This window comes from Peromyscus eremicus, chromosome 10 (genome assembly GCF_949786415.1).
Source record: "Peromyscus eremicus chromosome 10, PerEre_H2_v1, whole genome shotgun sequence".
Classification (NCBI taxonomy): Eukaryota; Metazoa; Chordata; class Mammalia; order Rodentia; family Cricetidae; genus Peromyscus; species Peromyscus eremicus.
In genome coordinates, this window is record NC_081426.1 from 11,294,609 (window position 1) to 11,366,697 (window position 72,089).

General features: G+C 43.2%; 1 protein-coding gene across 1 annotated transcript; it reads left to right on the top strand.

Annotated features, from left to right (window-relative positions):
- The first annotated feature begins 8,521 nt into the window (after positions 1-8,521).
- Positions 8,522-58,691, top strand: Actr2 (actin related protein 2). The gene is made up of 9 exons (XM_059275396.1): positions 8,522-8,654; positions 22,026-22,136; positions 28,797-29,012; positions 31,652-31,724; positions 40,246-40,382; positions 41,105-41,254; positions 43,315-43,460; positions 50,346-50,478; positions 58,207-58,691. The coding sequence occupies exons 1-9, from the start codon at positions 8,607-8,609 to the stop codon at positions 58,375-58,377; spliced, it is 1,185 nt and encodes a 394-aa protein (XP_059131379.1). The 5' UTR covers positions 8,522-8,606; the 3' UTR covers positions 58,378-58,691.
- The last annotated feature ends 13,398 nt before the right edge of the window (positions 58,692-72,089 follow it).

Consider the following 72,089-nt stretch of genomic DNA (forward strand, 5'->3'; position numbering starts at 1 on the left):
TTATCTTCCTTTTACACAGTAACTTAATGAGCACAGCTGCCTGGAAGGGCTGTGTGAACAGATCTTCATTAGCCTCTGAGGCTGTGCGCCAGAATCTAGCCAGACACTGGGATGGAGAAAGAGGCACATGAACACCTTGGGGTGGGTCAGCTGGCTCAGGCCAGCTCCCTCCTCACGCCTCAACCCAGTAAGTCTCTAAAATTAGTAAACAAACTAACTAACTAACTAACTAACTAAACCCTCAGATAGAGGCCTTCTCCTCCTAATGGGAGCTCTTCCCACCTCCAACCCATACGATAAATGAATAAAAATGTAATACAAATGGTAAGTTCTAACTCAGTAGTAGAGAACTGAATAGAGTTTCCCAGGGGTGGAAGGGGAACCAGGGAAGTATTGATCACTGGACACACCATTTCAGTTAGGTAAGAGAGATACAGGTGAAGATCTATTGTAAAATGTGGTAACTACTTAATAACAATCAATGTTATACTCACTAAAAGACTAGGGTTTGGGGCTGGAGAGATGGCTCAGCTGTTAAGAGCACTGACTGCTCTTCCAGAGGACCTGGGTCCAATTCCTAGCCCCCACATGGCAGCTCACAACTGTCTGTAACTCCTGTACTAGGAGATCGGACACCCTCACACAGACATACATGCAGGAAAAACACCAATGCACATAAAATACAAATAAATAAATTGTAATAAAAAAAGATTGTGTTTTAAGTGCTTTCACTGAAATGGGCACTTAGAAGCATCTTTTGCTAAAAAGGCATCAATTCCTCCCATGGTCCCTGTGTTTGGTATTGTTCTGTTGCTGTGAAGAAGCACCATGACCAAAGTCAACTCTTATAAAAAGAAAGCGTTTAATTGGAGGCAAAGACAGAGCAAGATTTGCCTTGGCCTGGGCTTTTCAAACCTCAAAGCTCACCCCCAGTGACACTCCTTCTCCAATAAGGCCACCCGTCATAATCCTTTCTAAACAGTCCACCAACTGGGAACCAAACATTCACATTTTTATTCACACCACCACAAACACCAAATGCACAGATGTTCAAGTTCTTTAGCTAAAATGGGATAATATTTGCATATAGCCTACCCATATCCTCCTGGGGGGGGGGGAGAGAGAGAGAGAGAGAGAGAGAGACTCTGTGTGTGTGTGTGTGTGTGTGTGTGTGTGTGTGTGTGTGTGTATGAGAGAGGGGGGGGGGTTCCAGGCCTTGGGCTTCTTATGTAGAGGAGAGTGACTAAACTTTTGATCCGTCTCCCCCACCCCCACCTCCACCCCTAAGGAATGGGATTGCAGGTATGCGCCATCATATCTAGTTTATGCTGTACTAGGGGTCTAACCCAGGGCTTCGTCCATGCTAAGCTGCCATCTGAGATATATCCCCAGCCTCATCCCACATACTTTAAATCATGTTTACTTTAATAAAATTATTTATTTTATTTTTATGGGCATTGGTGTTTTGCCTGCATGCATGTCTTCGTAAGGGTATTGGAACCCCTGGAACTGGAGTTACAGACAGTTATGAGCTGCCATGTGGGTGCTGGGAATTGAACCTGGGTCCCCTGGAAGGGTAGCCAGTGATCTTAACCCCTGAGCCATCTCTCCAGCCCCCATCTGTTTTACTTTTAATACTGAATACAATATAAATATTAATAGTTATCAGTCTGTATTGTTTAGAGAATAGTGGCTATAAAGTCATTCATTTCTAATACAGATGAACTCTCTACACTATTTTTTAAAAAGTTTTAAAGATTTAGCCGGGCGGTGGTGGTGCACGCCTTTAATTCCAGCACTCGGGAGGCAGAGCCAGGTGTATCTCTGTGAGTTTGAGGCCAGCCTGGGCTACCAAGTGAGTTCCAGGAAAGGCGCAAAGCTACACAGAGAAACCCTGTCTCGAAAAACCAAAAAAAAAAAAAAAAAAAAAAAAAAAAGTTTTAAAGATTTGTTTACTTTATGTGCATGAGTGTTTTGCATGTATGTATGTGCACCATGTGCAAGCCTGGTGCCCACAAAGGTCAGAAGAGGGCATCAGATTGCCTGGAACTGGAGTTACAGACAGTTGTGAGCCATCATGTGGGTGCTGGGAATTGAACCCAGTCCTCTACAAGAAAAATAAATGTTCTTAATTGCTGACCTATCTGTCCAGCCTTTTCTATACTATTTTCATTTGGGGCTGGTGGGACCTGTGGCTGTGGAAACTGAAGATATGAAGGGTGTTATGTTTCATTTTTTTAAATACCAACTCAAAACAATTTAGAATCACCTGGGAAAGTAGTCTCAGTGGAGGATTGTCTAGATCAGGCTGGCCTTCAAGGATGTGGGTGGGGAGGATTATCTTGAACAGTGGGAAGATTTGCCCACTCTGAGTAGCATCCTCCCTGAGCAGAGGATCTAGATTGTCCAAAAATAGAGAAAGTGAGATTAACTCCAGTGTGTATTCGTTAATCCATCTGAATTAAGGCCGAATGCAACCATACGCTTCAAGCTCTTGACACGTTGGCCCCACCATGAGGACAGTAACCTAGAACCGAGAACTACAGTAAGCCCGTGCCCCTTAAAAAGATTTCTTTCAGGGTATTTTACCCTAGCAGCAGGAAAAGAGACTAAGACAAAGGATGAACTATTTGTGTTATGTCTAAGTACAGGAAACACAACACAAGCAAAATGTGTGCACAGAACCCAAAGACACAAAAAAGGAAAGGGGGGAGGGGGAGGGGCGGTGCTTACAGTCAGCACTGGCAAGTTTCTAGAAAACTGTTTTTTTAAAAGTCCATAACGTGCTTGACAAATCATCTTTCTACATTAATGTAACAATAAAAAATATCAACCAAAGAGTAAATTGCTTATTTAGCCTTTTTCAAACTTGAACATTTGAAATGATGATGATGCACGGGTGTGTCTGTGTATCATGTGTGTATAGACAAAGGGCACATGTGTGGAGGGCAGAGGACAACTTGTGGAGTCAGTTCTCGGCGTCCACTTTTATGGAGGCTCTGGGGATTGAACTCAGGTTGCCAAGCTTACACGACTAGCAGTGCTATTAATTGCTGAGCTATTTTTTTTTCTCTTTTTAATTTAAGTGGATGCGTATGGGTGTTTTGCCTGCGTGGATGTGTGTATATCACTTGTGGGCCTGGTGCCCAGGGAGGCTAGGAGAGGACATCAGATAGATCTCTTAGGATTGGCGTTACAGATGGTTATGAGCTCCCCTATGGGTGCTGGACTTTGAAATCCAGTCCTCTGGAAGAGCAGCTAGTGCTCTTAATCATGAGCCATCTCTCCAGCCCCTCGCTGAACCATCTTGCTGGCCCTTTTTGCTTAAAGACACTTGGTGTGTGTTTGTGTGTGTGTGTGTGTGTGTGTGTGTGTGTGTGTGTGTGTACAGGAGTATTCCTGTGTGCACACTTATTGTGAATACTAGGCAAGCACTCTACTGCTGAGCTAAATCCCAACCTGTCTCTGTGACAGAAAGATGAAATACCTTGAACAGATGTTCAAAGAAAATACAAGTTCATTCCACTGTAAGTGAGGGCACCACGTTGCCATACTTTTGTGAGGACAATTTGCAGGAGTCGGTCTTCTCCTTTGATCACGTGGTTCTCAAGCTCTGGTCAGCAGGCTTGGTGGCAGCCACCTTTACCTGCTGAGCCATCTCTCCAGTCTATTAAAACTCCACTCTGATAAAACTCTATTTTATCAGAGATTTCTGTATAGTTTATGGTAGACAATGGCAAAATAGACTATTTACCTATACTTTATGCATTCATGACATATATCACTATCTTTATTTTTTGGACATTTCTAGGCTACATGGTTTGTCTTTGAATTTCTTTAAAATTTTTCAAATGTAAACCTCAAAAAAATAATTCCACATATAAGTGGACCTCTGCAATCAAATCCAGTTTGTTCAGGGGTCAACTGTATAGTCATTATTCCATCATTTAAATTCACTGTGTCTCAGTATAGTCATCTGTAAAGTAAGGAAGTCGAGGGGGTCTGGGAGATGGCTCCATAGTTAAGGGCTTGTACTGCTCCTGCAGAGAACCCGTTTGCTTCCCAGCACCCATGTTGGATGGCTCACAACTCTGATGCCTTCTTCTGCACTCCAAGAACACCTGTACTCACACTTGCGCGCGCGCACACACACACACACACACACACACACACACACAAATTATAGGCTTAAAATATAAAGTAATATATTTTATTACTACTATTAATAATAATATAAAGCTGATGGTTGAGGATGTAACTCAGTAGTACAGACTAGCCTGGTTTGATCCCCCAGCATCACAAAAAGTCGTAATGTAAACTAAGGAGCTTGTGTTGTTACAGCTCAGAGGTGGGCAGAGCACCTGAGACAGTGCCATTCATCACTCAGGTACAGGAGGCACACACCAGACAGCCTGAACTGTCACATGCTGAACACACAGGAGTTTTAGTAACAGCCAAAATGAGGGAGCAAAGTGGACCATCAGCACCACTGGGCTAAACTGAAACATTGCTGTATAGCAGTGGTTCTCAACCTTCCTAACTCTGTGACCCTCTTAATACAGTTCCTCATGTTGTGGTGACCATAAATTTATTTTTGTTGCTACTTTATAACTATAATTTTGCTACTTTTATGCATTGTAATGTAAATATCTGTGTTTTCCAATAGTCTTAGGCCACCCCTGTGAAAGGGTCATTTGACCCCCAAAGGCCATGACCCAGGGGTTGAGAACCATTGTTTTAGAGAAAGAGCGGTAACTTCTACCTCCTTCCTTTCTACCAGATCTAAAAATGGGATCAGGAGGTTAGACAGGGAGGAGGTTCACAGCTCCACTCACCAGGAGTGTAGGAGGCAGTCTCCATGGGACCATATGTCTTAGTTACTTTTCCTGTTGCTGATAAAACATTGTGATAACTGCAGTTTAAGAGAGAGAGACTGGGGTGGTGGTGGTGGTGGTGTGCGCCTTTAGTCCCAGTACTCAGGAGGCAGAGGCAGGAGGATCTCTGTGAGTTTGAGTACAGCCTGGTCTACAGAGTGAGTTCTAGGACAACCAGAGCTACACAGAGAAACCCTGTCTCGAAAAACAGAGAGCCAGAGAGCTAGAGCCAGAGCCAGAGAGACAGAGAGAGAGAGAGAGAGAGAGAGAGAGAGAGAGAGAGAGAGAGGAGAGAGAGAGTTGGCTCATAGTTCAAGGGTATCGCTCTATATAAATAAAACACTGATTGGCCAATAGCCAGACAGAAAGTATAGGCGGGACTAACAGAGAGGAAAATTGAGGAACAGGAAGGAAAGAGAGAGACCTGCCAGCTGCCACCATGACGAGCAAGATGTAAGATACTGGTAAGCCACGAGCCACGTGACAACTTATAGATTAATAGAAATGGGTTTATTTAAGATGGAAGAACTAGATAGCTAGAAGCCTGAGCCATTAGGCCAAACAGTTTAAATAATATAAGAGTCTGTGTGTTTATTTTGTAAGTGGGCTCCGGGACTGGCGGGGTTGGCAGGAGATGGAGAGAAAACTCTCCAGCTACACATCATGATGGAGATGCTGTATTGGAAGTCAGGAAACAGGAAGATGAATGCTGGAGCTTCCTCTTTTTAAACAATCCAGAACTCTAGCCTAGGAAACAGTGCCACGCTCTGTTAGGTGCCACTTTCCTTTAGGATGGATCATCCTCTCTCAACTAACCTAACCAAGAAAATCCTCACAGGCATGCCCAGAGGCCCACCTAATCTAAATAGTCCCTTACAGATGTGCCTGGAGGCGTCTCTCCTAGGCGATTGTAGACATCAAATTCACAATCAATATTAACCATCACTCCTATAATACAAATTCTCAATCAGTATTAACCATCACTCCTAAATACAAATTCACAATCAATATTAACCATCACTCCTAAAATACAAATTCACAATCAATATCATCCATCACTCCTAAATACAGAGAAGTCTACAAGAGGGGAGCTAGAGAGAAGGCTTAGTAGCTAAGAGAGTTTACAGTTCTACCAGGGGACCAGTGTTCAGATCCCAGCATCCAAATCAGATGGCTTAAAGATACCTGTAACTCCAGCTTCCAGGGATCCAGAGCCCCCTTCTAGCCTCCATGGGTACCTACATACACATACATTCACAGACACATACAAATAAAACAAATAAATCTTAAAAAGAAAGAAAAAAGGCCACAAGGGAGGTCTGGTGTGGTGGCTTTTGCCTACAATCCTCAAACTTAGGCGTACGAGGCAGGAGGATGGCTGAGGGTTCAGCCTGGGCTGCATAGCAAGACCGGCCTGGGACATGAGTGAGACTTGTCTCAGAAGGGGAGGGGGGAAGAGGAATCCCAGGGGAGAGTAGGTAGAAGAGCTAGGCTAGGCCTCTCTCACGCAGAGCAGGCCTGAGCCCGGTCTTCTTGGCTGATTTTACCAGCCCAAGGTCACATTTAGTTGTTTGCTAGACTTCAAGGCCGGAAGCAGCTTGTGAAAAAGCTGTTCCACGGGCTGTTGACGGGAGACTTGGCCACGGAAAGTCTCTTTTTCATGTTCTATTAGAGATTTAAATTTATCTCTGCCCCCACAGACCTTGTGCTTGTTCTGTTCTGCTGCTGCCTCCACCTCCCGACGCTGGGGTAGCCGAATGGTTTCCCGGCTGGGGATGGAAACCAGGCTTGTACATGGTAGGCAAGCACTTCACAACTGAGCCACAACCCTAGCTCATTTGTTCCCTTTTCAATAGCAAATTACTATTAACATCCAGATTCTAGGTGTATATATAGTCCTTGAGGTTTTGTGTGTATGTATGTATGTGTATGTATGTATGTGTACGTGTGTATATATATGTATGTATATGTACATGTATATGTATGTATGTACATACACTATGAATCCAAGGGATTGAACTCAGGTCATCAAGCAGGCACCTTTACTTGCTGAGCCACGTTGCTGGCCTAATGACAAAATATTAAACTTGGAAACACATCAACAATGAGTACTTGAGTTGAGATAGTAACATATGTAACAGAACTGTGAAATTTGAGAAGCTCTGCCAGTAAGATTATGTAGGCTATCTCTCACCTTTTACCTAGAAGCCCAAGGGAGTGCTGGGCCTACAGTTTAATTAAATAGGATACACTAACCATCTTGCAGTTTATATTGTGTAAGGTGATGGAGCCTTGACAGGAGGAAATTAAAAAAAGCCAAAGCTTCATCATTCCCTATTTAGTTAGTACTGAGACCACCACCAGCTTGGCTGTGTGCAAAATCTTTAGAAAGATGTAACAAGCTGGGTTTTAGAACAAGGGCAATCACAAAGGACAGACATAGTTATTATAGATAAAGAGAACCAGGCTCAGAAGCCTGCATTTAATGTTAAAATGCTACCACCGAGCTAACACTTGCTTCAGCACAGAATCCTCACAATCACCCGCACAGTCAAAATTCTGTATACACTACAAAACATTTAGCTGTCAGGGCCAGAATCGAAAGTGGAGTTGTGCAGGACATGGTGCTGTATGCCTTTGAGACAGAGAGCCCCCCCCCCCCCATCTCTTGAGTCAGAGGACAGCCTGATCTACATATTGAGCTCCAGGTCAGCCAAGAATAGACAGTGGGATTGTCTCAGAAAACAAAACAAAATTAAAATTACATGAAACTCTTTTTTTTGGAGACAGTTCGTGTGTGTGTGTAGCTTTGGTTGCCATAGAACTAGCACTGTAGACCAAGTTGGCCTTGAACTCACGGAGATACATCTGCCTGTGCCTCTGCCTCCCCGATTGCTGGGACTAAAGGCGCGTGCCACCACCGTCCGGCTGAATGAAAGTCTTATTCTTTTTTCTTTCGTTTTGACAGGGTCTCACTATATAGCTCTAAGCTGGCCTGGAACTCGCTATGTAGACCAGGTTGGCCTCCTGGGATTAAAGCCACCACGCCCGGCTTGGAGTCGTTTGATTTCAAAACCGAGACTAGGAGGTTTTGTTGCGTGTGTGCACATTTTATTTTATTTTTTATTTTTAAAAAGAGGTGCGCGTAGCACTTGTCCCAGTTTCTAAGGGAGGTTACCGAGGGTCACGAATTTGAGGCCAGCATTTGGCAACATAACGAGTTCCTGTTTGAAAAAAAGGAAGTGCGAAGCGGTGAAGCCGAAACAAACGAAAGCATCCCGGCGGGCTGCAACCGGAGGTATGGAATAAACGCAAGGTTTGCAACAGGTGTGGGTGTCTCCGCCAAGGCCTAGGAGCAATGACACATGCCGCCTCGGGACCTCCAGGTGGCTTTCGGTCTTCCCAGCCGGCTGCTCCACCCCTCTCCACGGCACACCTGCGCCCCCTCCCCGGCCTGCCTCGACTACAGGCGGCCCGGCCGCGCCCTTAGTCCCGAGACACCTGGGACAGAGCCACCGCCCCGCACGTCGGGCGCAGCGCCGGAAGCAGAGCGCTGCGAGAGGGCGCGCCAGCGCCGGCCAATGCTCATTGGCCTTCTCGGCTGCCAATCACCCCTTGCTTGGAGCGGCGGCCGGACGGGGACTTCCGGCGTGGGAGGAGCGACGGGCCGAGGGCGGGGCCTCGTGGAGGAGGAAGCAGGCCAAGCCGGGCGGCGGCTCTCCAGGGCGAACCATGGACAGCCAGGGCAGGAAGGTGGTGGTGTGCGACAACGGCACTGGGGTAAGACCCGGCGGGGTGGCCGCGTATATGTGCGGGGTGCGCGTGGACCCTGGGCTACGGGGCTGCGCTGCGGGGGCGCGGGCGAGCGGGCGGGTTCTCGGGGGACGCTCGCTGGGGGCGCGGGCGGGCGGGCGGACGGGCGGACGGGCGGGCGCTCGCCGTAGCCGCGGGGGAGCCGGTGGCCCGGAGCTAGGTGGTCCTTAGTGCACCCGAAAGCGGCGAGGCCGCTCCCCATCCGCCCCCGAGCGCCCGCCCGCGCCCCGAGAACCGTGACCCTGTGTGGGTCTGGGTGGGGGTGGGCCCGGTTCCTGGGTGGTGAGAGGTCTCCATTTCGGAGCCTCGCCTGTGTCCGTACAAGACCCAGCGGCCTTCCTCTTCCTGTGTAGCTGAAGATGCCGAATGCGAGGCAGGAAACGGGTTCCGCAGAGAAAAGGGGAAGTGCTGTCAGGCCCTGGGCCGCGGCCCTAGCTCTCGGCTTCCCGTCTGCCCCAGGAGAGTGCGTGGGCTGCCCTTGTCGCCAGTGGTTTGGAGGGACGGTGGGCAGCTCCAGCTTCACCCTGTCCTCTGCATGCAACCCCTCATAGATCGTCGTTTCTGTGGGAAGACTTAGGAGACCTAGGAGCTCTCCAGTTAGTGGGAAGTGAATCAGTTCTGGTTCCTCCTCCCTGCCTGCCTTTTTTTTTTTTCCCCCTCTGTCAGTGCAGGATACAGACCTTAGTTTTAAAGATCCTAAAATTGTGAAAATCAGACCAAAGCGCTGATTTAGAAACTATTTGCAAGTGGTTTCTTTCTGTCGTTTAAATAATGTGTTTGGAGCATCAATTCCCAATTTTGAAGATGAAAATGTTTCTTTTGAATGAATTCTTTAGTGATTTCTAACTATTTTAGTGTTACGACAATTTGTGACTTCTCTGCCACAAATGTGACAATACGAATTAAAGATTTTACTTGAACTGTCGCTTTGGAAGCCAGGTTGTTGAGGGGGAAAAGGACCTGATAGTCACTGCCATTCTACGGCCGTTGATTGAATTTATTACAGACTTTGGCAATTATTGTACCAGCTTCATTTAAGCTAAGTTAAAATGAGACTATAGTAGAGTAAGTATTGTAATACAGAGGGACATCCTTATCACTGCTGTGGTGATATGCCTAAGATTTAGAAACATAAAAGTTTTTAAGCAAACCCATTTATGTGTCTTCATTAAAGATATTTATGTTTGCAGACTTCATGTAGGGATACATAAAATGCATTTCATATTCTTTGAGATACAGGATAAAGCAGTAAGGAAAGTTAGGGTAGAGTTTCATAAAGCTTCTAAATTGTCAGGAGAAAGATTTATTTATTTATTTTTTGGTTTTTCGAGACAGAGTTTCTCTGTGTAGCTTTGGAGCCTGTCCTGGAACTCACTCTGTAGCCCAGGCTGGCCTCGAACTCACAGAGATCTACCTGGCTCTGCCTCCCGAGTGCTGGGATTAAAGGCATGTGCCACCACTGCCCAGCTGAGAAAGATTTTTTTTTTTAACAAAGCATGTATTGTTGCGTTCTATTTAAACTAAATTATAAACATTTAAACTTTTCTAAAATTCTTATTAAAAATGTGCTATTTAAAAAAAATACTACTTTGGGCCGCGTGGTGGCGGCGGCGGCGAATGCCTTTAATCCCAGCACTTGAGAGGCAGAGGCAGGTGGATCTCTGAGTTCAAGGCCAGCCTGGTCTACAGAGTTAGTTCCAGGACAGCCAAGGCTACACAGAGAAACCCTGTCTTGAAAACACCGCCCCCCCCCCAAAAAAAAAATTGCTACTTTGGTACCAAAGAGATGGCTCAGCAGTTAAGAGCACTTGTCGATCTTGCAGAGGACCTGAGTTTGATTCCCATCATCTTGCATGACAGCTTACAGCCTTCTGTAACTCTAGTTCCAGGGCATCCAGTGCCCTCTTCTGGCTTCTGTGGGTACCAGGCACACGTATGGAACACATGCAAATATGCAAGTAAAACATACATACACCTAAAATAGAAATTATGCAAGTAAAACACACATACACCTAAAATAGAAATTATGCAAGTAAAACACACATACACCTAAAATAGAAATAAGTCTTTAAAATGTTAAAAGGACTGCAGTGGTGGCATAGTCTTTTTATGCCAGCACTTGGGAGGCAGAGTGACTACAGAGTGAGACTCCCACCTTTTTTTTTTTTTTTTTTTTAAATCCTATTCATTCGGGCAAAAAGATCAGTTACTGTGGAATAAATGAAGGGAAAAGCATTTTGTATTTGGTATTACTCTTGTAGTTATTTATAAACTTTATCCATATTTTTTATAGATGTTGATGGCTATGAATGAAATAGCTTTGATACTCATATCCATTCATATATAGCTCTGACTTAAATCATATCACAGTTAGGAATGTTGTGATGTTTCTAAAAAATGTGAGGACTAAGAGCTGCTTAGAATCTGTTTTCTTAACTACTTATTCTTCTGAGTTCATCTTGATTTTTATTTAGGTACCTGAAGTTATGGTGATGTCTTTACAATTAAATATTAAAGAAGACATTAAGATTTGGGTTTGTTTGCTTGCTTGTTTGTTTTTTAATCACGCAAAGGGGCTAAGCACCTGTCCTTGAAGTCCCAGAACCCACATAAAGCTGGGACCATAATTCCAGTGCTTCTGCCATAAGGTAGGAGACAGAGAAAGGAGAACCTCTAAAAGGTTTTGAACTAGCTGGAGCTGTGTATGCAGCAATGGACAAGAAAAGAGCAAAAGATGGGGGCATATGTGTGATGTCCTCTGATGTCTACATGTGCACCGTAGCGTGCATCCACACATGAACCCTCGTGCACACCGTACACTCGAGGAACTAGAGACTGGAGATGTTAATGCATGAGGTAGAGTGCTTGCCTGATGTTTGAGAAATCGGGGTCCATCTCCAGCACTGTACAAACCAAATGTGGCCTATACCTATAATCCCTGCACATGGGAGGTGGTTGCAGAAGTATCTTAAATCATTAATCAATGGTGGCTTCATTTACCTTTGTATGCTTTAGATTTTAAAATGCGGACTGTTTGAGAAGTTGGGTTTGTTTTTTTTTTTTTTTTTATGATGTTGGGAATTGAACCCAAGGATTTGGACACGGGCGGTAAATGCTCTTTCTGAGATGTCCCCAACCCTAAAAAGTTAAATAAAATAAATTTAAAGATTTGTTATATTTTTGTGTGCATGGGTGTTTTGCCTGCATATGTGTGTCTGGTGCCCGAGGGGGTTGGATTCTCTGGTTCCAGACTCTTGGATAATTATGAGGCACCTTGTGCATACTGGGAATCAAACCTAGATCCTTGGCAAGAACGAGTGCTCTTGACTACATCTCTCCAGCCAGAAGATATTAAAATTTTAATCCCTCTCACAGGCACATAATTGGATACTGGAAGTATAGATTTGTTCTTTTGATCACATGCTAGATGCTAGGCCTGCTCTCTTTTCCCATTACCCACAACTAGACCCTTGTCTCAGTAGCCCAGAGAAGGAAACCTGCTTTCTAGAATAGGGCTTCTGAAAGTAGCCATTTAGGCAAAAGTCAGGATACCTCTTTACCTGTGAGATTTGATTCCTTTCAAATTGAGTCCAGGTTCCTGGTGTTAATATAAACTTCAGTATAAACTCACCAACAGTGACATCATTCCCCAACAAAATGCAGATTTCCCAAGTGACTTCTGTGTTGCTGGCACAATGCTTAATAAAGTTGGATGGTTAGACATAGACATTTATAGTGCTGGAAGAATGTTATACTTAAAATTCACATTTGTAATTGATTGTAGTCTGTTTTATCAGGCTTTTGCTAACTTATATGTTGGGTTTAGGAATATTTTAAGTAAAAACAAAACAAAAATTTCACTGGGTGGTGGTGGCACACACCTTTAACCAGGCAGATCTCTGTGAGTTCGAGGCCAGCCTGGTCTACAGAGTGAGATCCAGAACAGGCACCAAAACTTCACAGAGAAACCCTGTCTCGAAAAACCAAAACCAAACAAACTAAAAACAAAACAAGAACTTGAGTTTTGCCTTGTGAAAGGCAGTGGTCTTATAGAACAACCATTGCCTCAAATAAGAATGGCCACTGTGAAGTTAAAATAAAAGCACCACCAATTATTAAGGGAAAAATACAAAACAAATGAGCTCAAGGGGAGGTTAGAAATCCCAGTGAGTGTGATAGAGCATGCCTGTAATTCCAGTGCTTGGGGTGGAGAGGCAGAAGGATCAGGAATTCAAGATCAGCTTGGGTCACATGAGGCCTTGTCTCAAAAGACAAGAAAATCCTGCTGGGTACAACTTCCAGCTCTTGGGAGACTAAAGCAGGAAAATCACCAATTCAAGGCTAGCCTGGTCTACATAGCGATACCCTGTCTCCAGAGGCCCAGGAGTCATTCATTACACAAGAGGCAGTGGAAGGAGGAGGAGCCCAAGGCAGTGGTGACCACAAGGAAACAGTACTACTGGACACCAGGACTCGGCAGTGTGACAGCATGCACAAGACCCATGCAAACCAGGCCCAATTCCTGCATCCCACCCCAGCCAAGCAGACAGACCATTTTCTCTAATAATGTAGCCCCTGAGAAGTCAGCCACACTCCCATGGAAGGCTATGTACCCAAGAATATTTGGACATACTTGCCTTGGTGGAAAACAAAGACAGTTGAATGGGAAGGGAGGGGGTGTTGACCTGGGGGCAGCACGGTGAATATGGTCAAAACATGTTTACAAAACTCTCAAAAAACTAATAAAATATTTAAAAATAAAAGTGTTTTTTGTTTGTTTTGCCTTTTTTTTTAAAAAAAAAACTGGAGCTGAGGATCGAACCCAGGGCCTTGCACTTGCTAGGCAAGTGCTCTACCCCTGAGTTAAATCCCCACCCCCTTGTTTTGCTTTAGAGGCAGGGTTTCTCTGTGTGTAGCCGTGGCTGTCCTGGATCTTGCTCTGTAAACCAGGCTGGCCTTGAACTCACAGAGGTCTGCCTGCTTCAGCCTCCTGAGTGCTGGGATTAAAGGCATGTGTCACACTGCCCAGCTTTGAATCTTTTTTAAGGAAAAGGTTGCTTTGATAGCAAATGTAGACAGGCCCTTTGTTCATTTTGCCTTAAGGAACACTGTGCCTCTTACTATTTGATGACTCAGGAGGAAGTAGAGAGCCTGCTTAAACCACAGTGCTACAAGGAAGAAACTATATATGGTCAAATCTGTTCTCAAACACAGCCTGTTGCACACAGAACTAAGTCACCAGCCTTAACATGATCGACATGCAGGAGGAATGTCACTGATTAAAGTGATACCCAAAGAGTATCATAGAAAAGAATATTTTCTTTGTATTTTGTTATATCATGGCTGTTTAAAATTTTTTTTGAGTTTAGCTTGCCTATTAATTTTACGTTGCTGAATTGAATTGTTTTCATATTATTGGAGCCTGATGCATTCAAATGTGAAATAATGTGGAATAGTATGGTTTTTACTGTATTGGTGGAATGTCTCGTGCCTTTAGAAATGCTGGCGCTGGACTCCCAAGACAGCATCTGCTGCCACCGAGCTACTGGAAGAGTGGGTAGGTGGTGAGGGTGTCTGTTTTTGAAAGAAGGGTCTGGAGTCTGGGCTGGCCTCCAGCTTGCCACATAGCTGAGGACAGCCTTGAACTTCTGTCCTTCCTCCACCTCTCACGTGCCACCATGCCTGGTGTATGGGCTGGGAAACCAGCCCAAGGCTTAGTGCATGGTAGGTGAGCACTGTGCTATCTGAGCTACATCCCCACCCCCAGGGATAGTTTCTTATTAAGTATTTACTTTCCCCCCACCCCCTATTTGTAGTAGCTTTAATTTGAAGTCTGATTTTCCTCCTCCCTCTTCCCTCCTCCTCCTTTTCCTCCTCCTGCTTTGGAAAAGCGGTGATAGTGGTTTATAATGGTTTGTTTCTGCAGTTTCAGGGGTCTCGTTTTTTTGTCTTCTGGGGTACTTGGAAAAGGTTTCCTCGCTTAAAGTATATGGAGAACTTGAAGGGCCCTTGAGCTGACCAGCAGGTGAAGGTGCTTGTTGCCAACCTGAGTTTGATTCCTGAGACCCTATAGAGAAGGGGAGCAAAGTACCAGGGAACTCACATGTGCACACACACAGTTTTTAAAATGTAGTTTAAAATTTTTTAAAATAACTTACTATTCAAAAATTTTTAATTGTTTTATGTTTATGGGTGTCACTGGCATGCCTGATGCCCATGGAAGTCAGAAGAGGGCATCACATCCCCTGGAATTGTAGTTACAGACAGTTGTGAGCTGCTGCCACATGGGTGCTGGGAATTACTGAACCCTAGTCTTGTAGGAAAAGCAGCTAGTACTCTTTTTTTTTTTTTTTTTAACTTTTATCTGCATTTATTTTATGCTGAATTTATCCCTGTGCCATAAGTTTTTGTATCTTCAGTTTCTTCTTGAATATCTTTTTCCTTTTTTGGTTTTTCGAGACAGGGCTTCACTGTGTAGCTTTGTGCCTGTCCTGGAACTCACTCTGTAGCCCAGGCAGGCCTCGAACTCACAGAGATCCGCCTGCCTCTGCCTCCTAAGTGCTGGGATTAAAGGCATGTGCCACCACCACTGCCCAGCTCTGGGATATCTTTTTCTTCTGTGCAACTTCTTCTGGCTTTAGAGCAGTTTGTTCCTTTTCAGTGAGGAGCATCTCAGTTTGACAGGAGGACCTCATGTATGGGTTAATCCAGCCATGAGCTCTGTAGCTAGTGCTCTTAACTCCAGCCCCTAAAAAGAATTTTAAGATATGAACAGCTGCACAGTTGTAATCAGAAGACATTGATGTGACCTGACCCTTTCCTTTGCTATTGTGTGTATGTGTGAGTGGCAGGGAGACCAATCAACCTTAGCAGTCTCCTCCCTGTACCAGGATTTACTTTACCCCTTCGCAGGGTCCCCTCCCCTTTGTTATAGCCTCCCCTTTGTGTAGATTAGCCTTCTAGTCATACTTGTTTCTTTGGTAGTGCTGGCATTCCAACCCATTGCCTTGTGCATGCTAAGCAAGCCCTGTACTACTGAGCTATATCTCTAACCAACTTCTAATTTTCTTCGAGACTGTTTATACCCATACAAGTGAGCGTTTCATCGTGATTAATGGGGAATTCTGTATCTGTTAATTTTGAGGGGTTTGCTGTTGTTTTGATTATCCTTGTTGAAAGCCATGTTGGCCTTGAACTAAGATCTTGCTCCTCGGAGTGCTGGCTCTAAAAGCACTTTATTGGCCTTCATTAAGGTTAAACATAAGATTTTTGTATTCAAATAGTATTTTAGTTTTGTACATTCAAAATGTCTGTGGAAATTATGACAGTAGGCTGATGATAATGACAGACTTTATACTAAAATTTATATGGTGGAAGTATGGTGGGAATATTTTCTGTGAGTTTTTTTTTTATTATTTCAGCTTAGTTATCAGTTAAGCTGGGTTTTGACTCGAGGATAGAAATGTTATGATTTAGGAGACGCGTGTGAGAGATTTTATGCACACACGCACGCACGAGGAGGGGAGGGTAGCTCAAGTTAGCTTAGAACTTGCAGTCTTTCTCCCTCAGCCTCCAGAGTGTTAGGACTACAGGCATGAACTGCCACACCTAGCAAGAGGCTGTTTCTTTCCTCTGTGGTAATTGTTCCCCCAAGTCTTTCTAGGTCACATTAATCAGTTATTTGAGTTGACATTGTGGGAGCATGAAGGAGTGTTCCTGAATTCTATTTAACATTCCTTTGGGATGAACATTATACTCTGAATTTCATTTCTCAACCACTGTCAGATGAGCAAGGAGAGAATCTGATTACGAGGTCTTCGGACCATACTGACATGTGCCTTCAGAGGTAACTCAAGAGGAATTGTGTTTTTATTTAAGACAGAAGTCTTACTATGAATAAAGCTTTGGTTGGCCTGACACTCACTATGTAGCTCAGGCTGGCTTACAAGCATGTGCTGTTATACCAACTTCTACAGTAATGTGCTTTTACAAATGTGTAGCTTTACCTAAAAAATGCCCGGCAGTGAGCTAACTAGGATTAAGCTTTGTGAGTATGGAACAAAACATCTAAATAGTATGGTTTACTTAGGTTCTGAAAGCATATATAGACAGAGATAATAGGAATTAAGGTGGAGCAGGGAGCTGAAATTCTTAGTTTCAGACATTTTTCGTAATTACCTTTAATTACTTTAAATCATAATTTTAACATATTTGTGAGGTTCTGTTCAAAAAGACAAAGTTCTGGATAGCAGAATGTTCTAGGGAGGCTATTTATAATTAAATAGGATTCATCATTGTTTCCAAAAGGGCTGCTGTAGAGACAGTGAAGGTATTCGTATTTTGGCAGGATTGATGTAAGCTCACATTACAGGTTTGTGGAGGTCAGAGGACCACAAGCAAGAATAAGTTCTCTCCTTCCACCTTGTGGGTCCCAGGAATTAAACTCAGGTCATTAGCAAGTGCCCTTACCCACCGAACCATCTTATGGGCCAGGACATTGATATTTCCTGTGCACCTTTGGAAAGGAGAACCCTTACATTCTGCTGGTGGGAATGAAAATTAGTCAAGCCTCTTTGGAAATTGATATGGAGATTCCTCCCAAGACTATAAATACATAACAGCCTTGCAGGCATGAGGAGCTGAGTTCAGTCTAGAACCCATGCTCAAACGATGGTTTAGGATTTTAATCCCAGCGCTGCGGAGGCAGAGACTGGGGGCTCCCGGGCTTGCTGGCCAGCCAGTCTAGTCTAGTCGGTAAGCCACAGCCAGTGACCCCATCTCAAAGAAGGTAGGTATTTCTGTTTGTTTATTTAGTTGTTATTTGGGGGTGGTTTGAGACAGGGTTTCTCTGTGTATAGCTCTGGCTGTCCTGGGACTGACTTTGTAGACCGGGCTGGCCTCAAACTCAGAGAGATCTGTCTGCCTCTGCCTCCCGAGTGCTGAGATTAAAGGCATGTGCCACCGTGCCTGGCTAAGGTGGACATTTCTGAGGATGACACTGGAGGTTACCCTATGGTCTGCATGTATGTATATGGGCACATGCACACACTTGTTTTCAAAAGATAAAAAAACTAGGCCGGGCGGTGGTGGCGCACGCTTTTAATCCCAGCACTTGGGGAGGCAGAGGCAGGCGGATCTCTGAGTTCAAGGCCAGCTAGGGCCATACAGAGAAACCCTGTTTTGAAAAAACTAGGAAAAAAAAGAAAAAAGAACTAAACTATCAAATGACATAGTTATCACTCTTGAGTATTTACCCAAAAATCAACATCCTACAGATAAATAACCATGTTTATTGCTACACTGTTCATAATAGGCAGCAAATGAATTGATAAACTATTCTGTATAGTCACAGAAGAATTTCAGCTCTAAAGAATGAAATTACGTCATTTGCAGGGAAATGGATGCAATTATAGATCATATTAAGTGAAGAAGACTCGATAAAGACCATGTTTTCTGTCATTTGTGGATCGTAGACTTTTTTAATAGATACCCAAAATCTTGTTTTAGTGTGTCATGAAAGTAGAGGTGAAACTGAGCCAACAGAGGGCACTAGTGACGGGGAGGAGGAGGGTGTGGTTTGTGAGCCCGCGGTTACACACTTTGAGTGGGTACCAATGTAGTACTTTCTGTTGGTCTTCAGAGTTTCTTCCGTTGGCTTGCGTTAGAGTGTTAGGGCACAGCACAGACTGCCCTTGGACTTGAAAACAGTCTTGCCTGAGCTTTCCAGGTGCAAGTGTGTGTTGCCAGACCTGGCTCTCTGCCCACCTTTTCAAGTACTGTTTCTCCTTAGTTCTTCTAAAAGTGTGTGGTCCCTGATGCCACACAACAGTGGACTTTCTGTAGGGAATTGATTCACCCCATCTCCCCGTGTATCTCTGTCTCCGTCCTCCTCTTTTTACACACACACACACACACACACACACACATACACACACGCACACACAGTTGTTCATAAGGTAGCATAATATTTGTGTATGACCTTAAGTCTATTACCTAACTCAATGCTGTCATAGTTGTTTATGGTTTCGAGCCAGGGTCTCATGCAGTTCGGGCTGGCCTCAAATTCCATGTTAAGTTTGGCCAGCTAAGGCTGGCCTTGAACACCTGTCCTCCTACCACCACCTCCAGAGTACTAGGATTACAGAAGTGTTCCATCAGTGCACAGTCCTAACACAACTTAAACCTTTTCTAAATAGTTATTTCCTAGTGTTTAGGAAGTAATGGTAAGGTTAAAGGTGTTTTTAGATATGATTTAGACATTTTTATTGTATTTATTTGTGAATGGAGGGGCTCACATGCCACAGCATCTATGTAGAGTTCAGAGGACAGCGATGTGGGAGTTGATTCTCTCTTTCTACAGTGTGGGTCCTGAAGATTGAACTCAGGTCGTCAGGTTGGGCAACAAGTGCCTTTACCTCCTAAGGCATCACATTGGTCCTGCTTCAGATATTTTGATCTATGATTAGTTGAGTCCGTGGATGGATAGGGAACCCACCAGCTATATTTGTATTTTAAAATAACCATAATCTCATGCTTGTAAATGAACGGTTCTTTTAATACCTACCAGTCATTTAATGTGTACCTCTGTTACAGGCATTCTCAGTAAACACAAAAATCCTTGTAATTTAGCATGCATTGGATGAAGACCTTACTAATGTTGTGAAGATTTTGATAGTATTTCCATTTATTTATTTATTTTTATTTTATGTGCATTGGTGTTTTGCCTGCATGTATGTCTGTGTGAGGGTGTTAGCTGTGAGCTGCCATGTGGGTGCTAGGAATTGAACCCAAGTCCTCTGGAAAAGCAGTGCTCTTAACCACTGAGCCAGCTTTCCAGCCCCCAGCATTTCCTTTCTTGATACAACATCTTCCTGTATATTAGTTATTTTTCTGGTCATTGAACCAGTACCTCATCAAAATAACTTAAAAGAGGACAGGCTTATTTGGCTCATAGTTCAGAAGGTAATTCTGCCCATGGTGTCAGGGAAGGCATGATGGCAGGATCAGTTCCTGTTTATGGCAGAGGGAATGTGAGGTGCTTGCTCACATTTTGGTAGATGAGGAAATGGGGAGAGAGAGAGAGAGAGATGTAGCCAGAAGTAGGACTGAGTTCTAACTGCTAAGACCTACCTCTCATAACCCACTTCCTTCCTGAGTCCTACCTATTAGAGTACATGTCTACCTAAAGAGACCACCAGCTGGGGGCCAAGTGTTCAACCACGTCCTCAACCGTAACATCCTCCTATCTGAAAGTTTTACTTGTCTTTTCCTCGAGACATCTCCTTTTCACACAGTCTTAAGGAGCCCTGGCTGACTTGGAAATTGCTGTTGACCAGGGTGGCCTTGAACTTGTAGTTCTCCTGTCTGCTTCCTTTGTGCTTAGATTACAGCGTACACTGCCATACCTTGATTCAGTGTCTGTTCTTGAAAAATATATTGAGTGCTGTAGCTCAGAGGTAGAGCATTTGCCTAACATGTCTAATGTCCTGTATCTCAAAAAAGGAGGGAGAGATTCCTCATCAGGCATGGTGGCACATGCCTGTAATCATAGCACATGAATCACCACACCCAGCTTTCCATTTTAAGTTTTAGTGTGGTTTCTAAATCTCCTAAACTACAAAGTTTCTTATGTGTGAAATGAAAGAATCATTAGAATCACTGATGTAGTCCTTGGAGAAGGGTCTTGCTTGAATATGAAATAGTTACCTGGTATTACTAAATATTAAAATGAAAATAGCTAATATGACAATTTTACATGTGAAAATACACATGATGTTAGTCCATATACCATTGGGTTTTTTTTTCGTTTTTGTAAAATGAGGTTGCTTAAATGAGTGGATATTTAAAAGCCTGGTTTCGGGCTGGGGATGTGGTTCAGTGGTAAAACACTTACCTAGCACACACAAGACCCTCTGTTCTATCCCTAGCACTTTAAGAAAGTAAAACAAATGAACCTTTATGGGCTAGAGAAACTGCTCAGCAGTTAAGAGCACTGGTTGCTCTTCTAGAGGACCCAGGTTCAATTCCCAGCACCTCACAGCTATCTGTAACTCCATTTCTGGGGGTCTGATACTCTCACACAAACATGCTTGTAGGCAGGACACCAATGCACATGAAATAAAATACAAAAACCTTAAAAGCCTGGTTTCGAATCAGAGCTGCTCTCGTTGTTTGTTTTATTTTGTTTGTTCGAGACAGGGTTTCTCTGTGTAGCCCTGGCTGTCCTGGAGCTCATTCTGTAGACCAGGCTGGCCTCCAACTCAGGGGTTCACCTGTCTCTGCCGCTGGAATGCTGGGATTAAAGGTGTGCACCACCACTGCCAGGCTGAATTGAAGCTTTTATTGTGTTCATTTTCTATCATTTCTCCTTTAAAAATTCCTTAGCATTTGTTGAGTGGATGTGTCCATTTCTAGAGACTTCCTGAGTGAGCACTGTGTGCTGAAGCTTCTTTCAGGCATCAGGCTCCAGCACGAATCACTCAGTTTAGCTCCCTGCTTGAGCACCTTACATTCTTAGGGCACTTAGGCACTAAGGAAGCAGTTACCCCAAAACTAGATATGAACTCTGTTCTAAATAGTTTTAAGTCAGCTTGACATAAGCTAGTCAGCTGAGAAGAGGGAACCTCAATTAAGAAAATGCCTCTAGCTGCGTGGTGGTGGTGTATGCCTTTAATTCTAGCACTCAGGAAGCAGAGTCAGGTGGATCTCCATGAGTTTGAGGCCAGCCTGGTCTACAGAGAGAGTTCCAGGACAGCCGGGGCTACACAGAGAAACCCTGTCCGGAAACAAGCAAACGAAAAAGAAAAAAAGAAAAAGAAATGCCTCCTTAAGATTGGGTTGTGGGCAGGCCTGTGGGGCATTTCATAATTAGTAATCGATGGGGGAGGGCCCAGTCCATTGTGCATGGGGCAACCCGTGGGTGGTTCTGAGGTCTGTAAGAAAGCAGCTGAGCAAGCCATGGGGAGCAAGCCAGTATTAGCACTCCTCCATGGGCTCTGCATCAGCTCCTGCCTCCAGGTTCCAGTCCTGTTTGAGTTCCTGTCCTGACTTCCCTCAGTGATGGACTGTAATGTGGGAATGTAAACCAAATCAACCCTTTCCTCCCCAAGTTGCTTTGGTCATGGTGTTTGATCACAACAATAGCAACCCAACTATGACAAGGTCTGAGAGTACTTGGTACTTGGGAGAACTTAAAGAGATGGAGCGAGAATATAATGGGGGACCACTTTGGATGGTTTGAAAGCAAAGTGTTATTTTCTGATACTGCTTTTAAATAGTAAATGCTTGGATACTAACACTAACACTAACACTAACCCACTCTTTACTGTTTCCTTCCAGTTTGTGAAGTGTGGATATGCAGGCTCTAACTTTCCGGAACACATCTTCCCAGCTTTGGTTGGAAGACCTATTATCAGATCAACCACCAAAGTGGGAAACATTGAAATCAAGGTAATGTTTTATTCGTTGTTAAATAACCATGAGGATGTGTGAGGTGATCTTTGAATTAAATAGTGTAAGTACAATGTCAGGAAAAGCAGAGAAGAGAACAGAATTTCTCGTAATTTTAATGTATAGTAATACCTCAACAAAGGCAAAACCCCCCCTGAAGTTAATTTTATCTTTTTGTTTATGTATAGCATGGTGCCATTATGATATGGAGTATAAAAAAACATTAGCTTTAGAATTAAGTACAAAATTGATATATATTAGTGCCTATGCCGTCTTGGTGTCTCTGAGACGTGGGGCTTTTCTGATCTCCTACTCTTTCATGCAGTCAGTCAGGAAAACCCAGAAGTCTAGGCCTGGTTCCTCTTCTCCCCATTACAGTTGATTTTCATAATGTGCGGGAGGAAACCAGGCAGCTCCTTATTTGATCTTAACACTATTTGTCTTTCCGTAATGGAAGAGGAGGACAAGTTGTCATTAGCCAATACTTTACATGAGAGGCTCAACAAATATTCCTTCCACTGAGCTAGAAATCAAGCAGGAGTCACATTATTTTATAAGAAATAGACTAATTAAAAGATCACGAATTGACTACATTCTTAAGGTAGACAGGGTCCAGATTATATAAAAAGTAGAATTTAGGGGCTTTTTTAGTGAGGCTTTTCTTTCTTTCTTTTTTAAATAGTTAACACTGTTTGGTCCTGTTTGGATAGTCTTTGGCAAGACTCAGGGTGTATATCTTTGGGATATTTGTTTGAGGTGCTGAGAAAAGTGATGAGTGTAATAGACGATAGAGATAAATTACTGTGTTCTAGGTCTCAACTGTGGGAGCTCGAGAACCGAGTTACGTAATAAATAAAAATACACATGGAAACGTAGATTCTGTGTTTTTTTTAAAAAAAACCTAAAAGTGAATTCTGGCCTTTGGTAGGTTTCCAAAACCAAGTAGTTCACTCAGTATGAGACGTTTTAGGAAAGGCTTTGCAGGGAAATTTTGTCAGATTCCTTTTTCTCTTTTCATAAATTTTCATTCTGATTGAATTTTATCTTTTTTATTTTTATTTTTTTTGGAGACAAGGTCTTACTATGTGTCCTTGGCTGGCCTTGAACTCAGAGAGAACCTGCTTCTGCCTCCAAGTGTAAGATTAAAGGCCTTCATCAGGAAGCCTGGCAGATTCTGTCTTGAAAGGACTTCAATTTGAAATTCAGCTAGTAATGTGATGAGGGAAAACTGAGTGTAAAGAGTGCATTTTACTTAGAGTCTGGCCTTTGAACATTTTTATGAATGATAACATTTTTGAGGTTCAGAGAAATATCCTATGTAGCCATTTTTATTCTCCAACACAACAAAAACAGCACATTTCTTCTCACCTATTTATTTTCTTGCTTTTTAAGGCTAAGTAATAAAACGAACAGTTTTCTTGTGAGTCATTTTCCAGGGACTATCCCAGTAGCGACTGCTGATGGAGTGTCCCTCTGTGTTTTTACTTCAGCTCTTTCATGTCTTTAAGGGTTTCCCTTCACTTGACTACTAGGGTTTAGATAAACACTCCTGAACTAAACTCTGACCTACTCAGCTAGACATGTATTGTCCATGTTTTTCTTAAATTGAGTAATGAACTAAAGAACATTTTGGAATTCCCGTGCTTAGTGAATTGACTTATATTTATTTGTAAGTCTTGTTAGCTAAAATGTGATGGTAGACTAAGACAATGGAAATTTAAATCATCTACTTAATTCTTACAGAGTTCATTTGGCCCTGATAATTAACACCATAAGATATAGTAGTACTGCATCTGACCTCAGCCTAACTGTCTCTGTTGCTTGTGTGTTTAGACCTTTCAGTGGGGATTTTATGTAGGCCTTTTCTGACTCTCGCTTCTACCTTCTCTCTCCCTTTCTTGACCTGTTGAAGTAGAGTAACAAAAAGATGGTAAGTGAGGTCACACACGTGCTCTGTTTGTTTCCACTTTGGCTTGCTGGGACAGTAGCTGTTGTTTGTGTCCCTTCAGTATTGGGGAGGGGGAAATCCATATTTTTGTTTTAAGTGCTTTAATTTTTTAACCTTTTTCATTTCTTCAGTTTGGTAGCAACTAATAAAGTCCTGTACTTTCTTGATTGCATACAATGAACCAAACAAGAACTAATTACTAACATAGTTTTGAATTGTTTTCCTTATTTTTTGTAGATGAATGTTGTAATTAAAATGGAATGTGGTGTGCATAATACAGAAATGAAGTAGCTATGTGATACAGACAGAAAACGGTTGAATTTGTTACATTTGGACACTTAGTTTATTGATTGATGTTCTGTATTACCTATTATACTGAATGCATATATTTGCAGCCAGTATGATAACATATATGTATTTGGTAAACTGCGTAGAATTTTAATGTATACATGAATCATAAGTGAAAAAAGAAATAAAAGAAAATCTGTTTCTATGTCATCCTTACTGATGAGTAGATTTGACACTATCTGAAAATAAATGAGAAAAAAGTAACATACCTCTCAGGCTTTCCCACAAATAAAAGGCCACGCCCCATACACACAGAGACAAGTAAGTACCTTTGCATAGTCCCTCCCTTTTATAAAACAAACAAACAAACAAACTAGAGGCTTACTGGGCCTGTCCCAGACATTTGACTGTGTTATTACATTTTTCTATGGTAGTCTTTAAGTCTGGAAATTCTTAATTTTTTTCTGAATAAAAGAGCATGCATTTTTTAAATACTAAAGAGATTTTTTTAGAAAGGGTATACTTGTAGAGAATAGTATAGGCATAATTTTAAAGTTCTTTTTAAATCAGAAATAGAATATCTAATTGGTATTATAAATACATTTGTTCTTTCAGTATAAAAGTAAAATCTTCCACATGCTGGGTGAAGAGAAAGAACATGTTTTGAGATGTAGCCCGTTCTAACCCTCACGCCAACCTCCACTTCCCTGGTTTCATAGACTTTCCTTCTAGGGATATAATTGTGGTTTAAAGCTTGTGTTTTTTTCTATTTTCTAGTTCAGAATGACATTGTTCAAAATTATTCTTGGCAAATATAATCTATACTAAGTAACTGGCTTTCCCCAGTGTCTCAGTTACTGTGAGTTTCCAGGGACCAGGTGAGGTTTAGGCTTGAAGTCCAGTGGTGGGCAACAGTAAAAACTTGAGGCTGCTCTGAGCATTTCCTGCTGGTTCTGAAGGGAGGAGGGAACTTAAGAGTCTTCGATTTGTTTGTTTGTTTGCTTGCTTGCTTGTTTGTTTTTGGGTTTTCTCTGTGTAGCCAGCCTTAGCCATCCTGGAACTTGATCTGTCCCAGGCTGGCCTTGAACTCACAGAGATCCGCCTACCTCCGCAATCCAGGGATTAAAGGTGTGCGCCACCACCGCAGAGCTAGGTTATTAGCAGCATTGTTGAAAGTTGAAAGGTTCTAAGGGAGAGTTAATATATGATCTAGGTTTTGTTTGGAGGTTTTGTTTGATTAGTTGGTTAGTTTTTTCTCAGACAGGGTTTCACATAGCTTAGGCTGGCATCAAACTTGATGTGGAGTCCAGGATAGCCGCCTCGAGCTACTGATCTTCCTTCCTCAATCTCTCTCTCTCTCTCTCTCTCTCTCTCTCTCTCTCTCTCTCTCTCTCTCTCTCTCTTCTTTGTTTTGAGTTTTGGTTTTCTGAGACAGGGTTTCTCTGTGTAGCCCTGCTGTCCTGGAACTGACTGTAGATCAGTGCCTCACTCTGTCGAGTGCTGTGCTCCAAGCTTGTGCCACTGCTCCTGGTTGGTTTTGGTCTCCCTATATAGCCCAGGCTGAGCCTGAACTCTGGCATTCTTCATCTTCCTACCTAGGCCTTATAGTGTGTGCCACAATACCTGTCAGTCGTTGCTTTTTTCTTTTTCTTTTTCTTTTTCTTTTTCTTTTTCTTTTTCTTTTTCTTTTTCTTTTTCTTTTTTTGAGACAAAGTCTCATATATCTCAAGCTGGCCTTGAACTTCTGATCCTCTTGCCTTTACCTCCTAAGTCCTATGATTACAGTGTGCCATCATGCCTGATATCAGACCATGCTGGGGATGGAACCCAGGGCTTTTGTGCATGCTAGGCAAGCACTATACCAACTCTGCAACATCTCTGGCCTGTCTGAGGGTTAAAGAAGTAATTTTATCAACAAGTTGTTCATTAAGTCCCTTGAATGCAAACATTTCCATTTGTAAATGGCCCTTTTTGTTCAGAGGAAACTAAGGATACTCAATGTGAGATGTCCCTTTCAGTTAATAGTCCATAATATGTGTGTCCCTAGAAGAAGATTCATAAGGCTTTTATTTTGAGTTGCTATAAGCCTCTGCTCTTTTTTTTTTTTTTTTTTTTTGAGACAGGGTTTCTCTGTGTAGCCCTGGCTGTCCTGGAACTTGCTCTGTAGACCAGGCTGGCCCTGAGTTCACAGAGAGATCTACCTGCCTCTGCCTCCCGAGTGCTGGGATAAAAGATGTGTGCCAACATCACCACCTCAGAGGCAATAAGCCACTCTTCTTAAGAGGAATAAAAGTAAGTATTCTGTTGAAATTTGATCATACTTACTCTAAATTGGTTGAAATAATAGAGATTACCAACCAATTATCGAAATCAGTTGTCTTCCATAATACAATGAAAAATACACTTACCATAGGAGCAAATAAGTAACAGAAATTGGTATGAAATTGTACTTGTTAATAGCCAAAAGTAGCATATATATTTGCAGGTATAGAATTTTTTTTTCTCTATTTTTAATTAAGAAATGTTTAGCACATACAGCTACGTTAAACAGGGTTTACAGACCCTCCATGTACCTACCACCTAGATTCCAGTATTAATATCTGTTATTCTAAACCAGGCATAGGGGCACTGGGGAGGCAGAGGCAGGCAGATCTCAGGATGGTTGAGGCCAGCCTGGTCTACACACAGAGTTCCAGAACATCCAGGGCTACATAGAGGGACCTTGTCTCAAAAAACAAAACATTTATTATTTTGATTAACTACATACCCATTCATCTATCCAAATGCTTTGTTTGTTTGTTTGTTTGGTTTGGTTTGGGTTGGTTTTTGTTTGTTTGTGTTTTTGATGTTTCACTGAGTTACAGATACTAGTATACTTCTCCCTAAATACTTCACCATGCCTGCCTTTATCCACAGTTCACAAGTGTCGGTCTTTCCAGTTTTTCATTTTCTTCCTGAAGATTCTGAGTAGTCAAGGAACTTGAGTGTTAGTTTTGGGAAAATTGACGTTATAAGAAATTAGTTGCAATAGAAAGTTTTAGTGAACTTCTTTCCTTTTGCCATTACTGTATCTTCCAGAAATCTGGCTTTTAGTTTAAAACTACTCTTCAGGGACATTTCTAGTTCTGTTTTTTTTCCTTTTCCCCTAGCACTGCAGATTGAACTCCTAGGGTCCTCCACATGCCTACCTCTGTGCTTCAGCCCACCCCAAAGGTCATGTTTATAAAGCTTCATTTTAAATCTTCTCATGTTGGTTTTGCGGTTTCTTTTCTTCATCTCCTCATAATCTGAACTTTTATTATACCAAATAGTAGCTATTTCTGGTACTAATTTTTAATTGGATTCATCAGTGTAGAAATAATATTTGGTTTACTGATTTCTAAAACATTTAAATATTAAGATCTTGTTTGCTTTGCTATGCATACAAAGTTTTGTATTTTTTTTTTTTAATGTGGGTCACCTTAAATATGCTCTCATTGGAGGCTGGAGAGATGGCTCAGAGGTTAAGAGCACTGGCTGCTCTTCCAGAGGTCCTGAGTTCAATTCCCAGCAACCACATGGTGGTTCACAACCATCTGTAATGAGATCTGGCGCCCTCTTCTGGCCTGCATGAAGAAGAGTGTATACATAATAAATAAATAAATCTTTAAAAAAAAAACAAAAACAGAAAAGTATTTGTAAAAAAAAAAATATGCTCTCATTGGAGACAGTTTGTGAGTGTTGTGCTTCATGAAAGATAGCATTGATTTCCAGTATTATACTCCATGATTAAAAATGTTGCCCATGGGATAACTTTATAGGAGTTGTTTTAATGCATACACATATAGATAGACATTTGTGAAGTCTGTTAATTGGTGTGTGTGTGTGTGTGTGTGTGTGTGAGAGAGAGAGAGAGAGAGAGAGAGAGAGAGAGAGAGAGAGAGATGCATTGTTATAGAGGAATGAAGAATCATTATGATTTTTGCATCTACATTGATAAAAATCATTTTGATAGTAGAAAGAAATGTGCTTGTGTGCATTGAGTATTTTTCAAGTTTTTCCCCCTGATGTGCTATTTCACATATCACAGGACTTATTTTTTGAACATTTGAGCAAAAGAAACAGATGAAACCTCATACAAATCCCTTCAAAATATGAAAATGTGGGGTTTATTTGTGCTAATGCTCTTCTTTTGGAAGCATGTATTAAAGGTAAGGTCAATTTATTGATTTAAATACATAGTACATAAAATATTGATTAAACTTTGTAAGCTGTTCTTGAAAGAAAAGAATTTTAACTTTGGAATAAAAAACTCGATCTGCAAGTCTAAGAAAAAATAAAAATTTAGTTATTCCCAAGTTTCCTAAAATCCGAGAATAGAATTTTCTAAAGCTTCTTGAAGTAAAACTTGGACTGTTTTAAAGCTTTGCCATCCCGTCTTGTAGGATCTTATGGTCGGGGATGAGGCAAGTGAATTGCGTTCAATGTTGGAAGTTAACTACCCCATGGAGAACGGCATAGTGCGAAATTGGGATGACATGAAACATCTGTGGGACTACACATTTGGACCAGAGAAACTCAATATAGACACCAGAAACTGCAAAATTCTACTCACAGAACCTCCCATGAACCCAACCAAAAACAGAGAGAAGATTGTAGAGGTAAATTTTTGATGGGCTGGATATCCATGTGTATCTCTGTGATAGAATGTTAAATCAGTATTTTTCTTCTTGCCTCTTCTGCTAAGGATAAATAAAAGCAGTCATTTCTCCCTAGATCCTGATTATTTTGCATTCACTACAGATTGAGGATGGTTCATTTGAAAACTGAAATGTTTTTGATCATGTTTATGATGCTTATGAGAGTTTGAATTTTGGACCATGAATTTTGGATTTTTGGATAAGGGAATTTACCTGGTAAATAGGCAAATATTCCAAATTTTAAATCAGAAATCTCTCTGGTCTCAAGCATGTTGGATAGGGGACAGTTAACGTGTATATGCTAGTAGATGAGAACACTCCCCTCCCCAAAATTAGGTGATTGAGTAAAGTAGTTTATTAGAAAGTAATAGATCTAATGGAAAAAAATAATGAAGTTGTGTGTATATATAACTGAGTTCAGGAAAAGAGTTTGGAATTCAAGATAAAAAATTCGAAAGTCTTTGAGATGATGTTTTTCACCAAGGAAGTGAGAGGAGACAGTGTTGAGAAGTCTGGGGCTAGAGGGAGGAGCCTGCCGAAGAGATTGAAAAGGCTGCTGAGGTGAGGCAGGAGGAGAGCCTCGTTACTGACTGAGATGGTGGACTCTGGAGGACTCTGCATGTTGTTAGTAGATGTACACACAGCAGCAGCACTTGTTTACTAAAGGGATGTTGGAATAGAATGTTAGAAGATGAATCAGTTGGTGAAGATGTATTCAAAAGTTGTAAAATTGCAGTTCTGTATGTTCTCATTGCAATCAGTTGTTAAATATCTCGGTATTCAGAGTGATAGTCCTATCAGTCAATGAGTGCTTACAATGGATGATCACAAGAAGTCATTTAAGATTTTCTCAGCTGACCTGGGCTACAGTGCTGGGGGGTGTCTTTCTATCGCTGTGAATGTATGTTGGTCCCACTGGCTAATAAATAAGCTGCTTTGGCCTATGGCAAGGCAGCTTAGAGGCAGGCGGAAATCCAAGGAGAGAGACAGGAAAGAGAAAGGTGAAGTCTGGAGAGATGCCAGCTGCCGCTGAAGGAACAACATGCCAACATACTGATAACAGCCACAGAACACATGGCAAAGCACAGATGAATAGAAATGGGTTAATTTAAGATATAAGAGCTAGCCAGCAAGAGGCCTACCATAGGCCATACAGTTTGTAAATAATATTAAGCTCTGAATGGTTATTTTGGAAGTGGCTGCAGGACCATGGGGCTAGGCGGGACTGGAGAAAACTTTGAACTACACTGTGGAGAATGAGCACAGTGTGATGAGGGAGGGCCCGAGGAAATAGCTCCGTTCAGTGTAATTGAGTGTGAAGTGGAGTTACAACCTGGACTCAGGGAGAGTCAGTGGGCTGGGCCACTGAGCAGTCTCTGCGTCCTGACAACTTAGTGTTTCAGTTTTTTCTTCACCTCATTTACTGTTCATTCATCAGACCCAGAGTCTCATTCAAACTATAAAGAACGCTTCTACTGAATTACATCCCCAGTCCTGTTTCCTTCATTATTTGTTTGTAACTGCCGGGGGTGGGGGGTGGGGGGTGGGGGGTGGGGGGGTTATAGAACCAGTTTTGACTCAGGTTGGGGGAAATAAGCAGATACTTCTTTTCTTTTTTTTCCTCTTCATTATTTATGTGGGTTGTGTTTATGTATATATGCCCATGCACACTGGAGTGCCCATGAATGGACAAGTTTTAGGGGGAGTTGGTTTTTACATTTTACCATGTGGGCTCTGGAGATTGAACTCGGGTCATTGGGGCTTTCGAACCTGAGCCATTTTTCTGGTCCCAAGAGGATATGTCATTTTATTTCTTTCTTTTTTTTTTTTTTTTTTTTCCATTTTATTTCTTTATTCTGATTTTTGTTTTGTTTTGTTTTTTGAGACAGGGTTTCTCTGTATAGTTTTGATGCCTGTCCTGGAACTCACTCTGTAGCCCAGGCTGGCCTTGAACTCACAAGAGATCCGCCTGCCTATGCCTCCCGAGTGCTGGGATTAAAGGCATACACTACCATTGCCTAGCAATTCTGATTTTTTTAATATTTTTTTTGTGTGTGTGTTTGTGTGTTAGAGAGAGATAGAGCGAGAGAGAGCGCGCGCACAGGCACGAATGAGTGCCACCCTGTGTGTGTGGAGGTGAAAGAACACCTTATGAGAATCAGTCTTCTCTACCCACCATCTGGGTCCTAGGCTCACAGTCAGGTTGTTAGACTTGCAGGCCAGCACCTGTACTGGCTGGGCAATCTTACTGGTCCCAGGCAGGTAATTTTTTTTTTGAGAGGTATCAATTCAGGAAATTTTTGTGTGAAGCTTGCTTTCATACTGATTAGCCACTGTCTATAATATATTCAGAAATCTCTGCTTGTAGCACTTACAAATGCTCCGAGACTTGACTCAGGTGTGTATATGTGCTTGTGTATCCAAAACTCTGCCCTGATGATTGGAATCGAGGACAACTAGTTAGAATAGATGATTCCTCAGGGTCCTTTGGTTGCATCTAATCAACTGATCTGCCATGTGAGCATGAAAGAAGTATATAAATATGTATAGAGTTTTCTGCATAAACCACCTTCCTGTTTCCCTTCTCCTTCCATTTTCAGGTAATGTTTGAAACTTACCAATTTTCTGGTGTGTATGTAGCCATCCAGGCAGTTCTGACTCTATATGCTCAAGGTAAGTAAAGCTTAACTACACTGAGAGAGAGGGGTGCGTGCGTGCGTGCGTGCGTGTATGTGTGTGTTTTGTTCTGTTTGTTTTTTGAGACAGGGCATCTCTGTGTAGCCCTGGCTGTCCTAGAACTTGCTCTGTAGATCAGGCTGGTTTCACTTGCCTCTGCCTCCCTAGTGGTGGGATGGAGAGGTGACTCAGTTAAGAGCATTGACTGCTCTTGCTGAGGACTCAGGTTCTATTCCTTCATTTGGAGCCATCTATGACTCTAGTTCCCAGGGATCCAGTGCCCTCTTCTGGCCTCTAAGGGCACTGTATGCACCTGATAAACAGACATAACATTCAGGTAAACACTGTTATAGATAAAATAAAAAAAAAATCTAAAAAAAACAAGAAGGAAAGACTGTTACTTGTATAAGATCACACTTCAAAACTTTACAATTGTCTGTGTCTGTGTCAGTTTGTCATGCATGTGTATACAGGGATGCATGCTTGTGGAGGCCAGAGGTCGACATCAGGTGTCTTTCTCATTCTCCACCACTTCCTTTTTTTTTTTTTTTTTTTGGTTTTTCGAGGCAGGGTTTCTCTGTGAAACAGTCCTAGCTGTCCTGGAACTCACTCTGTAGACCAGGCTGGCCTCAAACTCACAGAGATCTGCTTGCCTCTCCACTTCCTTTTTAGAGACAGCATCCCTCCTTAGTTGACCTGGAGTTGCCTGATTGACTGGTTGTAAGCTCCAAGGTCCTCCTGTCTGCACTTCCCGGTGCGGAGGTTACAGCCTTTGCTGCTACACCCGTTTTTTGTGTGGTTGACAGGCTCCAGACTAGGTCCTGGGCTTGTGCGGCAAGCGCTGTACCCGCCAAGCCAGCTGCCGAATGTGAATGCCATGCACACTTTCACTTGCTCTGTTAAGTAAGGAGCTAAGCTTAAAGTGACATCAGCTCTTTTTTTTTTTAAGATTTATTTATTTATTATGTATACAGCATGTATGACTACAGACTAGAAGAGGGCACCAAATCTCATTACAGATGGTTGTGAGCCACCATGTTGTTGCTGAGAATTGAACTTAGGACCTCAGGAAGAACAGTCAGTGCTCTTAACCTCTGAGCCATCTCTCCAGCCCACATCAGTTTTTTCAACAGTTCTTTTTTCTTTTTAGCTGTTTTAAATTTTTATACATTATGAGGGACTAGAGATGGCTTGTCAGTTAAGAGCATTGGTTGCTCTTCCAGAGGACCCAGGTTCAATTTCTAGCACCCCTATGGGCTCACAACTGTCTGTGACTCCAGTTCTGATGTCCTCTTCTGGCTTCCTTGGCCACTTGCAGGCATGTGATGCACAGACACACAAGCAGGCAACACTCATACACAAAAATAAGTAAATTAAACCTTAATTGAGAATAAACATAGAATTTATCCTCAGAATTGGCTTGAGTTTAAGATTTTTTTTTTTTTTTTTTTTTTTTGGTTTTTCGAGACAGGGTTTCTCTGTGTAGCTTTGCGTCTTTCCTGGATCTCGCTCCATAGACCAGGCTGGACTCGAACTCACAAAGATCCGCCTGCCTCTGCCTCTGGGATTAAAGGCATGCGCCACCACCAGCCAGCCAAGAAATATTTTAAAAGATTAGTGTGCTGGATAGTTTTATGTCAGCTTGACACATGTTGAAGTCATCTGAGAGGAGGGGAGGGACCTCAGTTAAGAAAATGCTTCTAGAACCGAGCAGTGGTGGTGAATGCCTTCAATCCTAGCACTCAGGACACAGAAGCAGACAGATCTCTGTGAGTTTGAGGACAGCCAAGGCTACATGGGGGTACCCTGTGTCACAGAAACAAAAACAAACAAAAAAAAGGAAATGATTCTAGAAGATGGGGCTGAATGCAAGCCTATAGAGCATTTTCTTAATGACTTTCTTAGTGCTTGATACGGGTGTGGTGGCAGCCCATTTTGGGTAGTGCCAACCCTGGGCTGGTGGTCCTGGATTCTATAAAAAGGAAGGCTGAGCAAGCCATGGGAGCAAGCCAATAAACAGCACATTTCCATGACCTCTGCATCAGCTCCTGCCTCCAGGTTCCTGCTCTTTTCAGTTCTTATTGGACTTCCTTTGATGATGAACACTGCTGTGGAAGCCAGATAAACCCTTTTCTTCCCAAGTTGCCTTTTGTCGTGGTATTTCATCACAGCAATAGTAACCCTAACTAAGTCAGCACAAAAAATCTTAATGGTCATCCAGGTGTTCTCACGCCTTTAATCTCAGCACATGGGAGGGAGGCAAAGGCATGTGGGTTGCTCTGAGTTCTAGGTGAGCCTCATCTACACAGTGAGCCCAGGCCAGCCAGGACTCCATAGCAAAACTCTGTGTGTGTGTGTGTGTGTGTGTGTGTGTGTGTGTGTGTGTGTGTGTATAACACATGTACTGATCAAATGCATAATAAGTTGGGTGAGGAGAAGATGTTTTGGAACACGTTCCTAGTTTTTGAGTCAGTTTTAGTGAACTGTGTTCTCTCTGTATTTTTGTTGTTGTTGTTGTTGTTGTTGTTGTTGTTTTTGAGACAAGGTTTCTCTGTGTAGCTTTGGCTGTCCTGGAACTCAAGCTGGCCTTGAATTCAAAGAGATCCACCTGCCTCTGCCTCCCGAGTGCTGGGACTAAAGGCATGGAAATTAATTTTTAGAGCTATATTTAGTTACCTATTGTAATATGTCTTGCATTCTACTGAATATGGAAAGTCTATCAAACAGTGAGATAGATACAGTTTCTTTGCTCTTAAGGTGGTGGATTACAATCTAGCTATAATTTTTATTTTGAAGGAAAAACGTCTGTCAAGTGAAAAAAAGTATTTTCTGGATAAGTCTGCATTTGGACACTTTTACTCTTTGAAAATCTGTTTGTCTATTTGTGTGCATGAGCATGTGTGGTGTTGGGGGCAGCTTGGAGGAGTCGGTTCTCTCTCTGCCATGGGAGTCCCAGGGATCAAACACAGGTCGGCGGGTTTGGCAGCAAGCACTTAGACCCCCCTGAGCCACACTTCATTTCCCCTCCCTCCTTCCCTCCACCCATACTTCATTTGTAAAATACCACTTTAGAGGGACTGGAGAGATGTCTTAGTGAAAGAACACTGGCTGATCCCAGAGGGTCCAAGTTCAGTTCCCAGCACATATGTGGTGTCCAGTTCCAGGGGATCTGACATCCACTTTTGGCTTCTACAGGCACCCAGCACACAAGTAATGTACAGGCATACATGCAGGCAAAAGACCCATACACATCAAATAAAATTAAAGTTAAAATTTTTTAATAACTTACAAATTACTTTCATATACAGTAATTTTAGAAGGTTTAAAGGGCTTAGTCTAAGTTTGAACCTGTGATGAGAATTCCATCTTGGGTCAGGAGGAGTTACTTTTTGTGTGTCAGTGTTTTGCCTACATATATATATGTGCCCTATGTGCATGCCTGGTGCCCAGGGAGGCCAGAAGATATTGGATATTGGATCCCCTAGTACTGGAGTTAGAGTTTTGAGCTGCATTGTAGGTATTGGACCCCACTCAGGTCCTGCAAGATCAGTAAGTGTTCGTAACTGCTGAGACATCTCTCTAGCTCCCCTAAAAGAATTTCTAGGAAAACTGATGTTAATATATTTTCCTAGTAAAATTTATGAATTAATCTCGATCCAGTAAGAAGATAACCTTTTTTAAAAGAAGATTCATTTATCATGTATACAATGTTCTGCCTGCAGGTATGCCTACGTGCCAGAAGAGGGCACCAGATCTCATTGTAGATGACTGTGAGCCATCATGTGGTTGCTGGGAATTGAACTCAGGGGCCCTGGAGGAGTAGCCAGTGCTCTTAACCTCTGTGCTATCTCCAGCCCAAGATAACCTTTCTTTGGTGTTTCGAGGCAGGGTTTCTCTGTGTAGCTTTGGTGTCTGTCCTGGATCTCTCTCTGTAGACCAGGCTGGCCTTGAACTCACAGAGATCTGCCTGGCTCTGTCTCCCGGTGCTGGGATTAAAGGTGTGCGCCACCACCGCCCAGCCAAGATAACTTTTCTTAATTGCTTGTATTTAGCTATTTTTATGTAACTGTTGACTCCTTAATTTTGACAGATGATAGCTCAGTAAAATTAATTAAATAACTATAAACCTCACAGTCCCACACTCAGGAGGCAAAGGCACTCAGGTGGATCTCTGAGTTTGAGGTAGCCTGGTCTACAGAGCGAGTTCAGGACAGCCAGGGCTACACAGAGAAATCCTGTCTTGAAAAACCAAAATAAGTAAGTAAGTGGAAGCCATGCTTCTTCCTAACTGGGTGGTTAACATTCTCAGGAAGAAAGGGTGGAGAGATGGCTCAGTAGTTAAGAGCACTTTGCTGCTCTTGCAAAGGACCAGCTTTCAGTTCCCAGCTCCGCGGTCAGGCAGCTTATAACCACCTATGACCCCAGCTCCAGAAGAGTGGGTCCCCTCTTCTGGTCTCCATAGGCACTGTACTCGTGTGCACACACAAACACACATATGCACAAATACATGGTAAAGATAAATTTAGTAAGAACAACAACTACTATTACCATTCCAACCTGCAGGAGGGTTTTGAATAAGCAGTGACCTGGTGTTTTAGGAAAATATGTCTATGTGCTTAGTTTGGTCTGGGTGGATAGAAAAGATTGATTGACATTGGGAAATCACAGGTCAAAGTTTGAGTGGTCAGAGAAGGCACAGATGAAAGGGCAGGAATTTAAAAGACAGACAGACAGACAGACAGACAGGGATAAAAGGATATGGCACTAAGAGTCCTTGTTCTCTTTTCCCAGTAGACAGTCTTCAGGGCTGGGGCCGTAGCACAGTAGGTAAATGCCAACCTCAAAAGCCTGAGGACCTGAGTTCAGATCCTCAGCACCCACATAAAAGCCGTGCTCAGCAGCACGTGCCTGTGATTCCAGCACCGAGGAGCTCAAGACAGGAGGAGTCTAGGGGGCTTGTTGGCCAAGTAGTCTGTCCTGATCGGTGAGCCTCAGGTTCAGTAAGAGACCCAACTTCCTCAGATACCCGTGTAACAAACCACGTATCCCTGTAACCCCAGTTCTGATGGATGCGGATTGCTGAGGCTTACTGGCTTCCAAGTTACCAGAGAAAACACCAGCCCAGGTTCAGAAAGAGACCCTTCCTCAAAGGAGTAGGTACCGAGAGATGAAGGAGGACACGCGATGCACACAGATACACACAGAAATAATCAAGTAAATAACTTAAAATATAGTAAAGTAGAGAGCAATTGAGGAAGACAGCCAAGTCAAGCCTCTGTCTTCTGCAGGTACATGAGGATACTTACATTCCAAAACAGTCTCTTCTCTGAAAGAGCAGGACTGAAAGGGAGCAGTATAATAGGTTACGAGGCTATCAGATTAATCAGGGAAAAACAAGTTATATCAAAATGGGAATATTTATAAATGTATTGGTGTTTATCAAAGATAAACAGATATGACAGTGCATACAAATTTATGTAAGATGAGATTAAGCATGTTTATAGTAATATGTCCATAGGCAGATTTATGTAAGAAAAAAGAGCAAAATAGATAAAGAAATAAATGAAAGAAGAACTTTGCTGGGTGGTGGGGTGCACACCTTTAATCCCAGTACTTGGGAGGCTGGAGGCAGACAGATGCCAGCCTGGTCTACAGAATGAGTTCTAGGATAGCCAGAGCTACACAGAAAAACCCTGTCTCCAAAAAAAAAAAAAAAAGAGAAGTGTAGAAAGACCATTCAGAGATGATGAGGAAATAATAAAACTAGATTATAGATAATGTATATTCTGTTTAAAAGGAAAACATGAGTTATATCGGGTTGGCCAAATGGCTCACAGGTAAAGAAGTTTGCTACAGAGCCTGGAGATAGGAGTTTTGATCCCCTGAGCCCTACATAAAGGTGGAAAGAGAGATCTGATCCTACAAAATTATCCTCTGCTCTCTACACATGTGCTGTGTATATACACATACATAATATTAATACGTAAGAAACTTTTTTAGTGTGAGATTTTACATGTTTTGTTTTTCTCATTTTTTAAATAGTGTCTCATGTAACCAGGCTGGTCTTCAACTTCCAGTATAACCCAGGATGACCTAAAACAACTACTATATTATTTTCAGTTAGGGTCTCACTATGTAGCCTTGGTTAGTCTGGACCTTGCTATGTAGACCAGGCTGGTCCCATTTACCTCTGTCTCTGAAGTGCTAGATTAGAGAGATGTGTGTCAGCACATTCAGCCTGACCTAGAACCTCTCCTCTTTGTCTTCCAAGTGCTGGGATTACAGGCTTTCCCCAATATGCCCAACTAGAAAAGGTTTATTTTCCCTCAGAATTGACTCTTGGCTTTTTTCAGACATTTTTTTCCTCTTTAAAAATTTTATTATTGTTGTAGACTGGAAAGATGGCTTAGTGGTTAAGAGCACTTCCAGAGGACCTGGGTTCATTTCCGAGCACTCTTGTTGGGTGGGTCATAATTGCCTATAACTACAGCTTCAGGAATTTTAATGCCCTTTTGTAGCTATGGCAGGTGTGCACACACACACACACACATAATAAAATAAAAAATATTTTACTAAAAATTATTATTAGTAGTAATATTTGTGTGTGTGGGGTGGGGTGATAATAATGCCATGCTTATGTTTAGAGATCAGAAGACAACTTTGTGGAGTTGGTTCTCTTCTCCCACCTTTACGTGGGGTTCAGAGATTGAACTCAGGTCACTAGGCTTGCCTTGCAAGGTGGTTTTACTCTCTTGAGACACTTTGCCAACCCCTGTTTCTGCTTTTCAGTAGCACAAGCCAGACTTTGTGCACACCTGTTGGGATTTCTTGGCTAGGATGAGACTCTCTGCCTTCATAACAATAAAAATAAAGGAAATCGAGAAACACAACAGCAGCTCTCTTCCCTTTGTGGGAGTGGGGGAGACAGGGTTTCTCTGTGTGGTCCTGGCCATTCTGGGACTCTGTAGCCCAGGCTGGCCTTGAACTCAGAGATCCACCTGCCTCTGCCTCAAGTACGGGATTAAGGGTGTGCGCCACCACTGCCCAGCCCTTGCTCTTTTTGATTGTTGTTGTTGCTTATGGGGTTTGGCTGGGGATCCTACCCAGGCCTTACACATCTAGGCTCACACTGTTGCTGTACTACACCCTAGTGACGTTTCTCTTCTACCATAAGCTTTAGTTAGGGCCGTTCTTCTCCTTCGGGGTCAATAACTGAGAATGATTGATGGAGGATTGCTAGGTATTAGACATTTCCTCAAGATTACAGGCTTTTGTTTTTATTGATGGTATTTTTCTTTTGTTTTGAGATGGTGTCTGCCTGTGTAGCTCTGGCTGGCCAGGAACTCTCTAGTCATCCTGTAAATGAAGAGGAGTTTTAGGGGAGGGGAAGGCATGGGGGGGGGGGGGGAGTTCTCGATTGTTGCTAGTCTTTACTTTCCTTTAATGAGTTGGTTTTTGTTTTTTTGTTTGTTTGTTTGTTTAAGATTTGTTTATTTATTATATATACACATACCAGAAGAGGGCACCAGATCTCATGGATGGTTGCTCGGAATTGAACTCAGGACCTCTGAAAGAGCAGTCAGTGCTCTTAACCACTGAGCCATCTCTCCAGCCTCCCCTCCCCCCCCCCCCCTTTTCTTTTCTTTTTGTGAGATGATCTCTCACCTTGTAGCCCATGTTGGCCTTGCTTTCTTTTTAGGTTTTTGAGATAAATGACCTGGAATTTTTAGTCCTTCTATCACAAGCTTCCTGAGAGCTGGGTTTCAGGTATGAGTGAGCTACCAGGCCTGACTAGATGATTTTAGCAGATTTACTTACCATCTTGTAACTTAGTGTAATAGTCACTTTTCACAGTTGTTTCCCTAAATTATTCATTATACTTTAGAAAGTTTCACTTTGCGGGAATTGGGTGATTAGGTTGTAAAGGACACTGTAGCAGGTCTTCCTTCCCAAGCTCTTAAAGAAGCCCCTGTTTGAACTAGAAACCTCACAAGGAAAACACAGGGCAAGATGACTTTGGATAATGGTGCTTACCACCAAGCCTGACAACCTGAGGTGGATCCCTTGGCCCCACATGATGAAAGGAGAGAACCGGTCCCCATAAGTTGTCCTCTGACCTCACGTGTGCTGTAGCGTGCCTGTGCCCCTCCTCCACATGTACACCCTGTACAAATAAGGAAGAGTGTGAAGAAAGGAATCGGAACAGACGCTTCCGCCTGTGATTGGAAATGAAGTGCTGAAGCCAGCACAGTGGTGCACACCTTAGTCCCTGCACTCAGAGGCTGGGGCAGGTGGATCTCTGAGTTCGAGGCCAGCCTGGGCTACAGAGTGAGTTCTGGGACAGCCAGGGCTACAGAAAGAGACCCTGTCTTGAACCAAAAAAAGCAGAGAAAGAAAGGACGTGCTGCTCCAAGTCTCACTGACTGGTTGATTTTTCTGGGGTGGCTTCTCTACTACATTTGAGACTTTCTGGCTTTGGTTTTTCTGCATTGACTCTCAACACCTGGTTCTTGTGCAGGTTTGTTGACTGGTGTAGTCGTGGACTCTGGAGATGGTGTAACTCATATTTGCCCAGTGTATGAAGGCTTTTCTCTCCCTCACCTTACAAGAAGGCTGGATATTGCTGGGAGGGATATTACCAGGTATCTTATCAAGGTAAGTGAAAGGAAAATATCATAAACACTCGTGGTTTTTTATTTTTGTTTGTTTTTAGTTTGTTTACTGACTTACACAAAAGTCAGTGTCTAAAACAATCGAGGGGCTGGAGAGCTGGCTCGGCAGTCAAGAGCACGTGCTGCTCTTGCAGAGAAACAGTTCTCATTTTGGCCAGCTTTCCACTGCTGTAGCTCCATGGAATCTGATGCCTTCCTCTGGACCTTTCAGGCACCAGCATTCATATGCGCATACCCACACACAGACACAATACACATAATTTAAAATAATAAGATACTTTAAAAACATTCAGTGTACAAGGTTTCTAGTATCCCCCAGTATACCATTATTGTCCTTGATATGGATTCCAGGGATTGCATTCAGGCGTGGACAGCAAGTACCTTTACCTGCCCTGCAGTCTTAGTAGCCAACTGGGGTTTAACTTTTTTTTTTTTTTTTTTTTTTTTTTTTTTTTTTTTTTTTTTTTTTTTTTTTTGGTTTTTCGAAACAGGGTTTCTCTGTGTAGCTTTGCGCCTTTCCTGGGACTCACTTGGTAGTCCAGGCTGGCCTCGAACTCACAGAGATCCGCCTGGCTCTGCCTCCCGAGTGCTGGGATTAAAGGCGTGCGCCACCACCGCCCGGCTGGGTTTAACTTTTTACAGTGGAACTTACTCACGTGGATTATTAACTTGCTGCTTCTTATTTATTTATTTTTTTAATGCTAGCTGCTGCTGTTGCGAGGATATGCCTTCAACCATTCTGCTGATTTTGAGACAGTTCGCATGATTAAAGAAAAACTTTGTTACGTGGGTTACAATATCGAGCAAGAGCAGAAGCTGGCCTTAGAGACCACAGTGTTAGTTGAGTCATATACAGTAAGTATCCTGTGTAAACACATCTGTGGGTTGAAAAGGGCATCTCTGTTTCTTAGCCTCACTTAATAGAGTTTTGGTTGTTTGGGTTTTGTTGTTTTGTTCTGTTTGTTGGACATCAAACTGAGGGCCTTGTCTGTGCCCAGCAGATTAGGCCCTGTCATTGGTATTTGTAGTTTGGGTTATTATAATATGTTTTCATATGACTTTTAAATATCTCCTGCTACATTAAGATTCTGTGGTATAATTACTGAAGATACCACGTATTGCAAATTAAAGCAAGAACTAAATTAGAATGTAGTTAGAAATGGAGATATTAGTTGAGATTCTAGCATCTTCAGAATATCATTTCTCAATATGTTTTGTGCAGTGTTATTTTTCTGGGATGTTACTTAAGAGTTATATAAAACAGAACACATTATAATTGTGAACTAAATTATGGATATGATTATTATCTCATTGCTGTGTGACTCCTAGGCCTTTTCATATGCCAGTATGTATGCAGTGTGAAAATCTAGTATGCCTGTGTCTCAGATTCTTGGGTTTTTCTGAGACAGGCTCTTACTGTGTGTTACCGGGTCCACTTGCCTCTGCCTCCCAAATAGTGGGATTGCTACATTCCTACATGAACCTCAGAATTTTGTAGCATGTCATGGAGCTAATAATCTTAGAAATGTATCTTGGGACATGGTCATGCTTTGATTTTTCTCAGACAAGTTCTCACTGGAACCCAAGCTGGGCTGGAACCCAAGCTGGTTTTAGACTTACTTTGAAATCCTTTATGTTGCACGTATTTTGTGAATAGTGCCAACATGGATCACATGACTTAACACTTGCTTTGCTGGGGATAGTGGCACATGCACTTGGAATACTGACTGAGGCAAGAGCACCATGTAAGTAATGAGACCAGCCTGATAAGGGCTGCAAAAAAAAAAGCCAAAATAGCTGGGTGTAGTGAGGCACACCTTTAATCCCAGAACTTGGGAGGCAGAGGCAGGTGATCTCCATGATACAGCCAACGGTACACAGTGAGACCCTGTCTCAAAAGACGCAAAGGGGGTGGGGTTCTGTTAGAGACCAGCTGTGGGAGCACATGCCTTTAATTCCAGTTTTTTGGGGAGGGGCAGAGGTAGGAGGATCTTTGAGTTTGAGGCCAGTCTAGTCTACATAGAAGTTACAGGCTATTCAAGACTACCTAGAGAGACTCTTGTTTCCACCCCTACCCTCCAAAAAAAGCTAACATTCTAAGGATACAATAAAACCTACTTTATCACTTCTAACAATAACCTCCAGTTTTGCCCTGGTGGTTTCTTTCCTAAAGCTTTCCTGACAGATTTTCTAGAGATCCTAATTTTCAGTCTTAAGTGTTTAGAAGGAACTGGTATAAGGTAAACTGTGAGAGAACTAACAACGTGAGACATGGTTTATGTTGGACACTGGTTGAGACAGAGTCATCATTGAAGTAGTTTGAGGTCGGCCTGGACTAAAAGCAAGACCATCTTAACCCCCACTGTCACCTTCCAACACCCCCCAAACAAACAAACAAACAAACAAAAAGCCAGACCTGGTGCTGCCCACTTGTAACTTCAGTAATTGCAACATGACTGGGTTTGAGGTTCACCTATACATGTAGTTTAGCCTCAGACTAAAGAGCCGGGCAGGGTGGTACCCACCTATGACCTCGGCACTGGGGAGGTAGAGACAGAAAGGTCATCTGGGCTACATGAGGTCCTGACTCAGGAAAAAAATAAAAACAAAGTATGTCTTCTTTCTTCCTTAAACAGTTGGAGATAGCTTTCAAAAATACAGTCAAGTGTAAAACAAACCAAATGAGTAAGTGGGCAAATATAGGCTAGAATAAGATGTAAGAAACTTAATGCAGCTGGGTGCGTCAGGGAACGTCATCTGAAAAATTTTGTTTGGCCCAAGAAAACATTTTAGGAAAATGTATTGCTTTTAGTAATTTTGGTCACAGAACAGAGTATTTTAAAAAAAATCACTCTTATGGAGAATGCTAGGAAGTAGCGCTTTTTGTCAACTTGCCCTGGGTTGTTTGTTTCTAGCTCCCAGATGGACGCATCATCAAAGTTGGAGGAGAAAGGTTCGAAGCACCAGAAGCTTTATTCCAGCCTCACTTGATCAACGTGGAGGGGGTCGGAGTTGCCGAGTTACTGTTTAACACAATCCAGGCAGCTGACATCGACACCAGGTACAGTAGAAAGCATTTCCAAGTCCTTTATAGGAAGTACCTGGACCGCAGAGTTGGCTCAGCAGTCAGGAGCACTTGCTCTTCTTCTGACTGCTCACAACTGTGACTCACAGCTCTGGCCTCTGTGGGCACCTGTACTCATGCACACATAGTGACATGCAGACCCACACACCTCAACATGGTTTAAAATAAGAATACACCTTTTTTTTTTTTTTTTAAAGAAAGAAATGTAATGTAAATTGAATGAACAAACTCCATTGTGTTTTAGGAGGGGTGTTGTTTTTAACCTTTAAAAATTGTATTACATTACTTGTCTGTGCACATCACATACATGTGTGGCCCACCCATGCCATGGTGCTTGGGTGGTGGTTGATTCCCTTCTACCCTGTGAGCCCCAGGGACCAAACTCATCAGACGTGGCAGCAGGCACTGTTAGAGCTGAACCATCTCTCCACCCCTCACTGTGTTTTTCAGAGTGGTATGAGTTATATGTTCCTTCTCAGAAGACGCTTCAAACATTTTTCAAAGATTCATTTATTTCTATTTTATGTGTATGAGTGTTGGTCTCCATGTATGTATGTGTACCATGTGCATACCTCGTGTCCGTGGAGGTCAGAAGAGGGCATCACATTTCTTGGAACTAGAGCTGCGGATGGTTATAAGCCACCATGTGGGTCCTGGGAACCAAAATCATATCCTCGACAAGAACAAGTGCTTCTAACTGCCGAGCCACCTCTCCAGACCCCACTTTAAAGTCATTTGTTTGTTTGATTAAGTTTATGCGTATTAGTGTTTTGCCATGGGAAGTTTCAGGTCCCCTACTGGAGTTACAGACAGTTGTGGACTGCCATGTGGGTACTGGGACTTGAACCCTGGTCCTCTGGAACAGCAGCCAGTGCTCTTAACTGCTGAGCCATCTCTCCAGCTCAAGTTATTATTTTTAAACAATTTAAAATCTACAGAAAAGTGGCAAGTCTGATATAGAATACATGTGTGCCCTTTAATTTTACTCTGTTGCTAATATTAATGTTATGCTTATTTGCTGTGTTAATTGCTATTTTTTTTGAACCATTTGAGAATAGCTTGAATATATAATTTCTCTTTAGCAGTTTGTATTCTTAAGAAAAGATACACTTATGATTGAGTGTGTCATTCAAGAGATTGATTATTGATACACAACATAATATTTCAGTTTGTACAATATTCTATAATATTATAATATTCTATAATATTCATAGACTGTCCTGTAGTGTCCCTTGTACAGCTGTCCTCTGTCTGGTGACTCATGCATATTTAGTCATTTCTCTTCGTTGCTCTTTTTCTGGTCCAGTTCATGGTATTGACATCTTTGCAAAGTTCAGACTAGTTATTTTTGATTTCTTTAAATTTGAGCTTTTATATTTTCTCATAATTCAGGTGTGCAGTTTTGACTAGAATACTCTGTATATGGTGTGTCCCAGGGGTATCACATCCAGGAGTGATGTTTCTTATTGATGATATAAATGCTCTTACTGAAGCATTACTTGAAGTTCACTGTTTCCTCCAGTGAATGGTCTACTTGTCCCTTTCCTCAGCACACTCTGCCCCTCTAACATCCATTGATTAATCTTGCCTAAGTTCATTTGTATTACCAGTTACTATTTTTCCCCTTAACATATATCTACTTTTTGGATTTAGTTTACAGTACTTGACTAGCATACCTGAAACCTTGGATTTGATCCATAGCATGACATGTGTTTTAGTTTTACTACATTTTTATTTACTTATTTAGTGGGGCGGGGGGTGCCATGGCACACATGTGGAAGTCAAAGGATAACTTTCTGGAGTTGATTTTTTTTTCCTTCCACTGTTTGGGTCCCAGGAATCAAACTTGGGCCATCAGGCTTGGCAAGAGGTACCTTTCCCCATTGAACCATCTCACCAGACCTTTAAATTTATGTATTTATTTAGTTTTCTTTTTTTTGACAGGATCTCACTGTAGCTTGAGTTTTCCTGCCTGGCCCACAGTCAGGACAAATTTCTATCACCCGCCAGTCCCACAGCCACTCAGACCCAACCAAGCAAACACAGAGACTTATATTGCTTACAAACTGTATGGCAGTGGCAGGCTTCTTGCTAACTGCTCTTACAGCTTAAATTAATCCATTTCCATTAATCTATGCCTTGCCACATGGCTCATGGCTTACCGGCATCTTCACATGCTGTTTGTCATCGTGGTGGCTGGCAGTGTCTCTCTGACTCAGCCTTCCACTTCCCAGCTCCATTCTCCTCCTTGTCCCGCCTACACTTCCTGCCTAGCCAATGGCCAATCAGTGTTTTATTTATTGACTAATTAGCAACACATTTGCCATACAGAACATCCCACAGCATCTCACTGTGTAGCTCTGAATTCACAGAGAGCCTCCTGCCACTGCTGGAATTGAAGGAATGTGCCACCATGCCCAGTTTAAATTTATTTGTTTGTTTGTTTTGGTTTTTCGAGGCAGGGTTTTGCTGTGGATGGAGCTTTGGAGCCTGTCCTGGAACTCGCTCTATAGACCAGGCTGGCTTCGAACTCATTAAATTTATTTTTTAATTGACAAAAGTTCTATTTATGGTATTGTGGCATGATGTTTTGAATATATATTTTAATTAAGCTAATATTTATTATTGTACATACAACTTTTGTGATGAGCACACTTAAAATCCAGTGCTTTTGCATATATAATATGTTTGAAATAGAATCTGTGTGTTATGTGCTGGGATTTCTATCTAATCAGAGTTGCATATCTTTTGGTCAACATCTTGAATCAGTCGCCAGTGCCTCATCCCTGGTAACCATCATTATACTCTCTGCTGCTGAATTCACATTTTCAGATTCTATATAAATAGGGCCATGCAGTATTTGCCTTTCTCTGCCTGACTTCATTTAGCATAATTTCTTCCAGGCCTACCTACATTGCTACAAATTACAAGGTTTCCTTTTTAAAGAGAGAATTACATTCCATTGTATGTACCAAATGTCTTTTCATTCATTCACTTATAATAGTAATTTAGGCTGATTCCATGAACTGACCATTGTGAGTAGACTTGCATGAATGTAGGAGTACAGGCATCTCCTCAGCATACTGATTTTTAGTTTTTGAGATGTGTATTTACTGGTAGGTTGCTGAATCATTTGATAGTTCCATCTTTAGTTTTGGGGAGAGTTTCTATACTGTTTTCTGTAGTGGTGATTATAATTTAATTTATATTAGGGGTCTTTAAACTTTTCACTTATGATACACCCTCTGTTAGTCAGGGTTCTCTGTGGAGGCCCACAGAGACCCTGGCTTGTGGCTAGTTTCACTCTTGACTCAAGGTCAGAGAGTCCAAGCTTGTTACCCCCCACCCCAAGGCTGCATAATAGGATGTTTTGGCCAAAGGTGTGGTTAGCAGGTGTCTTTTACTTCAAGTCCTAATTACAGGATGCTTTGCCGTAAGGCGTGGTCACCTGATGCCTTGAGTACTAAGATGTTTACACTTAATTGTGCTTTGTACCGTGATGTCCTTCAAAGGGGGAGGTCTTTTTGCCCCCCTTGCTTTGGATATTTAAAGGCTGTGAGTGATAAACTTGGGTCTGCAGTACTGACCCAGAACCCTCCTGAAGCTATCCTGTGTTTTGACTTTCTTCATCTAAGTCTATATTTTATAGTTGTCATTACCCAATTCTACACTCCCTCCTTCAGAACCGTTGGACAGGTCAAGCGGGCGGGACTCGACAGTTCTCTAGAGTAACAGAACTTAGAGAATGAATCTCTGTTTATAGAAGGGGGATTTGTTAGAATAAATTACAGGCTGTGTTATAGCTAATTCAACAATGGCTGCCTTCCAGTTCAAAAATCCAGTAGCTGTTCAGTCCATGAGGTTGGATGTATCAGCTAGAATCCTGAAGAAGTAGGCTCTAATGCCAGTGAAGGAATGAACTTGTTAGTGAGGGGAGAGCAAGAGGCAAAGAATAAAGCTTCCTTCTTCCACACCCTTGTTGTAGACCTTCCAGCAGAAGGTGTGGCCCAGATTAAAAATGTCTTTTCCCACCTCAAGATCGGGATTAGACCAGCACTTGGGAGTCAGAGGCAGGCGGATCTCTGTGAGTTCGAGGCCAGCCTGGTCTCCAAAGCGAGTTTCAGGAAAGGCACAAAGCTACACAGAGAAACCCTGTCTCGGAAAGAGAAAAAAAAAAAAAAAGATCGAGATTAGAAATGGATCTTCCCACTTCAAATTAAGCAAAAATCCCTCACAGGTGTGCCCTGCCATTTTTGGATTTAGTTAGTTCCTGATATGGTCAAGTTGACAGCCAAGAATAGCCATCATACCCCCCACTTTTTTGTGGGGAGGAGCTGAGAGAGGATTTTACTATGTAGCTTTGGATGGCCTGGAACTCATGTAGACTAGGCTGGCCTTGGACTCAAATTCTTAGAGATCTAACTGGCTCTGCCTTCCAAGTGTTTGCATTAAAGGCAAATACTACCATAACTATGACCCTTTTTTTTTTTTTTACATGATTCTCAGTATATAGGTGGTATATAAGATAGTTATATAGGCAAACATTTACTGTTAATGAATCATGAAGAAATTTGGTATATATATTATATGTATAATTTTTGATGTATTAGAAATGAAAACAAATTCCATACTAATCAAATGAATGGGCTTATTTGTTTTTACATAAAGAGTTAAATCTTGTGGGGAGAGGTGACTCAGTGGTTAAGAGAACTTGCTGCTCTTGTAGAGAACCCAGATTTGATTACCTGCACCCACCTGGTGGCTCACAGCAGTGTGTAACTCCAGTTCCAAAGGATCCGGTACCCTCTTCTGACCTCATCAGGCACCAGGCACACATGAAGTACACATACATACATGCAGGAAAAACACACACACATAAAGTAAAAATCTTTTTTCTAAGACTTAAATCTTAAGCTGAGTATGGTGTTTCACACCTGTTTAAGGCCAGCTGTAGCTAACAAAGTAAGTCCATCTTAGACTACGTAAGACCCTGTATAGGAAGGAAGGAAAAAAAAAATCAATTGGTCTTGGGCTGGGATGTGGCTTAGTGGTAGAGCACTTGCCTTGTGTGTACAAGACCCCACATTTTGTCTCCAGTATTCCCTACACAGAACAAAACGCTGACCCACACCAGAAGAAGAGATCTTGGCTGAATAGTTGATATTGTAGGATGAAGAACACTGACAGTGTTTTTCAGCTGGTCAACATTTTGATTTTCTAATCATCAGTGATAGCCGGATATGGTACCAATATGGTAGTAGATGTCTTGAATCCCAGCACTTGGGAAGTTGAGGCAGACAGATCTCAAGTTTGAGGCCAGCACGGCCTACATAGCAAGCTCCAGCCGAACTAAGGCTACACAGTGAGGTCCCGTCTCATAGAACACAACAGGGCTGAGGATCTCTCGGGTAGAGGACTTCCTAGTGGTGTGTGAGGTACTAGCTTCAGTCCTCACTACTGCAAGAAACAACCGAACAAAACGACAGAAATATGTGGAGGCCATTTCAGAAATTATTGGAGATTCTGGGCTGATCTAAGTCAGATTCACTTAATGATTTTGTTTTTTACTGAAACTCAAAAGTTAGGAATTCAAACACTAGTTTTTTTTTAATGATTTACTTTTTTTTTTTATTTTCTGTGCATTGGTGTTTTGTCTGTATGTATGCCTGTGTGAGGGTGTTGGATCCCCTGGAACTGGAGTTGCAGACAGTTGTGAGCTGCTGCCTTGTAGGTGCTGGGAATTGAACCCTGGTCCTTTGGAAAAACAGCTAGTACTCTTAACCACCGAGCTATCTCTCCAGCCCCTAGTTCTTATTTTTATTTTTTTGTTGTTTTGTCTTTCAAGACAAAGTTTCTCTGTGTAGCCCTGGCTGTCCTGGAACTCACTGTGTAGACTGGACTGGCCTTGAACCTGGAGCTCTGCCTGCCTCTGCCTCTTGAGTGCTGGTGTTAAAGGTGTGCACCACCACCGCCCAGCATGACATTGGTTTTTCAAATCAAGCGTTCTAGCCCAGTATAACTAAAAATAACTGATTGTGTACTTAATATACCAAGAAGTGATGGTAGAAAAATCATCTTTGTTTTCTATAATGTTTTTCTAAGAACAGAAAGCTGTACATTCCATAAAAATGCATGGTTTTCTATCCTACCGTGATCTGACATTTGAGCCCAGGTGCCGCCTGACCTGGCTGCATGTGCACAGCAGGGTAGTCCTGTGAGTCTGGAAGGCAGGCCACAGGGAAGCTGCGTGAGGAAGCACGGCCGTGCATCGCCACCAACAGAACACCTCGGCTTCATTGCGTGGTTGCTTTGGAACTAAGTGTTGGTTGTCGCACGTCAGAGAACCCGGCACTGTTGTCAGGTTTTTCATGTTATGTGACCCTGGGGGTTGCAGCTTTGTCTCAGAAGCTGTGGTTTCTTACATCCGTGTCAGGGCTTCCTCCTCTGTCCATCTTCCTTCCTTCCCAGTTTCTGTGAGTCACTGTTGTAGCAGGTGTGCAGTGGTGGCTCATTGCCCTTTACATTTCTGTGATGATGGGGTGCAGCCTTTTCCTCCTCCCGTACGTCAACTGGTACTTACACGTCTTATTTTGTTGTTGTTGTTGTTGTTGTTGTTGTTGTCGTCGTTTGTGACAGGCTTATCTAGCAGAGACTTGAGCTTCTGATCCTCCCGTCTCTGCCTCAGTGCACCCCGGTTATGCGGTGCTGGGGGTGGAACCAGGGCTTCGTGCTGCTAGGCAGGTGCTCTGCTGCACTGCATCCCTACCCCAGCGCTTTAAATAAACAAAGAAACAAATAAATAAATAAACGAGATGCCATTTTCCTAATCGGAAACCGCAAATATCCTCTGTGTCTTCCTAGATCTGAATTTTATAAGCACATTGTGCTTTCTGGAGGCTCAACCATGTATCCTGGTCTGCCATCGAGGTTGGAACGAGAGCTTAAACAGCTTTACTTAGAACGAGTTCTAAAAGGAGATGTGGAAAAACTTTCTGTAAGTATCTATAGTAACTGTTACCATTGTTTAAAACCCTGTAAAGTAACTTGTGGATCTTGACAGCCACTAGATGGAGCAAGAAGTCGTCTTATAAACAGATTCCTGTGCAGCTAGCCTCTGGAAGACTTGAAGGGCCTCAAGAGAAATTGTCTGTTTGTTGTGTATCTTGTCTCCTCAGTCACATTTGTGTTCCCAGAATTATCACAGCTTTTGCAATGGACTTGCTTGGTCATTGTTGCCATGCACTGGAGTATAATTGCTAGTGGTTCTTTGCCGTGCTCTTTTTCCTAGCTGTGGACTGTGAAGTATACTGTCTGCAGTATGGGTGCAACCCAGGGTCCTTTAACTGGGGCTTGTTCTCTGGTTTGTCTTACTGCCCTTAGCTACCTGTTTTTGATAAGATTACCCATTTCAGAGAACTGTGTATAGAGACACTGATGTTATAGTGCTCTAAGTATTTCGCTCACATTTCTTGATTCATCAAATTATATAGAGAATTTAAGATCCATCTCTGGTGACTATTTACTCTGCAAACTTTTGAGAAGAGATTATGAAGCACTATATTCTGGTAAAATCCCACTGAAATCAGTTCTTCACATTCTGATCCTCCCACCCCCTACATACACACACACACACACACACACACACACATTTCAGTTCTGCAGAGCTAGGGTTTGGACCCAGGACCACACATGTCCACCAGTAAGCAGTCTAGTACTAAGCCACACTGTAAGCCCAGGAAACATTTCTTGAACTCTAGCATTGTGCCAGAGCTGATCTAGGCCATGGGAACGAAACAGTGGTAAACAATAAAAATTGCTGCTGTCAGTTTAAGTAACTTTACCGGTAGTAATAATAAATGGGGGGGGGAGCGGTTAGGAGATAGAAAGTGGTGGTTGTTGGTAACATGGGGTGTGTTCCCTCATACCTGATCAGAAAAGGCCTCTGATGAAGTGCCTTTGAGTCAAAGACCTGTGTCAAGTTAACGAGTGAGCATTTCTAGTCAGGAATAGTGCAAAGGATCTGAGTTAACAGAAATGTCCCAGTGTGAATGGAACAGAGTAAGCAAGAGAGGGTGGAAGATGAATTCAGAAAGCGAGCAAGCAGACAGGTCAGCTGTGGTGAAAGGAAAGATCCTGGGGGTTCTGAGTAGAAAATGATATACTCTGACGTCCCCTCAAAAGAATCCAGAAGCCCACCCGGTGTGGTGGAGAAGGACCTAAGAGGGTTAAGACTGGAAGCTATGAGAGGGAAAAGAGCTGGTCGAAGTTAAAAATAGTAGTTACAGTGGTTGTCTTAGAGAGTGAATGGAGAGTGAGGAAATGTACTAGACAACTAAACAGCATAAAGGACCTAGTTTAGGCTGGAGGCACATTTAAAGCAGGATGTTGAGTTTCTGTACTGTGTTGAGCTGTTGTTGGTTGTTTTTGGTCTTTTGGCTTTTTTCTCTTTTGGGGGGGCCCAACACCCAGCACTCAAATAAATCTCACACAGAGGCTTATTCTTCATTATGAATGTCTGTCCTTAGCTTGGCTTGTTTCTTGCCAGCTTTTCTTAACTTAAATTGTCCCATCTACCTTTTGCCTCTGGGCTTTTTCTCCTTTTCTTACTTCTGTATATCGTACTTTGACTCTTACTCCACAGCTGGCTGTGTAGCTGGATAGCTGGCCCTAAGGTCCTCCTCCTCCTCTGGCTACTTCTTCCAGATTTCTCCTATTTCTGCCTGCCAGCCCCGCCTATCCTTTCTCCTGCCTTGCCATTGGCCATTCAGTTCTTTATAAGACCATCAGGTGTTTTAGACAGGCAGAGTAACACAGCTTCACAGAGTTAAACAAATGCAGCATAAACAAAAGTAACACACCTTAAAATAATATACTCCCCAACATTGAGCTGTTTGAAAACAGGGTTCAGAGTTGATTGTCTGAGTCGGTATTTTGCCAGGTGAGTGAATGTGAGGAGGAGAGAAAAACGTCACCAAGGATCATGTAAAGAAACTGAAGGAAGAGGGCTGGAGAGATGGGTCAGTGGTTAAGAGCACTTGCTGCTCTTGGAGAAAAGCCAGGTTTGGCTCACAACCTTCCGTAGCTCAAGTTCCAGGGGATCTAGTGCCCCCTTTTGACTGCCATGAGCACCAGGCATGTACACATAAGTGCATGCAGCCAAAACTCATACATATAAAATAATTTTTCTCTTTCAATTTAAAAAGAAATGGAGGCACTGGGTAGTGGTGGTGCACGCCTTTAATCCCAGCACTTGGGAGGCAGAGGCAGGAGGATCTCAACGATTTGGGGACAGCCTGGTCTACATAGTGAGTTCCAGGACAGCCAGGGCTACATGGAGAATTCTGTCTCAACCCCTCCCCGCCACTGAGAGAGGGGGGGAGGGAGGGAGGGGGGGGGGGATAAATGATAAATGAATGGAGGCTAGGGCTAGTGAGATGCTTCAGTGCTTCAAGTCCAAAGCCTGGTGACCTGAGTTCAATCCCTGGAACCAACACATGGTAATAGGGAAGAATTGACCCCCAAAGGTGTATACGCACACGGACATCATCCACACAATCCACAGTAACAGGTAAAGGAAAACAAAAGATGGAGGTGACGAGTGGAATGGGAGGAGACAGCTCTGGATGTCTGGGGTCTAGAGATGACTGTGGAGGAGTGGTGGACGGTGAGGGCGAGCTCTAGAGCAGCTGTGGGATTGGGAAGAGGGTAGTAGAAGCTGCATGAAGAAGGAGAGCTGCCGCTGCAGGGCCTCCTGGGTGAGAAGGGAGGTGTGAGAGAGCGGCAGGCTGCTGAGAGCCCTGCCGGGGGAGCAGGGTCTTCCCTGAGAGCCCCGCCCCCTGAGAGCCCCGCCGGGGGAGCAGGGTCCTCCCTGAGAGCCCCGCCGGGGGAGCAGGGTCTTCCCTGAGAGCCCCGTTGAGTTCCCCAAAGCCCTTAGACATTTCCTTGATGGGGCTGGAAAGATGACTCTTCCATGAAAAGCAGGTACTATTGCAGAGGACCTAAGTTGGGTTCCCAGCACCCCCATCAGGCTTTTGACAACTGCCTACAACTCCAACTCCAGGGGATCAGACACCCTCTTCTGACTCTATGGGTACTGTAGTCACATATACACACCCACATACAGATACACAATACACATAATAAAAATTAATTTTAAAAATTTCATCAAAGCACAGTCAGGCTCTTGGTTCACATAGCATTATTCATTGTCAAACATTGTAACTATCTTACAGCTTCACGGAAGTCTTTGTAGTCAGAGACATGAAAAGCCCCAAGTATTTACTATGTGACCCTTGGGAAACCATTGCAAGTTGAACAGTGGTACACATAGCACACATGAGGATAAGGTAGGAGGCTATTGAGTGCAAGGCTGGCCTGGACTGTAGAGTTAGACTAACCTTAAAAAAAAAGGTAGCCAGGTGATGACACACACCCTTAATCCTGCCAGCACTTGAGGGGCAGAGGCAGGTGGATCTCTGTGAGTTTGAGACCAGCCTGGGCTACAAAGCAAGTTTCAGGACAACCAGAGCTGTTACACAGAGAAACCCTGTTTGAGGGAGAAGGGGAAGTGAATAAAACAGAATGATGTTTGTTCTCAGACTTAACTAAAACACTGTTGTTTGCCATGTCATAAATACTTAGATTCCTACATTTTATATATGTGATAGAAACAATTTAGAGTACATGGTTCCGTTGTCTCTTTGTGGAATTTGTAACTCCAAAGGCAGACAGCTTTTCAGGATAGGTGGGATCTAGCATTATTTATTATGTGTGTGGGTGTTTGCCTGCATGTATGTCTCTGGAGGCCAGAAGAGGGTGTCAGATGCCCTGGAACTGGAGTTGTTACCATGTGCGTGCTGGGAATTGAATCCAGGTCCTCTGAGCACAGTTAGTGCTCTTAAGCTGCCGAGCTGTTTCTCCAGCCTCAGATTCAAATTCAGTTCTGATTATTTTTTCAGGTTCCTTTGTTAGAGGCCACACATGTGTTGACCCTTTAACAGTTTAGGTATTAAGGCTTTGCAGAAAGACAAAAGTGTTCTGGTAGTAAGTTATCCCATCTAGATTTACAAATACTTAACAGCTATCAATCTTTAGAAGGCTTAACAGTTTAAGAGGCATTTTTCTACGTAGTTCTTCACCTAAAAGACTGACACAAACCCACCCCGTCCTTAACAGCATTGATGTGCAAATTAGCCAAAGCCCCTGAGGTCACCTATTGACTCCACTGTTCACTTGCAGACTGATCTGTCTTTGAAGACATCCTTCCCCGTTAGAATGTGAATGGGGTTTCAAGACTCTGCTGGTCTCCCACCCCCACATGCTTGCTTTGTCCTTTCTTAGAATCAAATGGTCCTGGGACTTTCATCTGAGATTGTTTTCTAGATTTCCACATCAGCAGACTAAGAGCCTTCAGCCATGTATCTAGATATAAAATAAAATTATATAGATATAAAATACATTTACATAAGATACATTATTTAGCCAGGTGGTGGTGGTTGCGGCACAGACCTTTAATCCCAGCACTCTGGAGGCAGAGGCAGGTGGATCTCAGTGAGTTCGAGGACAGCCTGGTCTACAGAGTGAGTTCCAGGACATCCAGGACTACACAGAGAAACACTGTGTGGGGGAGGGGAGGAACCACCCAAACAAACAAACAAACAAAAAACACATTATTTATCTGCATCTACTTCAAAACAAGTTAGCCATCTCAACATTGTCAATTTTAAACCAAGGCCACAGTGTATACAAAGGTCAGTCCTTTAATTTTTTTTTTTTTTTTTTTTTTTTTTTTTTTTTGGTTTTTCGAGACAGGGTTTCTCTGTGTAGCTTTGCGCCTTTCCTAAATCTCGCTCTCTAGACCAGGCTGGCCTCGAACTCAAAAAGATCCGCCTGCCTCTGCCTCCCGAGTGCTGGGATTAAAGGCGTGCGCCACCACCGCCCGGCCTAAAATTAATATTTTAATTTTACATTTTTTGTCTAGCAAAAGCAGTTCAGAATTTGTCAAGCACTTGATAAAAAGATGTTTATCTTTACGTTATCCTAAATTTTGCAAACACATTTTTTCTCAACCTGAGCTTCCATACTTAGCATTTGAAAATACCAGAGCCAAATCATTTTTTAAATATTTATGTTATTTTTATGTGTGTGTACCTGGGTATACATATGTGCACTACATGTGTATAGGAGCCCATGGAGGTCCGAAGAGGCATTCGATCCTATGGAACTGGAGTTTGTGAGCTGCTGCTTGGTGCTAGAAATTGAACTCAGGTCTTCAACAAGTGCTCTAACCACTGAGCCATCTCTCCAGATTGAAATCATTTTAAGGAGTAAACTTAAAATCAACATTTCAATTAATATTTTAAATAACCCTGCCAGAGGTAAAGTCCAGAAACTAGTCTCTTTTTTCTTAAAAAAATTTTCTGAATTTCTTAGATTTTAGCTTTATGAAAATGACCCTCAACCCATTCAGACACTCACACGTTTTTTTAAAAGCCATGCCAGTCGTGATTGTCAGTTCTCAGTGAGTTAATAGGAAGTGCCAGCCTGAGCTTTCTCTTCAGGGACTCCAGGGACAGAGATTGGGTTTTGTCCTGGTATGTCTTAGAAATCTTCCCGAGTTTATAAAAGACTAGTAAGCTGCAATTATCCCTGGTGGTTACCAAGTGAAATGAAATGAAAACCTCATCTCTGTATTTTAACTGGTTAATGTAAAGAGATACAGTTAGAGCAAAAATAAAACAATGTGCTGGCATTTATCTTTTTTTCTCCCAAGCTACCCTTGTACATCAGTCCTACCTAGAACTACTTGATTTCCCATATTGGAAGTGTCTTCGTGCCTATGGATGTCCCCACTCCATACTGGGGGATTCTCAGTACCATACACCCCAGAGGTTTCATGATTGTTGAGCTTCAAAGTTCCTTTAAAGAGAGCGCTTCATTTCCCTGCCTCAGTTTTGCTTGCCTTTCAGATTACCTCAGGGTGTTTCTGAAGTATGAGAAAAGGCAAAACTCGTCATTGATTTATCTGTCCAAACAATGGGCAGGATACATCTCTTCCATTTTCTGGAGATTTAAGAGCCTTTCCAAACAGAAATCCCAGACAAGCCCCCAAATTGTTGGCAATAGATAACACATTCTATTCTTCCATAGGCTGGGACTTGCTGACTTCCCACATTCTCTATCTCATTGGTTTAGGACACACAACACAGTCTTACCTAATGAATAATTTGGAGCTTGAGACTTGCCCGTGTTTTGTGATCATGGGCTTGGTCACCTATATATCTGCATAGAACTTTCAGAGTTCTGAGACAAGTAGGTACCTACTGCCAGCTAAGGAAGAGAGGGACCTAGCTCTCCTGCTTATCTGTAGCTTTGATAAACTTTACTTCATATTGAAAATGCATCATAGCAGACAGGTGTAGTGGTGCACGCCTTTAATCCCAGCACTCGGGAGGCAGAATCAGGGAGATCTCTGTGAGTTCGAAGCCAAGCCTGGTCTACAGAGTGAATTCCAGGATAGTCAGAGCTATATAGTGAGACCCTGTCTCAAAAACAAACCCCTCCAAAAAAGGGGGGAGAAAAAAGAAAATGGACCATAGCAATCTATTACAAACCTATCTGGCCATATTTGTTTTGAGTACATTTCATTTGAATTTAAAACACTAGAATGTGAGTTTTGCATATTAGAAAGGAACTGGAAGGTCTGGCGTGGATCTCAGTGGTAGACCATGTGCACTGGTATGAATGGAGCCTTGAGTTCAATCCTGTCTCAGGGTTCCTGTTGCTGTGATAAAACACCATGACCAAAGCAACTTGGAGAGCAAAGAGTTGGCTTACACACTCTGAGTCATAGTCTACTGAGTGAAGCCAAGGCGGAACTCAGACTGGGCATATACCTGGAGGCAGGAGCTGATGCAGAGGCCATGGAGGAGTGCTGCTTATCAGCTTGTTTATCTGGGGTTTTGTTTGTTTGTTTTGTTAGTTTTTCGAGACAGGGTTTCTCTGTGCAACAGCTGTGACTGTCCTGGACCTCACTCTGTAGACCAGGCTGGCCTTGAACTCACAGAGATCTTCCTGCCTCTGCCTCCCAAGTGCTGGGATTAAAAGTTTGCACCACCACCGCCCGGCTGCCATCTTGTTTTTTCTTATAGAACACATAATCATTAACCCAAGGGTGCCCGCCCTCCAACCCCATATCAATCATTAAGAAATTGTCCTACAGGTCTGCCTACCGGCAGGTATTATGGTAGCAGTTTCTCACTTGAGGCTTCCTCCTCTCAGATACTTTAGCTTGTGTCAGGTTGACATAACCACCCACCCCACACCGCACCCCCCCACCCCCCCTACCCCCCCCCCCACACCGACAATCCCCAGTACCCAAGAAATCGGTTCAGATTTACAGTGTTGCACTGAACCACAGAGTCTGGGTGGTGTTTGACCTGGAAGAACACTGCTCAGGAACTGAGGACCAAGCCTTTTATAATCTTTCTGCTGGTCCTTGGGCTGTTAGCACCGTGATTGGTTGTCCAGTTTATTTAATCTGATTCTAGTCTTCCTAATCACAAGCTTGGGAGGAATTACTAAATGTTTCTGTGTCTGAGGTGCCAAACTCAGCTGTTGTCCTGTGTGTAGATTGCTGAGAGATTCAAGAATACACATGCAGAAGTCTTCCTGAAGCTGAGCATTGTGCACATATGATCTCATTCCTCTCTTTCTCCTGTAGAAATTTAAGATCCGAATTGAAGATCCACCGCGCAGGAAGCACATGGTGTTCTTGGGTGGCGCAGTCCTAGCAGACATCATGAAAGACAAAGACAACTTTTGGATGACCCGACAAGAGTACCAAGAAAAGGGCGTACGTGTGCTGGAGAAACTCGGTGTGACTGTTCGATAAAATGCCAGGCTTCTTCCCATCATGCCTCTAATGCAGTCTTCTTTTTCTCTTTTTTAAAATTTTTTCTTTATTGCCAATCTTTGAACTCATTCGACTCCAGGACTGAAAGAGGCCTCTCTGTCCCCTTTGACTGGAAAGGTCGAGTTTTTTTCTCTGTCTTGGGAAAGCATTGTTAAATTCTTGTTAATGTGGGTAAATCTGGTGGTTTAATGCAACCACTTCTCTGCAAACAAGGAGGGCAAAGGGTCTCTGCTGCTTTCTTTCTTTCTAAGTAGGCATTAGCTCATTCCTGGAGGCTTTCTATTTTTGCTTTATTGCTTCTAGTTTTAGTTTTAGCACTGTAGGTGGTATGTCTTTATTAGCATAAGAACAAACTTTCACATGAGCTTTCACATATTCTGGGTGGGGGTGGTAAGGGACGGGTGGGCAGCCCTGAGCTCTTCAGGGCATTTCCTCTGTAGTGTTAGCTTTCAGCAGTCAGCTGCTGCCACTCTTATGTACCCTGAAGCTTGTCCTGGTAACATCTTCAGGAAATATTAAGCTCAGAACTAAGGTGTTTGGGGTAGGTTTTGTGTGGTGGAACAAATGGGTGGTCTTTCTGTTGTGGATTTGGAGGGTTTTCTGCTTCTGGGTATGCGCGGTGAACCTCAGTTACAGTACTCTGACTTGGTAGGTTTCTTCTTCTGGTCTGCCTAGAACTGTTTCCATATGATAGAAAAAAAGCAAGCTTAGTGTTTCCTTATCATGAGGCTTTAGAATTTGTTACTTATGTCAAACCATCACCTGGGAGTGTATTTCCTAAACTATCAGTGAGAAAGTAACATTTTAAACAAAATGCTTTTGTTAAAGTTAAATTACACATAGAAAATTACTTAAGGGCTGGTGTTTTCTAAATGCTGTTGTTGATTCTGGAAGCATTGAGGAAATGATGCTAAGTACCATTCTTGAAAGTTGTACCTTTATGTACCTGATCAGTGCATCTGACAGCTCTATACAGAATTAATTACTGGCAGTTGTTGTATTAACAGTAACAGTGGGACTGGTTGCCAGTGGTTTCTGTTTTGTTTTTGTTTTTTAATGAGACCTGGAACTAAAATTTTAGCAACAACAATAGAAAATTTACCAGGAGTCAGCTCTCTTTGTACTGAAGACTAACCATGACCGCCACTTCCCAGCCATCTTTTGTTCTTGAGGAAGAATGGTTGGGATTTTGGATATGTTTGCAGACCTGTCAGAAAATCCTGTATATGAGTCCTGTTGGTATTTTTGTTATCTCAAGAAATAACAGATAGTACCTAGATGTGAGGTCTTTCTAACATTAAAAAATGAAATGGTGAGCTGTTGCATTACACTCAATACAAAATGATGATTCTGGGAGAAATATTTTCCTTCGTTTCAAAATATTCTTTACTAATAATGATGGATTTGAAAAAATGGCTTTTTTTCCCTTTTTCTTTCCTTTTTGGATGCTTAAAATCAGAATTTTTAGTGGATTTTTTGAGATAACTTTACAATTAGTTTATAAAATCAGCAGCAAAAGGAAGTTAGTCTTAATTATGCAGCTTCTGTGATATTAAGTATTTTTTGCCTGTTTTACCTCAATTTGAACAAATAGGAGAAGTCTGTGTGCATGCTGGACATGCTCTGTACACACAACAGCCCACCAGTGCCGGCTGCTCGGTGTTGGGTGCATGACTCAGAGTCACTTTGGAATTTCTAAGCGTTCCTAAATCATGTCGTCAATACCCCAGTCTTGGGAGTCCTGGGCCCATTGCAGGACACCTGCTGTATATAGGACTGGTACCAATGACTATTGAGTGCAGAAAAGTGATCGACTCTCGGCTTTGAGCATGATTTTAAATATAGGGGTAGAAAACAGGAAAGAATGGAGTGGAGTCCTAAATAAAACAGTGAAAGAGCAGTATCATTTGTACCTTGAATGTAGAATTTGTTTTTATTTCATAATTCTGCTAGCAAACATGACTGTTAAAAATGATGTATTTATATATGTAATAATTTAGAAATTCCATTTTATAGTTTTCCTATTCTAAGGTGAAATAATGAATTTAATAATTTGGGAGTTGGGACATACTGTATTCTATTGGAGGTGTCAGGTTTGAGTCCTTCAAAATTTAAAAAAAAAAATTTGTTTTTTAAAAGATCTGATTTTTAGCTCTTGAAACCCATTGTCACTTAGATTTCCAATGCTAATTAAAATTCTTTTTTTATTTTTAAATTAAAATCACCAATGCCTTGAGAGATTTCTAAGAAAATATGGTATTGGATGTTAACTTTCACAGTTCTGAGCACTGTTAGTATCTATCTGGCAAGTATTTGAGAGATCAATGGAAAGTTAAATATTCTAAATTTAACACAAATATACTTCTTTTTGATTAAGAAAATAAAATCAGATTTTTCAAAGTAATTTGAATTTTGTCTTTGTTTTTCCTTTTAATAGTTTTTCTCTTTAATTTTATTATTTTATATGTTTATATGTTTTGCTATGCAAGATGGGTTAGAACTTTAAACCTAAGTTAGTCCAGGTCATTCATTGTTCCCGTCCATTGCTATTTGTTTGTTTGTTTGTTTGTTTGATCTTATTTGAGGTGGAGGGTTGAGACAGGTGTTATAGCCCAGGCAGATCTGGAGCTAGCCTGTAGCCAAGGAAGACTTGAACTCTTGATTCTCCTGCCTCTTCCAAGTGTTGGGATTATAGGTGTGCACCCTGATGCCCAGCTCTGGTTCAGTTTTGATTATTGACAAAACTCATTATTTCTAGTGAGGTTTTGTTTTGTTTTGTTTTGTTTCATTTATTTATTTATTTATTGTGAGGCCAGGTCTCTGTGTAGTCCTAGCTGTCCTAGAACTGGCTGTGTAGATTAGGCTGGCCTTACTCTCTGGAGTACTGAGATGAAAGTTATATACCGTCACTCCCAGCCCTTCTAGTAGGGTATTTAGATAAAGGAGAATGAATTAGAGCTATATTAGAATTTGTTCTGTTTTGTTTTCTTCTAAGAAATTGTTTATTTCCCAAGAGATTGCAGGGTGCTTTTGCAGAATCAATTCTAGATAGACTCATATGTAACATGATTCTGTATGGACATTGTGGCTGATCTATGTGAAGATTTTTAGGCATCTGTTTTGTTTTGTTTTTAATTTTTTCCTTTATTTTCATCTTACATGTATGGGTATTTTGCTTGTGTGTATGTGTGTGTACCATGTGTGTGCAGCGCCCTTGGAGGCCAGAAGAGGGCATTATATCTCCCTGGAACTAGAGTTACAGGTTGTTATGAGCCACCATGTAGGTGCTAGGAATCCAGCCTTGATCCTCTGAAAGAGCAGTCAGTGCTCCTGGCCACTGAATTGTCTCTCTTGAACAGGTACATTGCTTTTGACAAAGTAATTAAAGCAGGAGGAAAACTAATAAGTGACCTTTTTTTGAGTTTACGTTGGCCTTGAGCATGAGGGCTAGGGAATTGGTATCAGTGTTTTTGTTTCTCTTATAAACTATATGTTTAAGATTCATTGTCCTTTCATGGCCAAGGCCATTAAGGCATCCTGAGGGTTGTGTCTGGTGCCTTATCCTGTCTCTTGAGTTGCCAGAATAATGTAGTATCTATTGTCCCTAGATGATAGAGAAAGAATATTCCTGCCATTTTGTAGTGTTGATATTGATGGAGTGAGTATCTTTGTACTCCTCATTTTTTTCTCCACCCATAAACTTTGCTGTACAATTCAGTTTATTAACTGTTGCTAATTTTTATTTATTTATTTATTTATTTATTTATTTATTTATTTATTTATTTATTTATTTTGTTTTTCGAGACAGGGTTTCTCTGTGTAGCTTTGTAGCTTTGTACCTTTCCTGGAACTCGCTTTGGAGACCAGGCTGGCCTTGAACTCACAGAGATCCACCTGGCTCTGCCTCCCGAGTGCTGGGACTAAAGGCGTGCGCCACCACCGCCCAGCTAATTAATTTATTTTTAAGACAAGGTCTCTGTTTTAGTGTTCTATTGCTGTGAAGAGACACCATAACCAAGGCAACTTTTATTAAAGAAAGCATTTAATTGGGAGCTTGTTTATATTTCCAAAGGTTAGTCCATGATCATCATGGCAGGGAGCATGGCACCAAGCAGACATGGAGCTGAAAGCTTATGTCCTGTTCCACAGACAGGCAAAGAAAAACAGCTTGGCATGGGCTTTTGAAACCTCAAAGCCCACCCCAAGTGACACACCTCCAACAAGGCCACACCTCCTAATCCTTCCCAAACAATACCACTAATTGGGGACCAAGCATTCAAATATATGAGTCTATGAGGCCCATTCTCACTAATCACATTCTACTCCCTGCTCCCATAGGCTTGTAGCTATGTCATAATGCAAAATTCATTCAGTCCAGCTTAAACAGTCAACACTGTGTAAAAGTCCAAAGTCTCTTCTGAGACTCAAGGCAATCTTCTAATTGTAACCCCTATAAAATGAAAATCAAAAAGCAGATCACATACTTGGAACATGTGATGGCACAGAATATACATTACCATTCCATGGGGCATAGTGAGGAAATACTGGACCAAAGCAAGACTAAAACCCAGTCAAGCAAACTAAATCTTCAACCCCATGTCTGATGTTACAGGCTTATTAGATGGCTCTTCCCTTCCAGCTTTGCTGACTACAGCACACTTCTCTCTCTCTCAGGCTAGTTCCATGCCTGTCTGCAGCTCTCCTTCACAGGGATCCCACAGCTCTAGCATCTCCAACATCCTGGGGTCTTCAACACAATCCAGGCTTCATCTTCAATCATTGTCCCCTCTGGGCCTCCATGCTATGACTCCCTTGCCACATACCTGGCTTCAGTCAGTAGCTTTCAACCACAGAGGAGAAGACTCTACAACTTTCCATCTGTGTTCTTAAATCCAGAACTGCTGGCCGAAGCTGCCAAGTTTTGCCGTCTGCTGGAGCTGGAACACAGCACACACACACACCCCAAGACTTACATTTGCATAAGCTTCCACTTGTTGATGGTTTCCCTTGCTGCACAAGCTTTACCCCTTCCAAGCTGGAAGCTTGGCTGGGTGGATGTTAGCCCTGAGGTCACCACTCCCTATTCCGTTTAGCATCAGGCTTGTCTTTCAGTTTCCATGTCCTTGAGCAAAGGACTTGGCTCCAACATTACATTATTCCTGCTTTTTTTCTTCTCAAACTCTGTGTTTTGTATTTCTCTTTGGCCTGCTAGCTCTTTTTCACTATGGCTCTGCGTAAGAGTGAGCACTAGCTGGCGGGAGTGGCGCACGCCTTTAATCCCAGCACTCGGGAGGCAGAGGCAGGTGGATCTGTGTGAGTTTAAGGCCAGCCTGGTCTACAGAGCAAGATCCAGGACAGGCACCAAAGCTACACAGAGAAACCCTGTCTCGAAAAAACAAAACAAAACAAACAAAAAAAGCACTAGAACCACATGACACAGTTAATACTGGGCTGTCTTGAAATCTCTTCTGACAAAGACATTAATCCAAAATTTGCCAATTTAGCCTCAGGCAGATTCTTAAGACAAGGGCAGATGTAGCTACACTCTAACTAAAATGTCACAAGAATGGTTTGTAGCCCAACTAATATTAATATTGTTTCCCCCGAAGCCTCTTGAGCGGGCCTACTTAATTCACCTTCCCCTTGGCCGTACTGTCTTCCTGGCTCATGCTAGGATGACCTTTTAAGCCCCACTTAGAGCGTCCAGCCGCTTTTCTAGTCCAGAGTCCCAAAGTCCTCCATATTTCTCCAACCACAGTGTGGTCAGCCCTGTCACAGCAATAGGCCTAATCTAGACTGGTCTCAAACTCACTGTGTAGTTGAGGGTAACCTTGAACTTCTGATCTTGCTTTCATTTCCCTAGTGCTGTGATCCTAGGCAAGTGCCACCATGCCTGATTATTTTATGCAGTGCTAAGGGATTGAGTCTAGGGCTTGGTGCATGCTAGGCAAGCACTCTACCAACTTTCCCCTCCCCACTCCTCTGAGGCTCCCATAATGGCTGTTTACAGGTTCTTGGTGTCTCACTCAAAGGGTTGATGGAAGTGCTCAGGTTTGTAGTGTGTCCAGGAAACTTTCTTCAGATCAGAATGTGCTGCAGGAGGGCACATACATGAGAAAGAACTTGGCTTTTTTTTTTTCCGAAGTGTTTTGGGCTTCCACATATTTATTTGCTGTTTGTTTTCCTTTTTCAAGACAGGGTTTCTCTGTGTGCCCACTGACTGTCATGAAATTTGTTCTGTAGACCAGAGACCTGCCTGCCCCTGCCTTTCCAGTGCTGGGGTGAGAGGGGTGCGCCACCACCCCAGGCCTGGTGTCTTAGGGTTTCCGTTGTTGTGAAGAGACACCATGACAGTCACATGGCAACTTTTTGGTTTGTTTTATTTTTCCACACCTGTGGAAGTAGCTGTGTAGCCCTGCCTGTCCTGAAACTCACTCTGTAGCCCAGGCTAGCCTCAAACTCACAGAGATCTGCCTGCCTCTGTCTCCCAAGTGCTGGGATTAAAGGTGTGCATCACCACCGCCTGGCCACATGGCAACTCTTACAAAGGAAAACATTTAATTGTAGTGGCTTACATTTTTAGAGTCCATTACTGTCATGGCAGGAAGCAAGGCAGCATGCAGGCAGACATGGTGCTGGAGCTGAGAGTTCTTACGTCCTGATCCAAAGGCAACAGGAAGTGAACTGTCTCCCTGGGTGTGGCTTGAGCATATATGAGACCTCAAAGCCCGCCTCCACAGTGACACACTTCCTCCAACAAGACCACACCTGCTCTAATAGCGCCACTCCCTTTGGGGGCCATTTTCTTTCAAACCACTACACCTGGGGTTTCCTTTTATGGGCTTAAGAGAAGTTTGGTTGCCAAGAGACACAGTTGGGTGGCTCTACTTTGACAGATTAAGTCATAACTTTTTCTGCTATGCATGTCCTTCCCAAAATGCACCTAAAGTGCCCAATTATGTAAAAGCATAAAAATGGTAAATATAATTCTCCCTAAAAATTCACTTAGAGGATACAGCTTGCCTTAGTGTGTTTAAACCCCCAACCAGCTCAGGTCAAATTGGCCCTCCTACCTTACCTGGATGTATTGGGTATATGTTTAGATAGAATATTTGCCTTAACTAACCTAGAAACTGGATGTCACCATCAGCTGCCAAAATGGAACACATTTCCACTGTCGCCACAGGCGCCCATCCTTCCCATGCACATGCGCTATACCCCTTATAAACAGCCAGTGCCTTCTCTTCCCGCCCTCTTCCCCTTCCACCCTCGCTCAGAGATGGCCTCTGCGTACCCCCACCCCCAATAAACCTCTCAAGTGAAATCTGTTGCATGGTGTGATTTTTTTTTGTGTGTGGCATTCTTTAGCTCCAGCCCTCCAAGGTATCTTCCACCACTTAAACCGTAACATTGGTGATGAGACTCAGATAGGATATCCTGGTGCCTGCGCACTCCCCTCTCGGGTCTAAGCCACCCTGGAACCCTATCTTTGTCCCCAGTCCACCTGCAACAGACTCACTGTCCGGCTCACCGGTGGCAGGGAACCCCATCCAGTACCAGCAATTGGTATGATTTCCCTCTGGGTGTAAATGTTTCCCTGAACCTGAGGGAATGGCCGTTGAGTGTCTGGTCCCCCTCTGGTATTTTTGGGGCCAGGGGTGCCCCCAGCCATGGTCTTAAAGGCTACAGTTACCCCTCTTCAGTGGTACCCACCTCTGACCATTTCCCTTGGGTAAGGTTTCATTTTGAGCACGGTTTTTCCATTCTGGCTTCATTCAAAAGTCCTGGTACCAGGCATCCGTATCTCTTCATGCTTGTAGCTGTGACCCTTGAACTGTGAGGTAACAACCCACTATTCGGTTTGTACCTTCTTCATTCAGTCCTCCCTGGGTCCTTGGGATGCCTTGGACCTCTCCTCTAGCTCATCCGTGGGAACTGCATCTTTGACGTTGTACCTCTGGGCTCGCCCTTGGATACCTTTTGGAGAACCCCAGACCTCTACACCTAGCACCTGACTTAAGGGCCTCTGAATTTACCCACCATTGCAGTTGAATCTGACCTCAGTACCCCTTAGACAGTCAATCGGATGGCAGCCCAGCTGCATCCTAGATCCGACATCATTAGGGACCTTTACTGCTACTGCCTGCCATTGGGGAAATGGAGGTTTCCTGTGTCCAAGCCTTCTCTTATCTTCACTCCAAGCCTTCCCTCTCTTCCCCCACTTAGCTTTCTATCTATGAAGTCTGAACAAGATGATTCTTCCACTGTTCTTGACCCTGCTAATGAGGCCTCAACCCACAGCTCCTTCTCCTCCCTCAGTCTCTCTTCTGCTCCAGCGACAGGTCACTCTACCCACCCTACCCTGGCACCCACTTTCACCCCACCAGCATCCTTCAGTCCCCCTGCTATTCACTCCTGCTCTGCAGTGGAATCCCTCTCTCTCTCCCCACCAGGTCTCACCCGGCCTCCGTCGTCCCTTTGCGGGATGTTGCCAGGGTGGACAGCCTGGTCAAGGTACGCATACCTTTTCATTAAGTGAACTCTATCAAATAGAAAAAAACTGGGGCCTTAGACCTCTGACTCCTCTACTTTCATTAAAGAATTCCAATATATCACCTAGTTCTATGGTCTCACCTTCCATGACATATATATGATTCTAACTAACAACCCACTTCCTGAAGAACGCAGGTAAGTTTGGTAACAGGCTAGAGCGCATGCAGATGAAATCCACCAAACTAAGCACATCTGGCCTGGGCAGAGGTGGTCCTGGACTGGAATTCCTAATGGGACTGCGATACCTCAGGAGGCGGTCTAGCTAGAGATGAGTTTATAACTTGCCTCCTGGCTGATCTCTGTAAGGCTGCACTTTTTTTTTTTTTTTTTTTTTTTTTTTGGTTTTTCGAGACAGGGTTTCTCTGTGTAGCTTTGCTCCTTTCCTGGAACTCACTCTGTAGCCCAGGCTGGCCTCGAACTCACAGAGATCCACCTGGCTCTGCCTCCCGAGTGCTGGGATTAAAGGCGTGTGCCACCACCGCCCGGCAAGGCTGCACTTAAACTGGTAAACTATGGGAAACTCCAAGAGGTCATCCAGGACAACATGAAAACCCATCTCAAGTTCAAGAATGCCTCACAAAGGCCCTCTTACAGTATACCAATCTAGACCCCAAAAACTCAGAGGATCAACAACTCCTTACGACCTATTTCTTTCTCAGAGTTTCTTTGACATTAGGGCCAAGCTCAAGGACTTGGAGAGAGGACCCCCTCGCCCCACAGGCTGGCCTTTAGGGTGTACTATGGGAGAGATGAAAAAGCCTGTGAACAGAACTGCCAGGTGCTGGCCATGGCCATTCAACCAGCTTCAGCGACCGCCTGGGCCCCCATGCCTCCTAAGGCTAAAGGACCACTGGGTCCCTGCTTTACATATGGTCAGGAGGGTCTCCGCCTGGACCTGCCCTAACCCATGCAGGCCATCCCAGTCATGTCCAAAGTGCCATCAAGAGGGACATGGGGCTGTTGACTGCCCCCATTCCCCTCACGGCATGGGGACATCCGACCCAGATCGTCCACTAGCCGACCACTTAGGCCGACCATGGATGATTAAAGCAGCCCGGGCTCCATTGGCCCAACCACTGTCATCTTTGACAGGGAGCCCCAGGTAGTCATGACAGTGTCAGGGTGGTCCATCTCCTTCCTCTGGGACACCAGGGCCACTAACTGGTCCTGATGGACTTTTGGGGACCCACCTCTCCCTCTCATTTCCCTATTGTTGGAGTAGGGAAATGGCCTTACGAACCTTGCCAGACCCCACCACTCAATTGTATTTTCAGGGGTATTCCTCTCATTTCTTCGTGGTGGAGCAACCTGTCCCATCCCCTTACTGAGAAGGAATCTTCTAGCGAAGGAACCTCTGTTTCCTTTACTACTCCCATTCGCCTGGTCCCAAGTTCACCAGCAGCCCCTCTCCTGCTCCTAGCCACTCAACCTACTGGTTCCAACACATCATTTACTTGGCCAGCCTCCCAGGTGGACCCCCAAGTCTGGGATACCCCAAACCCCCTTGCTAAATACCATTCCCCTGTTGTTATCAGTTATAGGACTCAACCCGATACATCACCCAAGCCCACTCTGCTCCAGGGCCTCAGGGGACTTAAGCCTATCATCTCTGGTCTCCTAAGGAAAAATCTACTTTGCCCTACCTCTTCTCCTTGAACACCCTATACTTGCAGTTAAAAAGCCCAGTTGGGGGCTGGAGAGATGACTCAGAGGTTAAGAGCACTGGCTGCTCTTCCAAAGGTCCTGAGTTCAATTCCCAGCAACCACATGGTGGCTCACTACCATCTGTAATGAGATCTGGTGCCCTCTTCTGGCCCACAGGGATGCGTGCAAGCAGAACACTGTATACATAATTAATAAATAAATAAATAAATCTTTAAAAAAAAAAAAAAAACCAGTGGGACCTACTGCCTAGTTCAAGATCTCCAGCTCAGCAATTCTGCAGTGGTCCCGCTCTACCCTGTTGTGGCTAACCCTTACATGCTCCTTTCCACTATCCCCCACTACATCCCATTTTTCAGACCTGGATCTCAAGGACACTTTCTCCATTTCCCTCAACACCCAGTCACAAAACATCTTTGCCTTCACCTGGACTGTCCTACCCCAGGAGTTCTGGGACAGCCCACACCTATTTGGCCAGGCCCTGGCTTCTGACCTACTCTCTGTCTCTTCCCAAATATAAATTCACATAGTATGTAAACGACCTCCTCTGCCCCAAATTAACATTTCTGCTCTTCTAAATTTCTTGTCCAGCCGGGGCTATAGAATTTCACCTTCCAAGGTCCAACTGTCCACTCCTCAGGTCACCTGCTTGGGACTAACCATTACCCCAACCCACAAAGCCATTTCCTTGGGTAGAAAACATGTAATCCAGTCCTCAGTCCCCTCCACCAAAGAGATTTAGCATTCCTAGGACTAGCTGGCTTCTTATATTCCTGGATCCCCCGTTTTCCCTCCTTTCCCACCCCCTATGTGAAGCAGCCCTTGCCTCCTCACATGAACCCCTTCTTACACCCATTATCAAGCCCTTTAAGAAGGTCCAGCAAGCCCTCCTCCAGGCCCTGGCACTACATCTCCAGACCTAACCCATCCCCTCTCCCTCTGTGTAGCAGAAAAAGAAGGATATGCCCTCAGGGTCCTAGGCCACCAACTTTGACCTTCCTTTGTACCTGTGGCATACCTGTCAAAAAAACTAGACCTCGCCGGGCGGTGGTGGCGCACGCCTTTAATCCCAGCACTCGGGAGGCAGAGCCAAGTGGATCTCTGTGAGTTCGAGGCCAGCCTGGGCTACCAAGTGAGTTCCAGGAGAGGCGCAAAGCTACACAAAGAAACCCTGTCTCGAAACCCCCCCCCAAAAAAAAAACAAAAACAAAAAACAAAAAACAAAAAAACTAGACTTCACCACCCAGGGATGGGCACCTTCCACACATACCTTAGCAGCTGCTGAGCTCCTCATTCGAGAATCCAAAAAACTAACCTTTGGGTCACCCACCACTATCTTCTCCCCCCACAACCTGTCTCACCCCTTAACTTAGAAAGTCTTACAGACTCAACCTCCTTCCTGGGTTCTTTCCCTCCAGGTGGCGCTAGTGGAAGATGCCACACTCACTTTCTAATCTTGCACACCCTCAGTATCTCAAATCTTCCCACCCAAACACAGACCACTCCATCTCATTCTTGCATTGAAACCCCAGAGGAACTACTGCCCCATCCCTGGCACATACAAGACGGCACATTGCCTCAGGCCATCTATCCCTGGTACACAGACAGCAGCTTCTTTTTATACGAGGGAGCCTGAAAAGCAGACTGTGCCATAGTGTCAGACGCTGAGGTGGTTGAGGCACAGGCCCTTCCTGACCACACCACTAATCAACAGGCTGAACTAATAGCTCTCACCCGTGCCTTCCAATTGGCATAAGGGCAATCCCTGAATGTTTACACAGACTCCAAATATGCTTTTCATATCCTCCTGTCCCATGCTGCCATCTGGAAAGAGCTCGGACTACTTAAAAGGAGGACCAGAAACCAACTGAGACCAAATCATGGCTATGCTAAAAGCCTCCCATCTCCCCACAGCTATAGGAATTCTGCCAGTCCCACTAGACTGACAATTCCATCATCTCTAAGGGAAATAACCAAGCTGACCAGGTGGCTAGAGCTGCAGCCCTCGGAGGCCCAGATCCATTTTACTCACTGCAGGACATCCTTGCACTGCAACCCACAACCCACTGTCACCCCCTGACAGAACAAATTCTGTCCTATCTACAGCCAAGCCCACCTGCAGCCCACCCTTGAGGATTTGCATTTCTTTTTTAGATTTATTTATTATATATACAGAGTTCTGCCTGTATGTATGCCTACATGCCAGAAGAGGGCATCAGATCTCAGTATAGATGATTGTGAGCCACCCTGTGGATAGTAGGAATTGAACTCAGGACCTCTGGAAGAGCAGCCAGTGCTCTTAACCTCTGAGCCATCTCTCCAGCCCAGGATTTGCATTTCTTAAGGGCTATTACTGCCTCTTGTAAAATCTGTCAAATGTCAGGCACCAACTCCCGATACCACATTCTCCCTTTTCCTACCCACCAGGCCAAAGGCTCCCTCTCGGGAACTGACAGGCAACTTGACTTTACCCACATGCCCACAGTCAAAGGCATTAGGTACCTTCTGATCTTGGGGGACACATTCTCAGGGTGGGTAGAGGCATTTCCCATCACCAACAAAAGGGCTCAGACAGTCTCCTACCTCCTCCTCCGGGAGATCATTTCCCACTTTGGAATCCTCTCCTCCCTCCATTCAGACAGTGGCCCTGAATTCACCTCCCAGGTTTCCCAAATCCTATCTATTTAAAGCCCTCAACATCCCTTGGCATTTCCATATCCCATACCATCCCCAATCCTCAGGAAAGATAGAACAAACTAACACTCCTTTAAAAATGCCCTTGTCGGAGCTGGAGAGATGGCTCAGCAATTAAGAGCACTGGCTGCTCTTTAAGAGGACCTGGGTTCAATTCCTAGCCCCATATGGCAGCTCACAACTGTCTATAACTCAAGTTCCAGTGGATCCAACGCCCTCACAAAGACATGTAGGTCAAACACCAATGCATATAAAAAAATTTTTTTAATTAAAAAAAACAAAACACCCTTGTCAAAATGTCACAGGAACTTCACCTGGATTGGTCTTGCCACTGGCTGGGCAGTGGTGGCGCACACCTTTAATCCCAGCAGAGGCAGGCCGATACCTGTGAGTTCAAGGACAGCCTGGTATATAGAGTGAGTTCCAGGTCATACTCCAAAGCTACACAGAAAACCCTGTCTCAGGGAAAGAACAAAAAAGAAAGAAAGACCTACCACTGGCTCTTCTCAGGCTCTGGGCTCTCCCCAAGCAACCTCTTTCCATCTCGCCACTGGAGCTCACGTGTGGACGACTGGTTTTGATCCCCACTCTTTCTCCTCACCTCTCCCTGATCAATACTCACTCCCCTACTCTGTCATCTCCACTCTCTCCTGTGGAACTTGACTACTGCCTACCCTGGCCATGCAGCACCTGTCTGTCCCCAGTCAACATCGGAGATCAGGTCCTTCTCTGCACTCTGGACCAACATCCCTCACCCCTTCCCCCTAAATGGCAGGGTCCCT

What these genes read in the sequence shown, in the direction of transcription:
- Actr2 (XM_059275396.1), top strand. Translation starts at nt 8,607, where the DNA reads ATGGACAGCCAGGGCAGGAAGGTGGTGGTGTGCGACAACGGCACTGGG. An exon ending in TGGGAAACATTGAAATCAAG is followed by an intron (nt 22,137 to 28,796) that starts GTAATGTTTTAT and finishes CCCGTCTTGTAG; the next exon opens with GATCTTATGGTCGGGGATGA. An exon ending in TTACCAGGTATCTTATCAAG is followed by an intron (nt 40,383 to 41,104) that starts GTAAGTGAAAGG and finishes TTTTAATGCTAG; the next exon opens with CTGCTGCTGTTGCGAGGATA.